This window comes from Bidens hawaiensis, unplaced genomic scaffold (genome assembly GCF_021521415.1).
Source record: "Bidens hawaiensis isolate Kalapana, Puna unplaced genomic scaffold, B.hawaiensis_p1.1 tig00019696_1, whole genome shotgun sequence".
NCBI classification, from domain to species: domain Eukaryota; kingdom Viridiplantae; phylum Streptophyta; class Magnoliopsida; order Asterales; family Asteraceae; genus Bidens; species Bidens hawaiensis.
In genome coordinates, this window is record NW_027492994.1 from 295,306 (window position 1) to 367,394 (window position 72,089).

Here is a 72,089-nt window from a genome sequence, read left to right on the forward strand (position 1 = left end):
TATATTTTGGAAGGTTATTTAAGTAATTTAAAATGCTAAACGCTTGTAGCTTTTTCTAAACGCTACTAGTAGGAGCTTCAAGCTTTAAGTTTTTTCACATGACCTAAAAGTTTCAAACTCATTCAATCAAACAAGCCTTTTAATTGAATATAAACTTTTTCTTAAAAAGCTTGAAGCTCCTAAAAGCTCTCTGCCAGACATGCCCGATATATACTTGAGAAAATTACTTCATTCACATAAATTACAATACTCTTACAACTATAATAATCACATATCATGTATTTAAATAACAAATCACACTTAGCATCCAAAATTTTGTAAAATGTCATGCTCTCTGTGACGTCTTACTTTTCTCGTCTCACCCAATCTTACCTTACTATATTCGTTGCAATTGAACTTTTGAAACCCAATGACCTTGTTCTCTAGATAGAAAATATGATAAGACATCAAGAAAATCAGTAAGGATAAGTTGATCAAGTTACTTTTAACAATATATATATATATATATATATATATATATATATTGACTTGTAAATTACTGATTAAAATAGACGAGTATTGTAACTTTGTTGTTCAAAAAAATATTCAGCAAGAAGAATCTGATATCCGAACCAACACATTATAAATATATAGTAAGTGATGTCGTGTTAGCTAATCTAAACAACTTCTCAACTTATCACAACATCAAAATACAAGAAGAATTTTACACACTAGTGAAGTGCTAATTAGATTATCAAACGATAAATACCTATATTATGTTAGAACACCACAAAATGACTTTTGCTTAACACAACTTATTTTAATAAACTAATTCATACACACTTTAAATCTGGTAAATTTAAATTAATTGGTTTCTAAATATTTATGCATCTTTAAACTAAGTATATATTTCGCAACCCTAGTCAGACCTAAGCTTGTCCCTTGTTCTTTCTTGCCTCTTGAATCGTCTTTGCATTATCCTGAATATTCAACAATCGGCCACAGCTAAATTTATTCTAAAGCTACACTAAAGTTTAAAAAGAAACAATAATATATTTGATTGAGTAGGTTTAGTTAAAAAAAACAATTCGTAAGCAGTTAATGCGGAAAAATATCGGATATCGGTCAAGGACCGATATCTGAGATATCGGTTATCGCAGTGAGATATCGGTAATTTTAATATCGTGTAAAATTCATATATATAACAATTGAACACTAATAATTCAGTATAGTAACCTACCATTAACAAATTAACCTTTTGCAAATTTCAAAACACTAACAATCGTAGCAAGTAAGAATTGATTAGGACTTCAAGTAATAACATTGAACACTAAAAGTTGATAATTAAGACTTAAAACATTGATATTGGGATATCGGTGATATATCGGTCAAATATTAGTCCAATATCGGTCAATTATCGGTCAATATCGTTGATATTAGTGGTACCGATATTCTGAACCGATATTCTGATTTATATATCGCCAAGTGACCGATAACTGATATATCACTGATATATCGGCGATATCAACTGCATAGAGATTTAATGAACTCAGTTACAATGATTATTTACACCTATAACCTCCTACTTCCTAACAATGACACATAACCTCCCTATACTATTTAATACCTAACAACTTAGCCATCACAATGTCACCTAACAGACACTTATACATCATCTTACCAAGAAGTTGCCCACATATAGTCCAATATTATCTCATATAGGTGATTATTTGTGGCAACGACTCACATCATAGCTAGTGGCGTGCATATGATATTTTTCTCTTCACTAGTTAGGTTATATAACTTATTAAACTTGAACACTAACAAATACTATAATTGCTTGTACACAAAAAACTGATGTCATCTAAATCACTTTGAAAAGTGAGTTATAGAGTACAAAACATACTGACAACAAATTACGTAAAAATATATTTTGTTATATATATCCACCATCTCGCAAGGTTAAGTATAGCAACTACCTAACAACGACTACTAGATATTGATCAAAATATATTGATGGGCATGATAACATGAATGTAACTTAATTATAACCATATAAAAGTTTGATTCGTTCTCTTACTCCAATTATATGAGGGTGATGGCAAGGGCGAAGTATAATGGGGACAGGGGTGGCCCTAGTCGCTACCGCTTTTTCGCTCAGTAGGATAAATTTACGCGATTTTGTCCGAAAATTCTTATAGGTATTGAGCACGGTCACCCCCCGAGGTACTTGGTTCGTGACTTCGGTCTAAGCCCAAGCTTTGCCACTAAGTGATGGTTAAGACTGGGATCTTAAGGTCTCAAGTTTGATACCTAACCCAATAGGGTTTTTCCATAGTGTGATGACTTTCCTTCTTGATGGTGTTTTTGGGTGAGTTAGTACTGCGACATCTAAATTAGTATAGACCTTTAAATTTCGTTTAGAAAGACTCTACCTGGGTATTGGTGGTAGTTCCAAACGCGATTGAAAAAGAAATTTAAATTAACAAACAATTGTATAAATACTGAACTAATTATTTAACAACTATAATAACAAGGTAAGCTTTACACACAATAAACTGAACATTTAACTAATTTCTTGCTTCAAACTTTTATCTTGGATGCATGTTTCTCAACACTAGACGCGATCACGAGAATTCGAACCTAATGATTTTATACCATCTAGAAACTTTATAAATTAAAAAAAGAAAAAAAAAACAGATAGCGTGGTTAGAGGTAAGTTTGTTTTTAATTTTATAGTTAAGACGGCATATATCATTATATATGCATTTTGTTGATGCCAAACCCGACAAAGGAAAAATGTTAGGAATATTCTAAAATACTTAAAAGAGTTTTCTATTTTATCAAATTCGTTGTCTTTTATAACACCCAAAAAAACCCAAAGTAATATACTAATTACCCAATAATTTATAATTTGAAGTCTTAACTTGTATGTACATATTATGTATGGCTCATTGTTACAAACTCTCCCACCTAAACTGTTGTCATCTTTGTCACACAAGGTATTAACGTGATGGTACTGCGGTACACTTAACATGCTTTGTCATACTAGTTGTCTACGTGACTTCGTACGTGTGAGTTGTGGCTGCATGTCATGGCACACGTGTATTACCTTGAAAAGACTTTCTATGACTGAAAAGAATTCAATTTTTATATAGTTAGATACCTTAAAACAAAATTACTTAAATTTTAAGACTTTTAGATGCTTTGCTTGTTTGTTTGTTGAGGACACATTGATGATAACAAACATACTTATTATTAGATTATTTTTTTTTATTGACAAATCAGTTTCTACAATAAAAAGCAATCTTAAGAACTAAAAGAGATCATCATGCTAACTTCCAATTGAAGCATTCTTTAACTGCTTTATTAAATTAGAAATAGTTTATAATAAGAGAAAACTTAAAGAAGTGTCAATTAGAAAATATCATTTTGATAATTTATTTTTCCTAAAACCATCAGGTCTAAGATGAATTAAAACTCGTTTTAACTCGGACCAAATTAACACTTTTGAAAATGATATATGTTTGGACTTTTGACGCATGCCATTTTAGTCGGGACCCTTTTAGTTCTAAGTTCTAACCCAGATTGGTTCTAGCACTTGTTGACTCGTTATCCAATCCACCCATCTACTTAGACTCCATGTCTATCGTATTAGTCAATTAAGTTCATTATTTTAGTATACTTTGAATATTGTTGTTTACTTATTGATAATCATTGCTAAAAAAAACTAGTTAGGGAGAATGACTGGTAGAATGGCAATTTTATATAAACGTCGGCAGGCTTATGTGTTCCTTTAATGAGTAATAATTTGACAAATATAATATATCAAATTATAGTCAAATATTTACCACACATATAATTGCTTAAATGCTAATATAAAGATATTATGTGCTAATGATCCACAACCCAGGTTGGTTGAAGTGAGCCATGGAACCCAAAAATATATTAGGTGTTCAGATTGCCGCTTGAAAACAAATAAAATAAAAGAAATAATAAAAGAATTGTTTAAATTCATATGATTTGACCAAAATGTCAATGCCCGTATTAAATAAAAAACAATCATACAAGAAATTAAAAAAATATATATAAATGCCACTTGAGCTTGGACTGCCGACCTCTCTCTCGTCTATCTTGTCGGCTACTAGGAACACAACCACCCGAAACAAGTGGGGTTTTTATACGGATTTTCTAGGGACACCGCCCCAATTGTTAAAACACCGACTTATACGCCGCGTATGACCTATACGCGACGTATAGATCGGTGTTTCTAGAAAACCCCACAAATTTTGTCTTATTATGTGGTTTTTTTATTTTTTTTCTTTGTTATTTTGTTATTATTATTATTATTATCATTATATATTAATTATTTATTTAATATTTAATATTATTTCGGTGAAAGATAGTTAACATATATATATATACCAAAAATCACTGTTATATTGATAATCTATACAAATAAAAGAAAATGCGACAACTAAAACATAAAAATCTACAGCAAGTCCTCCATGTTCATACCCATGCCGTCGTCGTGGCCCCCGAGGCCCTGGAACGCGTCGGCAACCTCGGCGTCGTCCTCTCCCCTGCGCCTCGGCCCCGAACCGTCCGCGGCATCCACGTCGTCGCCCTGTCCGCGTCTCACGCCAGACGTGCTCGCCTAGTGGTCAAAACTGGGGGGGTGGCGGTGGCACGCCGTAGGGCTGTCTAGACAGCTCCGCTACCCGACTGCTAATAAGCCAGTCGATCTGGCGTAACATCTGCCTCATCGTCAACTCAAGGGCCTGCAACCTGGCGTCGGTGGCGGGACTCAGACGCACCGCGCGATATGTGCGTGGAACGTGCTGCATCGGCCCCTAACAACAAAACAATAGAAATACGTTTAATACGTCTGGACGAATTAAAAGAAACGATAAAACTATAATATATTAAAACGTACCTGAGATGCGCCCGGATCCTCACGTCCGTCACTACCGTCGTCCGAATCCCCGCCGGCCCCCTCCCCCGCGTCGACAGGCTGATGGACAAGCTCCACCTCCGGTGCCGCGAGCGGGCGAGACTCGACTAAAGGCACCGGGACGTAAGGCGCACGTGCCCCCGGCCCGGCCATCAGTCGCTCCTGCGGGCTGTTGGGCCAGGGGAACGAACGCACAATGTGCATGCCGCCGCAACGGAGGCGGTCCAGCTCGCTCGGAGGGGTCGGAGCGATACGCAGACCGTCCACCAGGGCTCCATGGCCCAGAGATATCGCAAGCTGGGTGACGTACCCGCGCCAAGGACCCTCGTCCCTGCCTGAACTGGTAGCCGACAAAATAGTCTGCAAACCCCCTAGCGAGGTTGCAGGGCGTGTGAGTCAACAAACACCTAAAAAAAACAGGTCGCGCAGGCTGCAGTGCTCCGCGCCTTGGTTGCGACCCGCGATGGACATCGCAATCAGCTTGTGAAGGTACCTGTGTAATATAAGATAATATAATTTATTAACAATAATATAATATAATATGATATAATATAATATAATATAATATAATATATTTTATTATATTATATTATTAATATATATTACGTTATACTAAACAATACAATATATTTTTAAGAACGTACCTGTGCAACGGGTCCCTAATAGCCAATACCTTGGACTTGGCGTCCAAGGGCCTATCCCCGAAGTCGTGATCGCTGATGGCCCGCCACCATACCTGCAGGCGTCCTCCGGCATCTGGTGGATGCTCTCCGTGTATATCGGGCTGCGTACCTCCTGCTCGGTGTATAAGCCCAGAGCAACCGCGAACTCCTCCATCGAGATATGGATGTCCTGCACGAACATGCGGAAGTAAACCTCCATTGGTAGCAGGCCTTATAGGAAAATTGACATTGCAAAACGACCCTTCAATTTATTGGCTGTTATCGTTATGGACATCTTGAATCAGTTACGGTGATTACCTTGGGAAAAACTAACAGTGCCAAATGAACCCTATCCTGGATGCTCTCGATATCGGCATCTCAAATCCGCCTCTTCGATATCTTCAAACTCTAACGGTCTTGACCTTCGGCAACCACCGACAACCGCAGTTGTGTTCACTCAAACACATATCAGTCGTCACTAAGCTTAAGCTTAGGCTTGTTATTAGTTTTATTTTTAGTTGTGGGTATTCTAAGTTGGTCATGTTGCGTATATTAAAGAATTATCAGCGTATATATATATACGTATACATATATAGTAGATGTCCGTTATAAGAATTCATTGCGCCTACATAACCAGCACCAGATCGAGACGCTAGCTTGATGAGTTTCAATCTCTCGGATCCGCGGTATCTGTTAACGGCAGCGAGAACGTGAGCCCATACTTTGGACAGATAAGTGGAAATTCGGTCATTGCTCCAGCTCAACGAGCACTAGACTGAGATATTAGCCGGGACTTACCTGAACCGGTTGACACGTATGCTGACGTGGATTTAGGCTCCGTGTTGGTGCTGATATTAACACGTTTGCATAATACACAATGAAAGCACAAACTCAAACAACAATCCATACAATAGCAATTATCTTCAACGACCAGTTAAACAAAAAAAAGAGAAAAATAACGAAGACAATTGCTATTGTATGGATTGTTGTTTGAGTTTGTGCTTTCATTGTGTATTATGCAAACGTGTCAACGAATGCTGTAAACAAACGTGTTAATATCCGGGTCAACACCGAACCTAAATCCACGTCTGCATACATGTCAACCAGTTCAGCTAAGTGCAAACTAGTATCTCAATCTGGTGCTCGTTATGTTTGAACAATGACCAAATTTCCACCTATCTCTCCAAAGTATGGGCTCCCGTTCTCGCTGCCGTTAACGGATACCGCGGATTCGAGAGATTCAAACTCATCAAACTAGTGTCTCAATCTGGTGCTGGTTATGTCGACGCAATGAATTCTTATACCGCACATCTACTATATATATATACGTATATATATAAGCCTATAATTCTTTAATATACACAACATGAACAACTTAGAATACCCCCAACTAAAAATAAAACTAATAACAAGCCTAAGCTTAAGCTTAGTGACGACTGATATGTGTACGAGTGAACAAAACTACGGTTGTCAATGGTGACCGGCGGTCAAGACCGTTGGAGTTCGAAGAAATCGAAGAGCCAGATTTGAGATGTCGATAACGAAAGCAGCCAGGAAATTGAAAGTTTGTTTGGAAATGCCATTTTCCCAAGTAAGCCACTATAACTGATTGAAGATGCCCATAACGAAACCAACTAATAATTTAAAAGTTCGTTTCACACTGTCAATTTTCCGAAATAAGTCCTGCTACTAAACGCCCTTTATCAGATTTCTAATAATAATATGTTATTGATAATTAAATAATATTAATATTAATAATAATAATAATCATAAATAACATTAATAATAACAAAAGAAAAGAAAAGAAAAAAAAAAGAAAAAAAAAACCATAATAAGACAACGCTGGTGGGTTTTTCTATAAAAACTGACTAACATAAACATTACCCGTTTGATATAATACAATATAACATAATACAATATAACATAATATAATATAATAATAAAATATTATATTATATTATACAATACAGTATACGAACGTACCTCCGAACGTCTTGCGTCGCCGCCTAACCCCGGCATCTGAATCTCTAGTATACATCACGTACCTAATAATAATAATATTTTAGTACTAATAATAATATAAAAATTAATACTTTAATACTAACAACTATATGTTTAGAATAAAAATAATAATAATATAATAATTAATATTATAATAGTATTTTAATATTATTATTTTAATAATAATAATATAATAATTAATATTTAAATAGTATTTTCAAATTATTATTTTAATAATAATAATAATAATAATAATAGTATTTTAATAGATACAATAATAGTATTTTGTTTTATTAACAATAATATTTTCATAACAACAATATCTTAATCATAATATTAATATTTTAATAGTAATAATATAATACAAATTTGAACAACGGTAACAGTACGGGATATCTATTTTAAGTTTGGGAGGCCCGGCGAACTAGGGTTACCGTAAAACGGTCGGTGCCTAGACAAAATTTTAAAGTAAACCATTCACCAAATCTCTGTTCTAATATCTACAACTATGTCCTAACATGTACTAAATAAAGATAAAACGAAACTTGGTTTAACTCCGACTGACCGTTAGCACCGTCCGGCATCTCCTCGTCCGATTCCGGAAACATATATGTTTGTTGGTGTTGGTTGAATGAAGAGGGTGAGAGTTAGGAAAAAAAAAAGAGGAAAAGAAATGGTGGAGAGGGAGGGGAGGGAGCTGGGCTCCAATAATAAACAAAACCCAATACGCCACGTATAGGCCTATATGCGACGTATTAGGGTACGATCCGACAACCCTATGACAGAGCCAGACTAGGACGTCAAATCGTACCCTAATACGCAGCGTATAGGCCTATACGTTGCGTATTCATGGGTGTGGAGGGTGTCCCTAGCAGGACCCTTTTCATACCTGTATTGGCGGATATGGTCGTGCTGCTAATGACTGATTGACTGCAGGTTTGGTGGTTTGGTCGGAGAAGAATATGATATCATATATATTTATTTCACCTATCTACATCTATTATATACTACATAATAAAAAATCACTTACAACATTCCCAGTTCATTCTCCATCTTCATCTCTATAAGAGCATTCCCATTTAATTCTCAATCTCCATCTCTATAATTATACTAAAAACACTATCTTTTTTCTCTCATTTTCAATTAAATAATAATTTTTTATACTTTTATCATTACCTTTTCTCTCTTATTCACTCACAACCACTTTCAAAAATATTAAAAAATTATAGAGATGAACAGTGCACTTCTCCAAATTTAACCATGAACAGTAACATTTTCTCTCTCTTCCTCTCACAACCATTTTTAACCATCTCTAAAAAATGGAGAACCCCCTCATATAATTTAGGAAATCCATAGGGAATACTCTAATTACACTAAAAACACTATGTTTCTCTCTCATTTTCAATTAAATAATATATTTTTATACTTTTATCATTATCTTTTCTCTCTCCTTCACTCACAACCACTTTAAAAAACATTATAAAATTATAGGGGTGAACAATGTGTTTCTCAAAATTTAACCATGAACAGTAACATTTTCTCACTCCTCCTCTCACAACCATTTTTAACCATCTCTAAAATATGGAGAACTCTCTCACATAATTTAGAGAACCCACTGGAAATGCTCTTATATCATAGCATTCATATGTCATCTATTTTCTTTCTTATGGTATTCCGGTCTATTTTTTCATTAAATATATTTTTATTTTTCTAACAACAATTTATTTCAAATAAAATATTAATTACATTAATAAAACATATTTATTTTATTTTTCGTTTGTTTTAAAAAAACTTTGAAATCTAATAATGAAACTTTTGTTTTTAATCAAATAATAGTTATTATATTTTCGAAACCCAATTATACATTACCTTTTACATATTTTTAAACTTTTTTAAAATCGGTTCTATACATGTAATACATTTTTCCACCTACAAAGGTGGTGTGAGTGTCCATCTATAGCCATCTTTCACACTCTCACTTCTTCACGTTAGGGCAGCAGGGCTATATCATTTCATCCCTCACTTAATTATTTAACTTGTTGAGTTGTGGCAAGTCGGTATTTGATGTGCTAAAAGTAATCTAATAATTATTAAATAAATTACGCTAATCTAGGCATTAAGTAATACTCTAGACTCTCTAAAACTCGACTAAACTACTAACTGACAAGTGAACCGATCGACTCTAGTAAAGCTAAGTAAGTCTGGATATCGAATCCACGAGACTCTTTAAACTACGTTACTAGCTAATTAGACTCAACTAATACTGACACGACTATTTGTTTGTTTAAAGGGGGGTTTTTTATTTAAAATACTAATTTAAGACTAATTAAAGAAAAAAAGTAAAATAAACGAAAACACAAGTTTGAGTAAATAAGATGATGATGAGAAAACTACCTAGGCTAGAATCCTCTAAATTTAAGTTATGAATTAACTGTGAAAATATTAAGTTATGGACTGGGTCGTAAAATAGACACTTAAGAGAAAACCCGAACAGGACCCCTGACCCTTCTCAAGAGACACCTACGAGTTTCTAATAAGTTTTAACGCACACCGGTATTAAAAATCAAGTTTCCTTACGGTAACCTAATTAATTATGACTAAGTTCCTTTATATGAAATCCTACCTTACAACGTGGAAATTAAAGACATTCTAATATATTTAATTGATTCAATAGACAATAATAAATAATCAAACCTATACGGTGTAACATCTAGGAAAAACCCATATTTATTTTGGCCTAAAGTTGTCAACTTTGAAAGTTGAAGGGTTAAAAATAATCTCAAAGACAAGTGATGGAAAAATATAAAATAAGGAAAAGAAAACATCTCATGTTAAGAAAGTGAGAAAATTCCATCCCACATGGAAATATGGAAGAAAAGAGAAGCATCCCACATGGGTATAAATAAGGAAGTGAATTTTCATCCCACATGGAAACAAGGAAAGAAATGGAAGCTCTTTATAAGGAAACAAGTTTCCATATAAATGTTTTAATGAGGCTAACCACTCTCCATAGTCCCGGCGGAGGGTGCGAAGCACCCGACGCGCACGCGCTCGGACACGGACTCTGGCGATGGGCGTAATGTGGCGTTTTGATGGCGCACTTTGCACTTCGCTCGCATCGCCGCATAAGGGCCGCTTTAGTATTTTTGGAAAATTGAAGTATGGTCAAGAATTTGCAAGTTATCAAAGACGAGGGACTAAAAATAAAAATCTGGATTTTGGAACCCATCGCGCTAAGCGATGAGCCCAAACTCAAGACCATCGCGCTACGCGACGGTCTATGATGACGCAGCAACACATGTCGCGTCAGGGGGACACATGGCAGACGCTAGGGCTGAGTCAACAGCCACGCGTCAAAGCTCTGACATCGCGCTACGCGATGGCTTAAGGCAAGGGACCATCGCGGGACGCGATGGATCCCAATTTCGGTTATAAAAGGGAGGGGTCACGGTATTCACAACTCACACCTCCAACACACCTTTTCACACACTTTTACACACACTAAGCCTCGGTTTGCGTGCCGGTCTCATGGAACGTGCCAAGATCCGAAGCTCTGACGGTTTTAGTAGTAGTACGCGATAAAGTAGAAGTGCCGCTCGATCAGTCATAAGCAATTAACTCCACATACCGGTGAGAGGTAGGGGTTCTGATTAAGTTATTATTTTATTATTATTATAATAATAGTTTAGACCATAGTCGGGGGTATAGCCCAAACCTTGATTACTGTTAAGTATAATATAACTTTTCATAAGCAAAGGTTATAGTCAAATATTTTTTTTAATGATTAAGAAACGTAATCGTTTACATACAAAAGATATAGTTAAATAGTATTTCTTAATGATTAAGAAACATACTATTCATTTACACAGGTTATAGTTAACGTTTCTTATCGAAGAAGAAACCTGGTATAAATGTTTCTTCTTGAAGAAGAAACCTGACATAAAATTGATAAATAAACAAAAGAACTGTAGGTTCAAATGTTTTATACAAACAAATAAATCGTCAAGGTTACAGCTATACAAAGCAGACTACGGGGTCTGAAGCTAGATCGTAGATCTAGACATTTATACAAATGTTATTCTCGTACTATAGGTCCAAGGTAACACTCAATCAATCAATTAGAAAGCTGAAAATAGAAACAGGAATCAGTAACAGAAACTGATTTACAGACAGGGGTCAGTAACCGAAACTGATCAATATACAGGAATCAGTGTCAGAAACTGATTACAATCATAAAAGGTGAATACGCCCTAAAATTTTACAACTCTTATAGAGTCTGAACTGTTTACATAGGATTTACGAATCCGTAAAACTTTGTGTTACAATAATAAGAAACGGGCATACTCAAATTAAGAGTATACATGTGTCTGGATCCATACATACATGGTGACTTGGAGTTCCCCGAGGCCATGCATATCATCAAACATGCATCTGGAAGTCTTCAGGACTCTTAAGAGAAATGATATTGTGTATATGATTAATTGTACATGTACTTAGGGTGATTTTAACCCAATTGAGTTGGGTGCCTAATGAGTATTGTCACAAAGGTATTATTATTGTTTACACACTGGTATTATTGAGTCATCGTCATTCACCGGCTGTATGCTGACGTATTCCTCCCCCCCCCATATTTCAGGGAACTGTAAAGAATTGAACCGACAGGCAAAATTGATAGAAGATTGGAGACATAGTCGTTAGAGGTGATATGATGGCTCAGATATTTTAATTAGAATATTATAAAGAATGATATTTTCAAAATATATGTATTTAAATTATCAAACGGGTATTCAACTCCCGTGATTTCAAAATAATAATATTTTATCTGAAAAGACTTCCGCTGATATTTTATTATACAATATCCAAATGGATATTCTAACCCGACATTTTATAAATGAATAATATATTTTAAAGACTTCCGCTAAAACAAACCCGCAACTCTGATTTATTTTCAAAACAGATACCAACTAACTGGCGTCACACCCAGGCCCTGAGCCTGGGTGTGACAGACGGACTCCTTACGAAAAACTAAATCTAGCAATATTAAATAATAAAGATCTATCAATAATCTAGCACTTTACATATTTTAGGTTAGCAGCGCACATAGGTTTATTTAAATAATAATTATTATTCCTATAATCTTATTGCAAATCAATCATAAAATAATCAAGAACACAAAATAATTGACATAATAGCAAACCTATAATGATGACAAACAATAATCAAGGCAACTATGGAATAATAAGACTTTTTCCCAAACTAGTGTTAGTAGAAAAAGTATTTACCACTTTGGTGTTCTTTAAAAAATATTTACCAAACTAGTGTTGATGGAAAAAAGTATTTACCATTTTGGTGTTTTCCACGTATTTGTATTCACCTTTTACTTTAAAATTTACTATTTCTATTTTTATTTTTTATCATATTTCCTATAATTTTTAATCTAATAAATCTAACTTCTTTTTTATATATTTTTTTTTGCCAGTCAACGTTCTCTTATTTTTTTATTAACTCGTTCTAAATCTTTTTTTTATTTCTTTTCTTATCTGATATTTTTTGTCTTCAAATATTTTTTTTGTCTTTCTGTTTAAGTATATTCAATTTATGAATTTTATTTTCTGGGTTTAGTTTTGCACCGTAGCGAACCTAATCGATATTGATTGAGTTCGGGTTAAATAGCCGTCACAATATTTGTGTTTTACCAATGCCTGGGTTTTACTGATTTAAATTGTTTTTTATTGTGTTTTTAATGTGTTACGAGTTTATATTTTTGGTTTAGATCCGATACCTTAACAAACCTGGCTTATACTGACCAAATTCGCGTTGAATAACCGCCACGACTCCTGGTTGTTATCAACGCCCGGGCTTTAGCGATCTTTTTTATATTTAATATGATAGTTCTACGAATTTTATTTTTAGGTCTAGTTCCAACACTGTAACGAACATAGCCGAGACTAACCAAATTCTCATCGAATAATCGCTATAACGCATGTGTTTTTCTAGCGTATGGGTTTTATCGACTTTTTATGGTGTGTTTTTCTTCAACATAAACATTTAAGCAAGTCAAATTTAATTACACGTTTTCTTTTTTAAGTAAAAGAAAATATTTAGAACGAGTTAGCAAAAATATATAAATATTGACTATTAAAAAAATAATAAAAAAACATTTTGGAGTGATTAGACATAAAAATATATAAGAAATACAATATAAAATTAGATAACAGATTAACCAAATCAAAATGGAAAGTAAAAAATACGTTGATTCGTAAAATGATGAATATAATTAAACAAAGAGACAAAAAAATGCATATATTTGAGAAAAAAATCAAAAGACAAGATTTAAAATGAGTTAGTAAAATAATAAGAAAATGTTTATTGATAAAAATATTAAAAAAAATAAGTTATTGGATTTATTGGATAAAAAATGTATAATTAAGAAATATGAACCAAAAATAAATAATAGATTAACTAATGAAAAACTAGATTTAAAAGTAAAAGGTGAATAAAATAAATGAAAAACACCAAAATGAAAAATACTTTTCCCACCAACACTAGTTTGGTAAATATTTTTTAATGAACATCAACGTGATAAATACTTTTTTCACCACCACTAGTTTGGGAAAAAACTCGAATAATAACAATCAATCAAAAAATCCTAAGCATCCATATGCATCAATTTAATATAATTAAACCGTTACTAAATCATAAAACCATAACGATAAATAAATCCCAAATCAAAACACAACGTCAAAATAGGTTCATCATAAGCCTAGGAAGTCTATAATGTTTAGCCTATCATTATAAAATCAAACAAAACAAACTTAAAGGAAATCATGGTGAAAAATAATGTAAACGGAAGAAAATAGGTGATAAAACCCGTAGTCTTCGTTCTTGATCGATTGGCACTTTACCGGCTGATTCCTTGCCTTCAAACCCGCCAAATATTGCAATCCTAAGCTCCAGGAAACTCCAAATTCGGCTCTGGTTTGCAGGGTATGCTCAGAATTAATTTTAAGGATGTTTATATAGGTTTTCTGGGCCCAAAACTGATAAAAAAGAAGGAAATTCGAGAAACTGGGTGCCCAGAGCGCCGCGCGGAGGGATTTTGCTTCCCGATCGAGCGGCACCGCGGGCTAGGAGTGGCTGACTGGTCCGGTTCATTTTTGATGCTCCGGTTCACCGGTTTGGCTTGTTTTAGCTCTTTTTTCGCCCTTTTTAACCATGAACAAGTCCCGAAACCTACATTATTTAAATATGTTAGTAATATACAAATTCTAATAAAAACCGAACAAAAAGTAATAAAATATTAATTAAAATATACATGGGACTTATATATATTTAGCATTATATCAGTTTCTACAAATGCTCGATAAGACTAAATTGCAAAGCCAAATGCTGTTTGAAGGACGAGCACGTATCCTGGCGCCCTACCCTCGTCCTTTATGATCATGTTGTGTAAAATGACGCAAACATACATGAGTTTTGTTTATTCATCTAGGACGCACCTGTCATGTCGGTAATTGTAACACCCCGACAAAAGGCGGATTATACATCGGGGCGCCACATATTGCTTCATTACTCGCGACACTATTGGTGTCAATATTTATTAATACACATTTTATCGCGCACGCGCAGCGGGGAAAATAAAGAACATAAATCAAACATAAATCAATATATTATAAATTATAACATTCGAACAACATTAACTTGTCTTGATACATTTTAATTCTAGGTCCAAAAGTAAAAACTTCCTACGTGTCCACAAGCTCCAAAACAGCTACTGCAAACCTGAACATGTGTTAAAATAAACGTCAAACACTTGCGTGTTGGTGAGAAATCAAGTTTAATAGATAATCATAGATAATCACAGTAAATCTGCGCGCAACACGTGTATGTCTAGAGTTTAACAAGGGTGTAATCAGATTGTGATCAAGCCTAAGATAGTTCATAGATCATAGTTCAATCCATGCTCCCAATTGAGCATAAAAACGAGAAAACATCTGTGCAAGTGTAAACAAAGAAAACCGTAAACGATAGGTCTCCCGTGTTCAACTAATGGTACCAACGGAACTGCGGAATAGGCCGAACAAAGCGGTTAATGATACACACATACAAATAAACAGCCAAGTAAACGTCCTCAACACATGGGATACTGCGCGACTAAAGTTCATAAACAAGTTTAAGACTCAAGTTTTGTATGAACACATGAACATCCCAAAGCATTTAAAATAAAAAGGGATTAGATACGAGATAACTCACATGATAAACGATGCGGTGATAGATAAAGCAAGAACCAACTTTAAACAAGCACAAGTCAACCTATAAATAAGATTATTGTTTTAATGATCGGTTTTAAGTCTTGATTACAAGTTAGCATAATTAATAAGTTATTATATATATTACCGGAAAACAGGGCAGAGGAGAGGAGAAAACGGAGGCAGAGAGGGAGGCGGCAGAGAGAGCAAGGAGGAGGTCAGGAGAGAGTAAGTGTTTTGTGTGTGTAGTGTTATGAAAAATAATACTATTATTTATAGAGAAACCCTAGGAGACATAAATCCAGAAAAAAAAGGGAAAAGATTCCAAGACAAACAGAACAAGACAAAACAAAAGATAACAAAAGATATCAAAAGATATGGCAGCTGCAGGGGGCAAGATAAAGCTGACAGGGAACAGTAAAAAGGCATGGACGGTTCAGATAAAGGTACTGGTCAAGCATGGCAAAAGCAGATCTCAAAAGATAATGTCAGTCACTTTTTCTACCAACCAATGGGGGTTGGTACGCATGCTGCGCCGAAAGTAACTATTCAGACATTAGATAGGTTAGGTCAACAGCACAGAAGATAAGACAACACAAAGCATACAGGCTGGAATAAACAGAAGATACAAGGGTTAAGCGCGGGAAGGCTGAGTGCGCGAGCGCGAAGGCTGGCACAACAATCCTTAGCGCACTGCGGGAAGAATCACAAATCCTTAGCGTGCTGCGTGAAGAACAAGAATTCTAAGCGCATCGCGGGAAGAACATACATTCTTAGCGCATTGCGGGAAGAACATGCATTCTTAGCGCGCTGCGAGAAGAGTTCTCTTCACGCATCGCAGGAACAAGATGTCTTCACGCAGGCTTCCATGTAAGGAGTCTGGCGCGTGGAGCTGCAGACATCCTTAGGCGGGAAGAACCAAAGGACAAGCAAAGAGGAGGGAAACAAGGCGTAAGGGCGGGACGGCGACAAGAGGGAAAAGAAGGCGGAAAGAGAGAAGGAAGAGGGACGGGACGGCGGAAAGAAAGAGAGAGAAAGAGGCGGAAAGGAAAATATATATTATTATTAAAAGTAAAATATAAGTATAAATATTAAATAATAAAAGAGAGATCGGGTCAGAGAAACGGGTACCTGGGTCGGGTCGGATCGGGGCAGATGTCACAGTCTCCCCTACTTTAAGAAATTTCGTCCCGAAATTTATCTCGAAGTAGGTTGCGCAGAGAACAGGTGCGGGTACTTGATCTTCATTTGATCTTCCCTTTCCCATGTAAACTCGGCTCCGCGCTTGGACTCCCAGCGAACTTTCACGATAGGGATACGACTGCGCTTGGTTTGCTTAACCTCGCGATCCATAATCTCAACAGGCTTCTCAATGAAATGCATGGATTCATCAACTTGAACTTCATCAAGTGGAATGTGAAGGTTCTCGTCAGCTAAACACTTCTTGAGATTGGAAACATGGAACGTTGGATGCACATTACTGAGCGCGAGCGGCAGGTCAAGTCTGTAGGCAACTTTTCCCACACGCGCGAGAATCTTGAATGGACCAACATAACGAGGAGCAAGCTTACCCTTCTTCCCAAAGCGGACAACACCTTTCCAAGGCGACACTTTGAGGAGAACAAGATCACCAACTTGAAATTCGAGAGGCTTTCGCCTACGATCTGCGTAACTCTTCTGTCGGCTTCTGGCAGTCAGCAAATGATCACGGATCTTGGCGATTTTATCGGTTGTCTCTTGAACAAGTTCGGGTCCTGTGATTTGAGTTTCACCCACTTCGCTCCAACAGATCGGGGAGCGGCACTTACGACCGTAAAGTGCTTCAAATGGGGCCATACCAATACTGGAATGATAGCTGTTATTATAAGAGAACTCGATCAAAGGCAGGTGCGAATCCCAATTACCTCCAAAATCAAGAACACAAGATCGGAGCATATCCTCAAGAGTTTGAATAGTTCGCTCAGACTGACCGTCAGTCTGAGGATGATATGCCGTACTCATGTCCAAGCGAGTTCCTAGCGCAGATTGGAGAGATTTCCAAAAGCGAGATATAAAACGGCCATCGCGATCGGATATGATGCTCAAAGGAGTACCATGGCGGCAGACGATTTCCTTGACATAAAGCTGCGCGAGATGCTCAACACGGTAGTTTTCACGAATGGGCAGAAAGTGAGCAGATTTAGTCAATCGATCCACTATTACCCAAATGCTATCATGTTTGCTTGCTGTCAAAGGTAACTTGGTAATAAAGTCCATCGCTATACCTTCCCATTTCCACGTAGGAATTTCTGGTTGTTCGAGCAAACCAGATGGGCGTTGGTGTTCAGCTTTCACTTTAGAACAAGTCAGACATCTAGCTACGAACACAGCAATATCCTTTTTCATGCCAGGCCACCAATAAGTAATGCGCAAATCCTTGTACATCTTATCAGCGCCAGGATGAATAGAATATCGAGATTTGTGCGCTTCACTCAGGATATCAGCGCGAAGATCCTCATCACAAGGGATCCAGATGCGATTGAGATAGCAGAGAATTCCACTCAGATTAGGGACAAAGTGCGCTTCCGCGCCACACGCTAACTCGGCGCGAAGGTTACCATTACTGATGGATGCGCGCTGCGCGTCACGAATACGCGATTCAAGGTTGCTTTGAATCGGCGCGAAGTGAAGCTGGGTGCGCGGCAAGATACAGTTAAGTGGGCAGGGTTTTCGGCTGAGCGCATCGGCTACCACATTAGCCTTACCAGGATGATACCGGATCTCACAATCGTAATCGCTGATGAGTTCGTTCCATCGGCGTTGCCTCATGTTAAGTTCCTTTTGATCAAAGATATGCTGAAGGCTTTTATGGTCAGTGTAGAGGATACACTTAGTACCATAAAGGTAGTGTCTCCAGATCTTCAAGGCAAAAACAACTGCACCAAGCTCGAGGTCGTGAGTTGTATAATTCTTTTCATGAACCTTGAGTTGCCTTGATGCGTAAGCGATAACCTTGCCTCGTTGCATAAGAACACAACCGAGACCTTGGTTGGATGCATCGCAATACACGACAAAATCATCATTACCCTCAGGTAGCGCAAGAACAGGAGCTTCACACAACAAACGCTTGAGCGTCAGAAAGGCTTCTTCTTGCTTCGAGCCCCAAATATACGGTTTACCTTTGTGCGTTAGAGCTGTTAAAGGCAAAGCGATCTTCGAGAAGTTCGAAATGAAGCGCCGGTAATAACCAGCTAAGCCCAGAAAGGAACGGATCTCAGAAGGAGAGGATGGCGTAATCCAGTTCTTGATTGCCTCAATTTTGGATGGGTCGACATGAATACCCATCTTGTTTACAACATGACCAAGAAACTGTACTTCATCAGACCAAAATTCACACTTGGAAAGCTTAGCATAGAGCTGCTCGGTTCGAAGCTTTTGCAACACCAACCGAAGATGTTGCTCGTGCTCGGCCTTGGTCTTAGAATACACCAGAACATCATCGATAAACACAATCACGAATTTATCCAAGAAAGGCCTACACACCCGATTCATAAGATCCATGAAAACGGCGGGTGCGTTGGTTAAACCGAAGGACATGACCAAGAATTCAAAATGGCCATAACGAGTACGAAAAGCAGTCTTCGGAACATCTTCATCGCGGATGCGCAACTGGTGATAGCCAGAGCGGAGATCAATCTTCGAGAAACAAGAGGCACCTTGGAGTTGATCAAAGAGGTCGTCAATACGCGGTAAGGGATACCGGTTTTTAATGGTGAGTTTGTTCAACTCGCGGTAATCAATACACATGCGAAACGATCCATCTTTCTTTTTAACGAACAACACCGGAGCACCCCAGGGCGAAGAGCTAGGGCGAATGAATCCTTTAGCAGTCAACTCTTGAAATTGGCTGGCCAATTCTTGCATCTCAGCGGGTGCAAGACGGTAAGGAGATTTAGCAACGGGGGAAGCACCAGGGACAAGATCAACACGAAACTCGACTTCACGAGCGGGAGGGATACCAGGAAGATCATCAGGAAAAACTTCAGGAAAATCACGCACAACAGGGATATCGCGAAGCTTCTTTCCTTCATCGGGTTTAACCACATGGGCTAGAAATGCAATACACTTCTTCCGCATGAGTCTTTGGGCTTCGGCGCAAGACATAAGTTTAAGACCACTGGAGGGTTTTTCGCCGTAAATATGAAGATCACCATTTTCTCGAGGTATGCGAATCAACTTCTTGGCGCAAATAACTTCGGCGCGATTCTTCGAGAGCCAGTCCATACCAATAATAACATCAAAGCTCCCAAGAGGCATGGGGATGAGGTCGATCAGAAAATCGTTTTCGTTAAGGTTAAGCGTGCAATCTTTAATCACTGAGTTTATTAAAACAGTTTCGCCATTAGCCAATTCAACTGAAAAATCTTCTTTTAAGTTATCGCGCGGTCGCGCAAGCTTCCGCTCAAAGGCGCGAGAGATAAAACTTCTATCGGCGCCAGTATCAAAAAGCATAGATGCATAAAATCCGTTAAGCAAAAATGTACCATTAACTACGTCGTTATTCGCTTGCGCTTGGTGCGCGGTTATGTTAAAAGCTCGGCCACGCGTCACTTGGTTCGAAATTTGGTTCACCGGATTCGCTTGAGTAATCTGAACTTGTAGCCTTGGGCACGCGTTCCGGAAATGACTTGGATCACCGCAGTTAAAGCACGATCTGGGTCGTGGGTTTTGGTAAGTTGGCTGTGGGTTCTGCGGGTAGGCTGGTGGTGTTGGCGCAATCGGATTGGAGGGAGGGGTTCTACAGTACTCAACGGAGTGACCTACGCGGCCACATCGGTTACATTGTCGACACGGGACTTGAGGTGGGTGATGAAGTCTACAGGTTGGGCAAAAGGGTTGGTTTCCTGTGTAAGGTTTCTTAGTTGGCGGGGCAGGAAGTGCTGGATTGGTTAAGGCATAGTTGTGGACTACAGGAGGTGCTGGGTAGGTTGACAGAGGGTTAGGCGCGTAAACTGGGGGTTGGTATGCGGGTTGCTGGACAATGGGTGGGTTGGTAAGCGCATAGGCCTTGCGCCTGCGCTTGAGGTTGTTACGGTTTGAGGGTTCTGGTTTGGTTTCTGTTGGTTCAGGGGCAGTCTGGGTGAGTTTGGTCTTCTCAGTTCCCCGCAGGAACAGGGTTCCTGCTCTGACATGGTTGTCGCTGAGCACAGCGGCCAACTCGATGGCGTCAGAGAGGGTAACTGGGTTTCTGGCCCATACAGAATCTTGAATTTCCATGGGGAGACCCCCAAGGAATTTCTCGATTGCTCGGCGTGAAGGGGTAACAAGGTGAGGGACCAGTAAGCTTAGCTCGTGGAAGCGCGTCGCGTACTCGCGCGCTTCGCCACTGTATTGCTTCAAGTTCCAGAATTCTTCCTCCAGGCGCTTAACTTCGTTGGGAGGGCAGAATTCTCGCGTAAGAATTTCCTTGAATTCCTCCCATGTCATGCTAGAAGCAGCCTCTGCGCCACGCGCATGAGCTACTCCATTCCACCATGTAAGCGCTCTGGATTCCAGGACGCTGGAAGCATATAGGGTTCGTCTTTCTGAGGGGCATTGGGTATGGAGGAAAGTGTTTTCAATCTTCTCAAGCCATTGGAGCATCACGGTGGCTCCTTCAAGACCTGTGAACTTCGGAGGGTTACCCGCGTTAAAGGACTTAATGTTATAACTCGAGGTGTTGGTATTGTTTTGGCTCAAAGCTTGGGCTATTGCGGCGGCCATTTCCTGGGAACGTTGCTGTCTACGCATGCGCGAGGCTTCTCTTCTCTGAAATCGGCGAGATAGCGGAGGCATTCTATAAAAGTTTTAAATTTTAATTAATATCTTGGTTTTAGCGCAAAGTTTTAATCTTATAAAGCTTGGTTTCGCAGAGTTAGATACTATCAAAAGTTAAAGTAAAATAAATGACTTTAAATGCAGACTTAATAAGGGTAACAAATTCGAATCAAGAACCGACAATTCACGTATCACCGTGACTTTCCGAGTTCTCAATTTAAAATAGCTAGTAAACGAGTATTGGAGATTGACGATTCATGTATCACCATGACTTTCCAATCTTCAATATAAAATATACAAGAAAATGAGTATTGGAGGTTGACAATTCATGTATCACCATGACTTTTCAAGTCTCCAACCTCAGAACATAATCGTAAATGGAAATTGAAAATCAACTATTCATGTATCACCATGACTTTTCGGATTTTCAAATTCAACAAACGAATATGTAAGTAAAATCAATAAAAATCGAAATTCAACAAAAATCGAAATATCGCGAAATAAAACATAAAATCATATACTGCGCAAGCGCGAGCATATTCATAAATAACGAGTAATTAACAATAAGCGCGCAAACATGAGATTTCTCTCATGCGCGAGAAGGGACTCTTAGGTATTCTTAGGCCGTTACGTCTAACCACCTATCCTAAAGTCAACGAGCTCTGATACCAATCTGTAACACCCCGACCAAAGGCGGATTATACATCGGGGCGCCACATATTGCTTCATTACTCGCGACACTATTGGTGTCAATATTTATTAATACACATTTTATCGCGCACGCGCAGCGGGGAAAATAAAGAACATAAATCAAACATAAATCAATATATTATAAATTATAACATTCGAACAACATTAACTTGTCTTGATACATTTTAATTCTAGGTCCAAAAGTAAAAACTTCCTACGTGTCCACAAGCTCCAAAACAGCTACTGCAAACCTGAACATGTGTTAAAATAAACGTCAAACACTTGCGTGTTGGTGAGAAATCAAGTTTAATAGATAATCATAGATAATCACAGTAAATCTGCGCGCAACACGTGTATGTCTAGAGTTTAACAAGGGTGTAATCAGATTGTGATCAAGCCTAAGATAGTTCATAGATCATAGTTCAATCCATGCTCCCAATTGAGCATAAAAACGAGAAAACATCTGTGCAAGTGTAAACAAAGAAAACCGTAAACGATAGGTCTCCCGTGTTCAACTAATGGTACCAACGGAACTGCGGAATAGGCCGAACAAAGCGGTTAATGATACACACATACAAATAAACAGCCAAGTAAACGTCCTCAACACATGGGATACTGCGCGACTAAAGTTCATAAACAAGTTTAAGACTCAAGTTTTGTATGAACACATGAACATCCCAAAGCATTTAAAATAAAAAGGGATTAGATACGAGATAACTCACATGATAAACGATGCGGTGATAGATAAAGCAAGAACCAACTTTAAACAAGCACAAGTCAACCTATAAATAAGATTATTGTTTTAATGATCGGTTTTAAGTCTTGATTACAAGTTAGCATAATTAATAAGTTATTATATATATTACCGGAAAACAGGGCAGAGGAGAGGAGAAAACGGAGGCAGAGAGGGAGGCGGCAGAGAGAGCAAGGAGGAGGTCAGGAGAGAGTAAGTGTTTTGTGTGTGTAGTGTTATGAAAAATAATACTATTATTTATAGAGAAACCCTAGGAGACATAAATCCAGAAAAAAAAGGGAAAAGATTCCAAGACAAACAGAACAAGACAAAACAAAAGATAACAAAAGATATCAAAAGATATGGCAGCTGCAGGGGGCAAGATAAAGCTGACAGGGAACAGTAAAAAGGCATGGGCGGTTCAGATAAAGGTACTGGTCAAGCATGGCAAAAGCAGATCTCAAAAGATAATGTCAGTCACTTTTTCTACCAACCAATGGGGGTTGGTACGCATGCTGCGCCGAAAGTAACTATTCAGACATTAGATAGGTTAGGTCAACAGCACAGAAGATAAGACAACACAAAGCATACAGGCTGGAATAAACAGAAGATACAAGGGTTAAGCGCGGGAAGGCTGAGTGCGCGAGCGCGAAGGCTGGCACAACAATCCTTAGCGCACTGCGGGAAGAATCACAAATCCTTAGCGTGCTGCGTGAAGAACAAGAATTCTAAGCGCATCGCGGGAAGAACATACATTCTTAGCGCATTGCGGGAAGAACATGCATTCTTAGCGCGCTGCGAGAAGAGTTCTCTTCACGCATCGCAGGAACAAGATGTCTTCACGCAGGCTTCCATGTAAGGAGTCTGGCGCGTGGAGCTGCAGACATCCTTAGGCGGGAAGAACCAAAGGACAAGCAAAGAGGAGGGAAACAAGGCGTAAGGGCGGGACGGCGACAAGAGGGAAAAGAAGGCGGAAAGAGAGAAGGAAGAGGGACGGGACGGCGGAAAGAAAGAGAGAGAAAGAGGCGGAAAGGAAAATATATATTATTATTAAAAGTAAAATATAAGTATAAATATTAAATAATAAAAGAGAGATCGGGTCAGAGAAACGGGTACCTGGGTCGGGTCGGATCGGGGCAGATGTCACAGTAATCGAATTATTCCCCAATTTGCTTCAAAACACAAATGCCCTTTCAATGTCCTTTCTTGCTGTTTTTTGTGTATCTACGAACTTATGTTTTTTGTTTCCATCGAAAAACTTGGTGTTTTTATGAAGACACCCAAGTAGGGTATATATCATCTGCAAGATAGTAACCTAAATGAAAATGGTCCTCGTTCACATCAAACGGAAACCTGGGTGTCATCCCATGCATTTGCTCGTTGAATAATAGCAACTTGTATAGGACGTTTAAGACGTCGCTGCTTGACCCGATGACACCAAAAAATGCACGACTATATTCATAAATCTTGTGAGGCAATCGCTTCGAGGGATATCGTTGGTCACTGATGATCTTCTCGCATGAATTGGCCTCCCAACTCTTTTTGACAATTCTTCCAAGACCAGTTTGTACAATCGATGCTTCTTATGTAACATTTCGGGTTTTTATCGTATTCGTTCATTTTACTTTATCATTGTACGAACCTATTTCGGATCCAAATCTTTAATAAAACCTTGCATTTATGAGTCATGTAGTTTCCTTATATTCACTTTAAGCCCTTAATATTTTAATGATTGTTTATTCACTAACTATAACAAAAATAGTTCATAAATTGATCAAAACCAAACTATAGGGACCATTATTGCACAAAACTGAAACTTGAACCACCTGGATGTCGGAGCGCCGCACGGTGGTGGTCCAGAAGCTGGCCACACAGCACTATGGTGCTGCTGCACAGTCAGTTACACAGAATATGAGTTCGTTTTTCGTTTATTAGCTCGTTTTGGCATAAAATCGGTTATTTTGAGCATGAATCGAGAGAAGTAAGGATCAAGATATCTTATTATAACTTAAATATATATTTAAATTCATTTCTTATCATTCAAGATCAGATATTTATGATTATATTCATAGATTTCATCATAAAAGTCATATTTAGTTGCTTAACGGGCCAAAAAGCCTTTAATTAGTTCGTTTAGGCTTTTCTTATATAAACTAACCTCATTCATCTGCCACAAAACTTTACCTAAACCCTAACAAACATATCTCAGCCGTCACCCTCTCTGCCTCTCTCAAATCTCTTCGGTTTTTGGTGTTTTTGTTGAAGAACCGTTCATAACCGGTTGACTTTGCTAGTCCAAGGACCGTTGACTCGTTATATCTCGTTGTTCGTACACATTTCGGGTAAGTTGTAAACTGAGTTTTCATTCGTAAACATTTCTTAGTCGATAACCTTCAATCAATTTCTGAGATTGAACGGTATTGGCTGGTCAATTGCTTTAAAAATCGAAAAAGGGCAAAATAGTCAATCTGTTTGACTTCTCGTTTTCTCACACTTCTGGTCGGATTCAACATTCGGTCCAGAAGACTTTTCTTCTTGTAATAAAATTTTAAGGGTTCTGACCAAAACCCGACTCCCGACTCGAAGTTCGGATTCTGGTAGACTCGACTCGTTTAAACGTTAAAATTGACATAACTTGAGTTCTACTCATCCGTTTGGATTGATTCCAGCGGAGTTAGGTTCATTTTTACTTACTTTCATACTGCTAAGTTTCAAGTTCTGTTGGATATTCTTGTTCGGCACGTTAATCGGAAGACTTCTATTTAATCCTTAATATTTTAATTAACTCGCTTATTATTAAGGTGAGTTTTGTCATTCCCCGTTTTCACATATTTTCAAACGTTTTGGGGGCGTATACATACTTATAGTATTTCATATTATACATATTTCAATCATTAGCAAACGTTATATTGTGTGTGAATTGCTAGACATAAATGCTATTTGATTACTTGTTTAATTTGCGCATTCGGAGAGGTCCACCATATTCTCATTATAGTATGATCATACGACCGTCTAGTTTTAACCGGCGCCCGATTCGCTTGACACTTATTTGCTCATTGGTTTGGTTATTTTACCACCTTATCTACGTTTTGCTATCTTTTCATATTATATATTATTGCAAAACTTAATGACTTGCTCACTTAACATATTGTTGACAAAACCTATTGTATTTTCTACGTATATGCAGGTTATCGCTTGAATTGAAGAATTGAAGTCATGGATTGCTAGTTGAGACCATAGGCTTATTCAAGAATAATTTAATTTGAGACATTTGATTTATTTCCTTTATTTTCATGAATTATTGTTTTGGAATTATTTGTTATATTTGGATATTTTTGTTTTATTTGGAATAAAATAAATTATTAGATATTGTCACAATTATTGTATGATAGTTACCTCGAGCTATGAGTAATCATGCTCACGCCCCGGCATTCCCGCCTTAGGTTGGGGTCCTATCATCCCGAAAAATCTATGGATACTATTACGAGCATCGTATAAAAGTTCTATGTTGTGCATAGTTGGGTTACCCAAATATTATTTGTCTTATAGCTGAATAATATTGTCACAAAAGTTTTGTAAACTGCCACTTGATGTTCTTTCAGACACTAGGACCTTAGCGTAAGCGTTGGCAAAAGTCCAGTATGCTGACTGGTGAATTGCGGGCGTGCCCTTTTGAATTGCGAAAACTCCTTTTTGATCTACCATCGTTACGTTGTTGAAAATACTCAAAGTTTGCCTCCATATCACAACAATTCTTAAAAATAATCCTTGCGACATATGAAATCTACACCTAAAAACTTCTTAGTTGAGTTTGGGAACTTCAACGAAATAATCTCTCATTAACCATTCATGTGCGGCTTCGCGGTCCCTTTTTACCACAACTCGTGTTTCTTTTTGAGGACGACTTGCCGAATGTGTGACTACACCCAGGAATTTCATGGCATATTGATCATCATCGCTTTCAGATTCCGAGTAACGCGGCGGATTAAAAAGATCCATTTTTAGGTGATGAGTGAAATTGTTTTTGTTTGAAAAATGGGTAAAGTGATTGTTATATTTATAGGTTTAAGTTATTATTGCTATTTAAAAAAATGACCGTTTCCAACGGTCATATGACCGTTGAGTGTTTCCAACGATCTTATGACCGTTGAGTGTTTATTTTTGGGGTCGAGGGAGACGGTGTGGTGTTCCCTTCCCGCCGGCACCACCCCATCTTTGTGACACTTCGGGCACCCTAAGCATACATAGAGCCTAAGATTTTTATTCATTGATATTTTACCTCCTGGATAATAAACACACAAAAACTCATGAAATTCTCTTCAACGCACAAAAACAAAATTCTCATCCCGACAACAAAAACCAAATTGTGAGCCCCTTTAGCAAACAAGACAATACCCATTAACTAAAAACATAATGTCAATTAATGAAAATGATGAAACGCGTGACAAACGTTATTACATTAAACGTAAAAGATCTGTAGTGTAAGGACGAAATGTGTAGTATCTATATATTTAAAGGACGAGAAAAATATAATTTATATGATTATTTAATATCTATTATTCAAAACGATTGAATATACATATTTAGATGCATTGAAAACGATAAAGTAAAAGCGATTTTAATTTTATATAATTCGAAAGCAAATCTCATTGGTTTAGAATAATTTTTATTTACTACACCTTACAATTATTTAATCATTTATTTTACACCTTAATGAATATTACACCCTATCAAAGAGAGAATGACAAATTGTTTAAAACCTAACGTACTTTTAAAAACTCATAGGATAATTTCTTGTGGAAACAATATTTATAAATTCTTATGTTTATTTTTGTTAAATATTAATCCTTAGAAAACCTGTTGCTCGCCAATTATTTATTTATTTATTTATTTTTTGAAAGGAAAACCTATTGCTCGCTTAACGAATAAATAGTATCCCAACCTATTAAAATCAGATTTTTGTACGAAAATAAACTAATAAATTATTATATTTTTTTATTATAGTAGAAGTCATCGTTTTATAAAATCTGATATAAATTTAAATGCAAAGATTGGGGAACGATTTTAGTATTATATTCAGTCATTTTTCTTTGACTGTTATTAAAAATACACGCATGCAAAATATTTTATTTTGGGGGGACGTTTATAAAAACTTGAACAATTAAAGAAAAAAAAAATGAATCCAATATAATAATGGTTATTAAATACAAAATTATGACCTATTTTATATTAAAAAATACAAAAAATTGAAACTTTTCAAGTTATTAAATGCAATTTTGAACTGGTTATAAATAAATATATACTTTTTGAACGACAAATGAATCCTTCAATTGGACTACTACATTTGCCTCTTAATCTCACCTAAGGCGAACGCCCGTGAACACTCGCCCAAATGCATGATAATGTGGCGAGATAAAACCCGCTTAGTTAAAGGATTCAACTTGTGAATGCCAGTTACTCGCCTAGTCTTTCATCATTACCTGCTGCCATTGAAACTAAATAATGGAGACATAAATAAAACCTGGGTCACATGAAGCATTTTTTTTTAAAATAGGAAAAAACCTTCGTGAGTAAATAGTTTGTAAGAGTTTTTTTTTAGGTGATCTACCATTTAAAATGACGGATATTAAAAGTTCAACTGGTGTTGTTAGATCTTGTCTGATGACATGAATCTAACTCTTACTAGTTATTCCACAACAGATAACAACATCAAAAGTGATATTTTGATGAATGACTTTACGTTGGAGAGAGTCAATGGCGAATTTCCTTCCCATGGTCAGGCTAACATCGTTATCGTTTTGTTTTATGGCAATGCTTTGTCAATTTAGTCCTAAAGTGCTTATATATATATATGCTTTATCTCCGTCGAAATACGTGCTATGGTTCAATATTTGGCGGTTATTGCTTCTTCATAATCCATGATTTAAGTTGTCCAATAGATGCTCGAAAGTAATAAATAATAAGATCAGTGTCACATTGAAGGCCAATAACCTCAACGTTGGACTTTTGACACAAACTTGCCCTCTCTTTTCCACCTAGCTCACCCCTCCATCTTAGCGTCTATGTGAGTTTGACAGAGTAATAAAAAAAATCTAATTTTTTAATTAAAAAGTGACATTTGAAAACCAATTAAGATAAAATAATTAAACATATATATTTTTTTGACAAATTGATTGTGAGTTAATTACTCATGAGTATATCTCAAAAATTACAATTAACTATAGAGATTTTTTATTGAATGTATAAGATATTTAGCAACGTTTGTATAAGATACGGTCACTCGTTTCCTTCACTATATAAGCCTGCCTTACATACATACATAACTAGTTAAATGCAAACATTTTTATTATTTTAATGGCCGGTATATTTCATAAACTTCTATTACTTCTCACTTTATCAGGTATTTTTTATTTTAATTGTTTTTTTAGCTTTATGCGCATCCCTAATGTGAATAATGAGAATGTTGGTAGATTTTTTTTAGTTTCATGCACGATAATGATATTATGAATGTTGACTTTACCTTCTCAAATTACGAGTTTGAATACTTAAGTTAACTCTAATTTGATCAAATAATATGTTTCCAGATTTATTTATTGGCATCTTCAGCCTTGGAGTTGGGGTGAACTATGGAAGAATTGCTAACAATCTCTTACCTCCATCACAAGTATCAAGCATCCTTAAATCTTTAAACATAAATAGAGTTAAAGTATACGACGCCGATCCGACAGTATTGCAAGCATTCGCAGGAACAGACATCGAGTTAATCATCGGTTTAAGTAACGAAAACCTTCAACGAATGCAAGACTCGCAACAAGCTCAAACATGGATCCAACAAAATGTACAACGATATATATCACATACTAAAATAACATGTATCAATGTAGGAAATGAGATCTTAGGAGGAACTCTAGATACTCAACTAGCCTCTTACCTTCTTCCCGCGATGAAAACCATGTATGACGCTTTAGTTAACCTCGGATTAAACAAGCAAGTTTGCATAACCACGGCCCATTCGCTTCAAATATTAGCAAATTCTTTCCCGCCTTCACAAGGGGCGTTTCGGGAAGATATGGTTCAGTTTATTAAACCGATTCTTGACTTTCATGCTCAGGTTGACTCGCCCTTTTTCATTAACGCGTACCCTTATTTTGCATATAAAGGTGACCCGAACAATGTGAAGTTGGAGTATGTGCTTTTTGAACCGAACGAAGGGTCAGTTGACCCAAATACTAATTTAAAATATGATAACATGTTGTATGCACAAATAGACGCGGTTTATTCAGCTATAAAGGCATTGGGACATACCGATGTAGAAGTTAAAATATCGGAGACTGGGTGGCCGTCTAAAGGCGATGAAAATGAAGCAGGAGCAACGGTTCAAAATGCAGGAATATACAACAGGAATTTGATGCAAAGAATGCAACAAGGCGAAGGTACTCCGGCTCGACCTTCACAACCGATTGATATTTACATTTTTGCCCTTTTTAACGAGAATGAGAAGAATGGTCCAACTTCAGAGAGGAATTTCGGATTGTATTATCCGGATGGCACTTTGGTGTATGACCTTGGTGTAAAAGGCTATGTTCCTTCAAAACTTGGTTTTTCATCTTCGTATAGAAATGTAAGACATGCTTAATTAATATTTAAGTTACAATGCATATATTCATGTTAACAAGATATATATATTTTTTTGTGTTTGCAGGTGTTTTCAATATTCAAGCTTCTCATCTTGCTTTTTGGATGCTACTCTTTCCTTGAGAAACAAACACTTAATATATAATTTAATGATCAATATTATTAACAAACCGAAATTGCTTTATAGAAATTGCGGAATTATATATATAACTTGTGGCATTTATATTTTAGGTTTCTATTTTATATCATTATATTCTTGTTACTGTAAATTTGTGAATTAGAATAAATATTACTTATTCCATTTGTGACCAAATAACTATTGCTATTGCTATTAGTACTTATTAATGATTTGATATCATCCAGATTATGATCAGTTGTTTTGTAGAACTTCATATAATCAAAATCCTCAAACATGTAACATGTTGGATCCTCGGTTACTTTTTATTGCTTCTGGTTCAATCTACCAGTCTTTTCTTGTTTAGAGTTAGAAGGTGTTTGAACAAGTTATGCTAACTGGTTGAAACTTGGAGGGGTGTTACTGTAACTATTCTTTAGTTACATAAGAGCATTCCCTGTCCCCTATTCTCATCTCTATAATTATACTATAAAATACTATATTTTTTTCTCCTGTGCAATTAAATAATACTTTTCTGTACCTTTATCATTACAGTTTTCTCTATCCACCTTATAATTTACAAAAAAATCACTATATTTTCCTCAAATTTACAAAAAATCATTACCTTTTCTCTCTCTACCCTATAATTTACACTCACAACTCCACCCTATAATTTACAAACTCTTTTCACATAATATTAGGACAGAATTACAAATTTTGTCCTTTAAAAAAAGCCAAATTACGGTTCGTGTCCTTTTCTAAGTTTCCTTGCAGGCGGTGTACTTTAAACTTTTTTTTTCTACACGTTATGTCCTTTACGCTAACTGGGTTAGAAAAACTCAGTTAAGTATGACATGTGCCAGACATTTGATGGGCATTTTTGTCTTTTCGTCTACTGGTAGTTATTTATAATTAAAAAATAAATTAATATATTATAACAAAAATAAATAATAGATATTAAATATATACTCTCTCTCTCTCTTCCCGTCTTCTTTCTCTCTCTCTACTCTCTCCCTCCATCTCACTACACCAACACCACCACTACCTAACCACCAAACCAACCACCGTTCTATTTCTTTTCTCTCTCATCTCACTTCACACTCCCACTCACACACTAAAAGGCAGCAGCCACCATGCGGTGGAGTCAAAGCGGCTCACCCAACTCGGGCCTGCTCCGGAGAAGAAAAGGCAGCAGTCACCATGCGGGTCAACCCGAACCCGTTATGTCAAGATCCGGCAGCTTAAGGCCATTGGAAGCCCTGTCGCCGCTTCGGGAAGGTCCGGATCCGAATGACCCGGCGGCGGACTTCGCCGGAGACTCGTCGAAAGTGGAGAGGTGGGGCCACTGGATGAAGGGTCAGCTGTGTCGTGCTCCGGCGGGTGGTTCACATATGAAGAAATGAAGAAGATGAACACGATCTGGGTGTGGTGTGATGCTTCAATATATTAGAATATTGATTTTATTGATTTGATTTGTGAGAGGGGATTTGTGGGTTTCTGGGTTTCTGGGCGTCAGAACGAGGGGAATTGACCGTCGTTTTGTGGGTTTCTGGGTGTGAGAGGGGTTTAGGGTTTTGGAAAGAAGGGATTCGACCGGAGTGGGAGTCGACGTCGGAGATGGGAGTCGGCGTCGGAGATGGAGCGGTGGTTGGTGGCGGACCTGTGGTGGCGGTGGTGATGGTGTTTGAGGAAATCCATGGTCGGAGTGGTTGTGGTATGGTGATGGTGGTCTGCAAGAAGAAGAAGAAGAAAAAGAAGAAGAAGAAGAAGAAGAAGAAGTTGCAGGTAGACGAAAAGACAAAAATGCCCTCACATGCGTCTCACGTGAGGGCATTTAACTGACTTTTTCTAACCCAGTTAGCGTAAAGGACAAAACTTGTAGGAAAAAAAAGTTTAAAGTACACCGCCTGCAAGGAAACTTAGAAAAGGACACGAACCGTAATTTGTCTTATTTTAAAGGACAAAATTTGTAATTGGGCCTAATATTAGAGGATGGGTTGGGAATGCTCTTAAATAGTTTGGTTTGTTATTAATAAGTGAGTGATAGTTGAGGGGCTATTTCAGTCAAAGATGGAACTTAGTTTATTGATAGTAGTTAGTGTCAACAAAAAGGGGAAAACTCTTAATTAGGGTTTAGATTCAATTTAGTTTAATTCCTTGTAATCACTTCTTGTTAGGGGTGTTCTTCAGGTTATTTATTCGGGTTTCGGGTTGTTTGGGTCGGGTTGTTCGGGTTTGAGCTCAAAACAAATTGACCCAAGAACCGACCCAAATAAGTTCGGTTTGTTCGGGTTTCGGGTTGAACGGGTCGGGTTAATTCGAGTTGGGTTTCGGGTTTAACAAATTAAAAATATATATTCACCTTTGACAATATCATAAATTAAAAAACCGTATTCCAAGCCATTATAAAACCATAATATACAGCCATATTCAACAATTGCATATATTATTTAGCAAAACATGAAATTTATCATACAAGCATGTATTAGATCGGATAGAGTGTCGTAGCCTGCGGATCAATACTTGTGTAGATTAAAGAAACATGCTCGATACATATTGGTTTAAATACCATACTATTTAAGTTTTTGAACTGAATATACATTCTCAACATATTTTATCGTAATTAATGCATTGGGATGTGATAAATCCAATATTAATCGGAGTCTTGAGAACAATCGAACAAGAATACATAAGGTCACTGTGTTACTTCACCGCTAAACTACCATATAAAAATTAGGGATACATGCATCGATGTATTATATTTCGGGTTATTCGGGTCAACCCGAATTTGGGTATTTCAACCTAAATACCGACCCGAATATTTTATCTCGGATTCGGGTTGGGAGCTTAATCGGTTCGGGTTATTCGGGTCTCGGGTCGCTTCGATTCGGGTTTGTTATTCGGGTACGGTTAAAAATCACATCCCTACTTCTTGTTATCATTTATAAACCTAATTCAATAGTATACGAATGATTTGTGACTGCTTTTTCATCTTGGTTTTGATTCTTCGTGTTCAATTTCATAACGATTCTAGTTGTAGGGAATACACGTGTGGGAAAGGTTTTTGTGTTCTACTTTAATGAATCAGTGTAGTTTAGGGAAGCACTTATTGTCAGTTTTGTAGAATTCACTAGGCACTAGTCGAGCCAATTGTACGATTTGTTAGGTACTGAAACCAAGCTAACATAAAATTCAAGGGGTTGGGTTTAACATGAATGGTTTCAGGTCAAACCCGTGAAACGAACATCTTTAGCTGAACGGGCTAACCTTGGGTCAATCTGAGACATTTGTGGGTTATAATATCATAAAGTCAACGAAGCACAAGTTATACTTGTTTGTTAAAGCAAGTCTTTATAAAACCAAGCATTAACAAAACAAACTAAACATAGACAATAAATTTATAAAACTTAAATGTTAGGTCGGCTGTTACAAATAAAATATTATAAAAATATAAAGCAAACCTTTAACTAATCAACATAAACAAGTGAACGTAAATGAATACATTACCGATCTTTCACGAACGCAACCTTTGTTCATGTCCGTTCATCTAACTAAACGTATAATATTTATTATTCGTGTTCGTTCATTTATTAAACAAATGGATGTAAACGAACTTCATACCAAGCAGTTCGCTTAACATTTGATCTATTTACAACCTTAGTTTACCCATCACATGCTTGCTTTATCAATTCTAAAAATTGTACTGCAGGGAGCAAAAATGCACTATGAGTAAATCAAAGGGACATATGTGACCCAAATCATTTCAAATGGGTCAATTTGGGTTATTTTAAAAATAATATGGGTCGGTCTGGTTAATAGATTTTAATAAGATGGGTCAAAATGGGTCACTTGAAATTCCACCTTCCTATTTTCGGGTCAAAATGGGTTGACAAATTTAAAGAAATGGGTCGATGTTGGTTAGTGTCTTAAGGAAAAGTGGCACGCTCGGGTTGAAACGGGTTTTGGATTGAAACGAGTTCGGTTTAGGTTTCGAGCCGACACGAGTTTTCGCACTAGACGAGTTGGGTTTCGGTTTCCTTTGTTTCTTTTTGGTCGGTTTCGAAGCACTGGACGGGTTGGGTTTCGGTTTCTTTTGATTGTTTTTGGTCGGTTTCGGATTCGTTTTCGGCCTTTTGCTTTGCTATGGTCTGTTTTTTCAGTTTCATTTCTGTTCGGTTTTAGTTTTTTAGTTTCGTTTTGATCGATTTTTTCGGTTTCGATCAATTCGGTTCAGTTTTGGTTTATGTTTCGTTTTTATCGACTTTCGATTTCAGTCATTTCTCGGGCTTTTTTAGAACGAGGACAACGGAGGAAACGTTTAACAAACAAAACCCCTTAAAAAAAATTCAAAAAAATTAATAAAAAAAAATGATAACTCAAAATATAAATCAAAACGAAGAATGTAAAAAAACCAAAACGTTTCCGCCTTTGCCCTCGTTCTTCAAAAAAAAAAATCGATCCGAAACCCGTTTTGACCCGTTCCGACCTTAACTTTGTGACCCTAACCCGTTCCGACCCGAACCAAAACAACCTTTTTTTAGTTGACCCATTCTGACCCTAACCCGTTTCAACCCAATCCAACCCAACCCAACCCATTTGCCACCCCTGTAGTGTAACTAACAAGTCTTCAAATTTTAATTGAATTAATTAAGAATGAGATATTTAGCACATCTCATTTCAGAAACGGATGTTGGTGTCTGTTACAAACTTTGGTAAGAAAATAATAAAATAAAATAAAATAATAAAAGATATTTAAGTCGGTAATGAGATGTACACACGGTCCGTCCGTTTCTTATATAAATAAAGCCTTGCCTTTAATCTCAAGTCTCAACTCTCTGTATTAACGACACCAGAAGTTATCCCGTCGCTAAAGCACGGGATAATAATAATAATAAGCGGCGGCTAATATTCAATTATAATGGCCGCTGTATACCATAAACTTCTATTGCTCCTCACTTTATCAGGTAACTAAGTTCCATAATTATCCAAACTTGGTCGGTAAATGGTCGCAATTTTGTTTTAATTAGAATTATTTGCTTTTGATTTTCAGTTATTTAAGATATGAGAATGCTGAATGCTGTTGTTGTCCCAGTTTTGACTTTATTTTGTCAAATTATGAGTTTGACTAGTTAGGTTAATTCATATTTAATCAATTAGGATTATGTGCTTTTGCTTTTGAGTTATTTCAGGTACCACAGTTTCGGTTTTTTGATTTTTGGTTTCGGTTTTGGCTTTTTCGGTTTTGCCATTTAAGCTAAAATTTTGCTAAGGTTAAAATTATTGAATTTGGTTTAAATTATTTTGTTAGTTAATAGTTAACTGATTATTATACAATTAAGTTGAAAATTTTGGTTTAATTATATATTAGATTATTATAAGATACTTAAAATTCAAAATAAAAATTGAAAACATATAAGTTAGGTTTGGTTTCTTTGGTTTTAGAAACCGAACCGAACCAAACCGGAAATTTGGTATTCTTGAGAAAAGAAAAAAAAAAACCAAATCGTCAGTTTTTGTTCTGGTTCGGTTATTTCGTTTTTTTTTCGGTTTCATGCACACCCCAAAACGAGAATGTTGAGCCAGTTATGAATTATATCTTTTCTAGTTATGAGTTTGAATACTTAACTCTAATGTGATTAAATAATATGTTTCCAGATTTATTTATTGGCATATTGAGCATTGGAGTTGGGGTGAACTATGGAAGAATTGCCAATAATCTCCTACCTCCATCACAAGTATCAAAACTACTTAAATCTTTAAACATAAATAGAGTTAAAGTATACGATGCAGATCCGACGGTGTTACAAGCGTTTGCAGGAACCGACATCGAGTTAATCGTCGGTTTAGGCAACGAATACCTTCAACGAATGCGGGACCCGCAGCAAGCTCAAACATGGATTCAACAAAATGTTCAACCTTATATTTCACAAACTAAAATCACATGTATCAATGTCGGAAACGAGGTTTTAGGAGGGACCGATAGTCAGCTAGCGTCTTACCTTCTTCCCGCTATGAAAACTATGCAAATAGCTTTAGTTAGCCTTGGGTTAAACAAACAAGTTTACATAACCACGGCTCATTCGCTTCAAATATTAGCAACTTCCTTCCCGCCTTCACAAGGGGCGTTTCGGGAAGATATGGTTCAGTTTATTAAACCGATTCTTGACTTTCATGCTCAGGTTGACTCGCCCTTTTTCATTAACGCGTACCCTTATTTTGCATATAAAGGTGACCCGAACAATGTGAAGTTGGAGTATGTGCTTTTTGAACCGAACGAAGGGTCAGTTGACCCAAATACTAATTTAAAATATGATAACATGTTGTATGCACAAATAGACGCGGTTTATTCAGCTATAAAGGCATTGGGACATACCGATGTAGAAGTTAAAATATCGGAGACTGGGTGGCCGTCTAAAGGCGATGAAAATGAAGCAGGAGCAACGGTTCAAAATGCAGGAATATACAACAGGAATTTGATGCAAAGAATGCAACAAGGCGAAGGTACTCCGGCTCGACCTTCACAACCGATTGATATTTACATTTTTGCCCTTTTTAACGAGAATGAGAAGAATGGTCCAACTTCAGAGAGGAATTTCGGATTGTATTATCCGGATGGCACCTTGGTCTATAACCTTGGTGTAAAAAGCTATGTTCTTCCAAGAATTGATTATTCGTCCTCGTTGAAAAATGTAAGAACGCGTATGCTTAATTCATATTTAAGTTACATTTCGTACATGTTAATGTAATTTATTTTTTGTGTGTTTGCAGGTATTTTCTATATTCAACCTTCTGATATTGCTTCTTGGATCCTACTTTTTGCTTAAGAGATGAACATTGATTATATAATTTAATGATCAAGTTACATAGGGGCCCAAAGTCCCTAAAGAGGATGGATTTTAAAGGTAATTTCTTAACTCCAATCATGTCATGCATTCAAGGGCATATTTGTAAATGTCAAAGGCTATTAAGTTATTCAGTTATTCGTCACCAACCGGTGCTAACCTACCGATTAGTTGAGTTCATAATGGCCATAATAGCAAAATATCTTCAAGGAATCATAAGATTATGATTTGAAAGTTGTTGCATCCATTGAAAAAAATCCAACACCACCATCTTTCTAAGATGATATTGTTGGGACCCCATTGCCACCAAATTTGTGGGCTCATAATATTCAAATTGTCTAATAAAAGCTAACCTTTTTTCGTTCGATATACGACATGTTTATCGAAAATTATTCAACACTTGCTATACAACTTCATATTTTTATATATTTAGAAACTTCTACATTGGTCCATTCTTATATACTTTATGTTAGCAAACTAAAGCATACTAAAGCATGCTTAAAAGAAAATTGAAATGTGTGAATACAACACAATTTGTGTGCTGTTGTTACATTTTGAAAAATTAAAGATTTGAAGGTATGGACACCATTGTACATCGTATCTTATCTCATCTTACAATCATGGAATAAAGAATCTTACTGCAAACAAAATTCTTGATTTCTTATAGTATACAAAAGTCCAAATTCTGTTTAATCAAATAATAAAAAGGAAATGAGAAATAATAATTGAAAAATGAAAGCTCATTGATGTTGCTTTTTAGTGTATGTCTTTCATTTCCACACTGTATCCTCACTGTACATATTTCTTTTTATTATAAAAGATTATTTTCCAATGTCACTTTCTCTTTTTGTAAGCTTAAGGCTATTTATTATATTGTATGATAGTAATTGTAAACTTGTATGCTAACTTTGGTCCAAGTTGGGTATCTTTAACATTTAATATACAAAAGAATCTAACTCGCTTACGTATTCGCTTGTTTTTTCTTACATGTTGAATAATATTTGATTGATTTTTAGCCGCGGCGATTGTTATTCTTGAAAGTGGATTAAAGCATCAAGAAATGTATTCTTGAAAGTGGATTAAAGCATCAAGAAATACATTTCTTATTGTCAGCTTGTCAATAAGAGGATAAGATTATTAATCTAGTTGACAATTCTTGCACAACTAACTGTCAATTTAGGTTTGCAATGTTGAAAATGTGGTATGCACTTTTTAGGCAGCCCATTTTTGGGTCATGATTCCACTAATCCTTGTATTAAATTATAAATCAGAGCATTTCAAATATGACTCATCACAAAACTCTTACTTTTCTTGGTCAATTAATCTAATGAATTTGGATTTTGCTACCTAAATGTTACAGGTGACAGTTTAAGGATTCACATTCATGTCCACACCAATGTTTTCACAGCAGCAGCTGTCACATCTTCATAGTTCACATATAGAGATTTCATGTTTTTCTTTTCTTTTAATAGTTTTGAAGAAATTCTTATTTTATACGCAATAAGATACTACTATATTTAGTAATAAACCGAATCGTTTTATAGGAATTACAGGAATATTTTTGTAACATTTTATTATTTTAGTTTTATATTTCATATCATTATATTCTTGTCACTGTTTTTTGTTTTCATAATTAGATTTGATGCTGTAATTTTGTGACTTTGAATAAATATACTTATTCCATTTTTGACCAAACAACTATTGTTATTGTTAATATTATTAGTTTATGTTATCTGTTTTATTTATTTTATTGGTAATTGATTGGGTGGTTTCATATTATATGAATGATAATAATTGTGGTGTACTATTGTTTTAGGTAGCAGTCAATCATGCTTAGAACCTTATTGAAGATTTACAATCAATGATTTGATACCATCTAGATTATGATCAGTTGCTTTATATTCATATATCATCAAAATCCTCAAACATGTGGGATCCTCAGTTACTTTTTATTGCTTGTGGTTCAATCTACTAGTCTTTTCTAATTGTAGGAACTACACTTGAATAAAAGCTTTTTATGTTCTACTTTAATGAAACGGTTTAGGTTAGTACTTATGATAAATCACAATCTCAACGTTTAAGCCACCTGTCCAGTTTGTAAGGGCATGTTTGTAAAGATGTGGACGTCTGATACGACATGAATCTGACATGAAATTTGACACAGTTTCATGTAGAACCCGTGTTAGCTTTAGCGAGTTAGTGTTAGGTCAATCTAACGCATTTGTAGGTTGACTCATTTATGTTTAGAATTTTTAAAGGGTATGCTATGTCAAAACTTAAGTTGGTCGAGTTTTTATGGTTAAAATTTTAATGTTTTGGTGTTCTTTTTGGTAAATTTGTAAATTTAGAGTATCAATATGGAAAATAAAGAAATAGAGGGTAAACCGATCCTCGTGTCAACTTACAATGCATTCTTGAGTTTTTTATTTAATGATTTGGAAAGGAAAATATAAGAGTTTTCATTTTAAAAGAAAAGAAAGAGAATGGAAAGAAAAGTTGGGTCTTTTTTCCTCCAAAAGTTTCCTGCCAAATATGGCCGGATTGTGAATGAAAGTTTATAGCCCATTACAATATTACTAATTTACCATATTTTAATTCTTTTTTCCATTTGACTATGAGGACATAATTGTAAAGTTATAAGTTTTTTTCCTATTTTTTCCTTCCGATCTAACTCAAGAAAATAATTAGCGTTACTTTTCTTTTCTTTTACTTAAACTCGAGAATGTCTTTTAAGTATATAATTTCTTTTCCTTTCTTCCCCTGTCCAATTTTATCATTTCTTTTCCGTGTCTTTTAAACCCGAGAATGCAGTGTTAGTGTGCGTGAACACGTTTTTCGGGTTGATGTCATTGACAACCAACACACGTGCAAGTCCGGCTCTCACACCATACAAAGCTTAGCGACCATGTCTGGCCTATTTTCGACAGGGGCCCAAATTGTTTTAAAACATTATGTATGTAAAAAAAATGTTTATTTAAGTGTTTGGGTTTATATAAAGGGTTAAAAGTTATCCACCAAATATAAACAAAATAATGGAGGTTCTTCTAAGTTCTAATAAATTAGTGATAAATTGGGCCTTTATCGCTAATCTTTCGAAAAAAAATTTATATCAGATATATTTTCCATGCCTGTCTTGGGCAACCAAAATCTTGAAGACGGGCCTGCACATGAGCACAACCAGCTTAACATCTTTGCTAGTTTCGTAGTGGACGGATACTGTGATTCATAGTTGTCTAGCATTAAAAGGGATAGAACCATGATTTAACATGTAAGACAACACATAGATTATGAATGTGTGAAAAACACTTTATGTTACTTAGAAGTATAAACTTTCTTGCTTTTCATGCTGAGATCACCTAAGAAATGCAATTTTTGACAATGATTTTCTATATGATAATTGTAAAGTTTGCTTTGTGACAAGAAAGTCATTGGAAAAAGGCTTGAATTCAAATGGTATTATTCTCACTTAAAAGTTGATTTAAAAGCTAGGACTTTTCAATTTAATTAATAAAATTTGAGGGTAAAATTATTACGGCGTCTCAGAATGTCCAAAAGCCTGCCATTTTGTACCGTTTATGCCCATGGGTGTAGGTTTCGTCTTGACAATGGCTCCTTAGAGAAATGGTCCAACTCCCGACCAATAACATGCCAAAAAGTATAAGCACTTATGGACACATATTTTCTTAATAGTTGAGGCATCACACAGGATATTAGGACTGGCCAACTACTCAAAACTTTAAGCACGTTTATGAGTTAACTTTATCTTCAAGATTTGGCCTCTCACATTTGGTACTACTAACGTCTTGGAATCAAGTGATGCTAAGACTATGGGTGTAAACGAACCGAGCCCGAGCTTGGCTCGTTTTAAATTATGAAAGCTCAACATGTGCACTGCTTGCCTTGACCTTGGCTTATTAGTAGATTTTTCAAGCTTAGGCTTGACTCGGCTCGTTTATTATTTATTAATTAATTTATACATGTTTTATATTTTATTTAATTTATAACTTTTCGTATAATAAATATTATTTAATGAGCCCATCTTAAACAACTCATGAGTCAGCTCAGTGGCGGAGCCACATGTGCTTCACTAGGTTCGGCCGAACCCAGTCAATTTTCGGTTTCATTTATAAGCTATAGGTACGATTTAACAAGTGAACTCATTTTTTTCTGGCGAGCGAACCCAACATCATTTTGAAAAAGTATTCGAATCCATTGATTATGAAAAAATTGGTTAAAAAGGGTTTTTAGTAATGAATAATATTCTATAAAATACAAAAACTTCTAAAAAAACTACAAAAGTTAGTAACAAACGTTATTAATCGATCAATAACCCACATATGTTATATAGATTATACAAAAAAGCCCAAAATTATTAATAATACGTGAAGAAACGTGGATCGACTCACTGGTAGACAATCTACTTTCCTCGGGTGTGATTATGCTACTTCACCGATGGTTCTCTGGGATCTGGGTTCTTCCACCTACAAAATGAACAGCACCGTAAACTTACCCCTCAGAAAGGGACAGGGGGGTCCTCTTTGGGGTAACCCTCCGGTGTGAGAATAAGTGTTTGTAGGAGAAGATAATAATATGAGAGTAAGGAAAGTGGGGAATGTATTGCTTAATAGCTGAATACTCTGTAATTGGATGTGACTGTCTGTTATTTGATGATCTTTCCTTGTGGAGTTAATGTGGTATTTATAGTGCTAGGGTTTCCAATGATTGGGCTCAGACCTAATCAGGGCCTTGCTGGCCTCCTCCAATTGCTTTGCGCCACGTGTCCTTGGGGACACATGGTGCTTTTTCATTGGTTATAATCACGTGGTAGCACATGGTTTATGCTGAGTTGTCCACCTTTCATTGGCAGCTGTCAACATCAGCATATTCCTATTCCTTAAAAAGATACCCTCTGGAAGGTTGTCTGACGTGCACAATCAAGGTTGCCCTAATCCTGATTTGGATAAGGACGAGGTTGATTATGTGCATGTGTGATATGCGCCAATCCTGAGGATGCGCGAGGTCTTCTCTTTATTCTCACGCGCAGATGTTTCATGCGCAGATGTGGTATGCACGAGCATGTGATATGTGCCACGCGCTGATGCGCCACGCGCATATGTGATATGCGTGAGCATATGTGATGCGTGAGCATATGTGATGCGTGAGCATATGTGATGCCTGAGCATTTGTGGTGCCTGGGCATATGATGCCTGAGCATGTGCGATATGCGTGAGCATATGTGATATGCGCCATGCGCATAGGTTTTGGCTTTGTGCCTTCATAATGTCTTGATTTCAAGCCTCTTGTCTATATCTTGTGGGTTGACCCGCCTCGCTCGTTGTTGAGGCGGGTGCATACCTCTTCAAGCCCCCCCAGTCTAATGTGTGTCTTGTCTCGCGCGAGCGAGGTAAGATAGATATTAGACTTAATAGTTAGCTCTTTTAGTAGGGGTTTGTCTTTTTCTTCTTATTATTCATCGTTGCGCGAAATTCTATCCTTTTCGTTGAAAACGAAATGCGTCAGTGATGGAGACGTGTCAGACCTTTCGTGTGCTCGAGGTGCTACAGTTGCCTTTCGTGTCCCCTCACATAGTGTCAGGGACACGTGTCGCGCTCGCGTTGGTCCGTTCCTGCGAGTGGTGGCGCGTGAACTCTGGCAGCAGCTGTATCGTTTCTTTTCGTGTCCCCTCGCACAGTGTCAGAGACACGTGTCGCGCTCACGTTGGTTTACACCTGCGAGTGGGGGCGCGTGAAGTCCGATCAGCACCAATTTTTCTCTCTCCTGGGCCTATAAAAGCCAGCCCTTATAGTTTTATTTCTTCATCTTCTCTGCTGTTTTATTCAAAGCTTTCCTTTCTTTCCTTGTATTCCGATTACCTTTGTTCTGCTTCCAGATATCTGTTCTTCAGAAGCATCCTTTGTTCGTTGTCACAGTTGTATGTCTGATAGCTCAGACAACACAACCTCCCCCATCAATCGCCGTGTTAAATCGTTAGTGATGTCGACGTTGAAGAAGACCGGCAAGGGGAAGAGGGCTGCTGAGGCCTCATCGGAGGAGGTAGGGAGGACCAAGGCCGTGAAGAAGTGGGATGAGATCCCCTGCAAACTTAGGCAGTCCGATCTTGACAGCCTTATCGCCTCTCAGGGTTTTCTCCCTGAGTTTGGCTGCATGTTGCCTGGGGCCGGGCAAACGGCGGCGGACCCGCCTACCGGTCATATATCCCTTTACTGCCATTTTTTCACCCACTGCAACCTTCGTCTTCCGATGACAAGGTTTGTGGGTGCGGTGCTTAGGTTTTATGGGATTCATATATCCCAAGTCCATCCGTTTGGACTCGTGCGCATGACTCACTTTGAGTTCATGTGCAAATCTCAGCGCGAGGAGCCCACCCCTCGGCGCTTTCAGTTTTTTTATAAGCCCAAGATCCAAGATTCTTGGTTCTCATTTATTCATCGCAGTCAGAAGGTCAAGTGCTCCACTGTTTCATTCAAGAGCCTTCATGACTGGTCTGAGAGGTTTTTTTACATCAGGGCTGGTGTGATCCCCATCCGCATGACCATGCGCGCGATCTCTTCTGCGCCTGCGGATGTGGGTGTCTTCAAGAACCCAACTGGCGCCTGGGTTAAAAAGTTGACCGCCGAACCATCCCCCGCCAAGAAAATTTGTGAGGAGGCGCTGGTGGGGGTCGGTATGAGCAGGAGGTGGGCTGACAGCGCGACTGAGCCCGTTATCCAAGTTGACGGCTTGTGTAAGTTAATCTCATTGCATTACTTCTGCGCGAATATAATTCTTTTTGCTGATATCATTTGAATTGTTTTGTGCAGTCAGCAAGGATTATGTCCACGCCGCCTATGATGAGCATATGGAGGGTGGCTCCGTCGCGCTGGGCGCTGGGGAGGTTGGCTTCCCCGATCGCTTCGATGACATGTTCATCCCTGTTGATCTGGGATTTCTCTTTGACAGCGATGCGCCTGGTAAGCCTTTGTACTTATGCATTTGCCTTTATAATACCAAATTTTGCTAACACTTCTGTTGCGTGTATTGTAGATGCGCTCGAAAACTACGAGCTGGAGCTCGCGGAAGAGGAGGAGGAGGAGGAGGAGGAGGCGCCCAAACTAAAGCGTAAAGCTAAGGGGAAAACTGGCGCAGGGGCCAGTAAGAAACAGAAAAAAGATGTTGCCCCTGTTGCTCAGGATCCTCCTACTCAGGCGGGTGGATTTGAGAAAACCCAGGAATTTCCTCCCAAGTTTTCTTTGTCTTCCCTGCCTCAAAAAATGGACAGACCTCCTGTCCACACGAGGTATGGTGCTACTACCTCCTCCCTTCGCGCGGTGGAAAAGGGAAGCGGCGTTGCGCCTTCGACAGGTATACTTTGCTTATCCTTTGCTTATCTTTCATGGTTCTATGAGCGCGATTCTGATCGAATTACAAATGAATCTTTGCTCACTCAAATGTTTGTAGAGCCGGCGACCTTGGTGGATCAACCTCAAGCGCAACAAGATGCCGAGGCTGCGCCGGAGGTCGCTTCGAAGTCCCCTGTTTTACCCTCGAAAAAGGGTAGAATGGACTTCATGGCGATGTTTGCCTCGCGAACGGAGTTGCGCCAAGGTACGTATTGCGCTTTTATTTTCTGACTCTTTTAGATCAAGTCATGAACCATTTATATTTGTTGATTTTTCCACAGGAGTCATTGCTGGCGTGCAAGCTGCTAGCGGCACTCCTGGCGCCGGTGTCAGCGCCGTTGGTTCTGCTCCTGCTCCTGCAAGCGCTGAATCTCCCCTTATCGGGATTACAAAGGAGCAGGAGGCCGTTTTACGCGCCGACCTGGCGGCGTCGAGACCTCCCTCACCTCCTCCTGCGCACAGCCCTCCTCGCGAGACTGATTTCGGTTCTAGGTCGCAGGAGAAAAGGCCTGTTTCAGAGGAGGATGAGGAGTTTGAAGCTGAAGGCCCCGACAGTGGGCGCGCCAGCCCTGTAGCGCCACGAGGTTTTGTGGCGGAGTCTTCTCGTGGGCCAGGCGCTGACTTTTCTGCTTCATCCCCGCAGGTATAGGTTCATTTTTGCTCCGCTTCGCGGACTTCCATCTTAGTGTTTTGATGACTTAGATAATTACTTTGTTTTTGCAGGAAGCCGATCACATTTACCGCCTGAGATGGAATATTACTGAGGACAACACATTTCAGTCCATGGGTGTGTGTGCGGAATTCTGGGCTCATGCTGTGCCTCCAGCTGAAAGGAGGTTCCAGGAGGACCGCGCTCGCGATGACTTGCTCAACGATCATCTGTTTGCTGGGTCGGCCTTCTTTGCTGCCTCCCAAGAGCTTCGCTATGATTACGTAAAGGTACGTGATGCTCTTGCGGAAGCCAAGCAAGAGGCTAAAGTGTCTGCTTGGCATCTTTCTGATGCTCGAGAGAGAGCTGAGAAGCTCCAAGCAGAGCTCAGTGAGAACAGAGCAAGTGCCAACAGCGCCTTCGTGAAGCGCGGGCATGAGCTTCAGGCTGCGCGGGAGAAGCTACAGGCGGCGGAGGCGGACGCGGCCAAGTACGCGCGTAGAGCGCGCGACTTGGAGCTGGACGCGGAGGCGCGTGACCAAGCTCTTGTCCAGTCTATAACTGAAAAATCATCACTGGAGAGTGAGGTTGTGCGCCTGAAGAAGGAGCTGGCGGCCGCGTAGGCCGAAAAAGATGAAGCCCTGGCGACGGCAGCGTCTAGCCAGGAAGCCCTCGATCTTGCGCGAGCGGAAAAAGAAGAAATCCTGGCGGCAGCAACGTCTGACAAAGAGCAGCTGAAACAGACTAAGGAAACTGTTGAGTTGTTAAACTCTCAGATTCCTGCTCTAGAGACGTCTGTTGCTTCCCTCGCGCAGGATCGCCAATGGCTAATCTCACAGGGCATGACTCGTTGCGCTTACGCAATGAAATACTCAGACGTTTTTCAGGCCCTTGTGATGGATTGCAACGCTGCCGCGCGCTTGGTGGGTCGAGCTGAAGGGTTTACGGATGGCTATGAATATGGGATGCTGAAGAAGAACCCATCCGACTACCCTTATCAGAGCGACGTTGCCTGCGCGGACATGGCCGAGATGGGGGAGAAGTATTTGAATACTCCCATTCCTATCCTTGCGCAGGTATTTTAACTTTAATGAGATTACTTTGATTTTTTTTCCAAGTATTTGTGTACTTATACTTTTCCTTATGATTTGCAGATATCCGCGCTTGCTGACCAGCCCGACCTCGGCGCGCTAAAGAAATTGCTTGACGAGTGCGAAGGGGCTGGTGGCGGCGATGATGGCGCGGGGAATGCTGCTCCTGCTAGCGGCTCTGGCGTGGCCAAAGGATCTGCTCCTGACACTATTGTGACAGAAGACTCCATTCAGGATGAACAACTTGACTATGGTCAGTTTGGAGATGACGAGGAGCAGGCTGCGCCAGATGCTGAGGGTGGTGATGAGTGTGACATCTGCCCCGATCCGACCCGACCCAGGTACCCGTTTCTCTGACCCGATCTCCTTTTATGATTTAATATTTATTTATACTTATATTTTACTTTTAATAATAATATATATTTTCCTTCCCGCCTCTTTCTCTCTCTTTCTTTCCGCCGTCCCGTCCCTCTTCTTCTCTCTTTCCGCCTTCTTTTCCCTCTTGTCGCCGTCCCGCCCTTAAGCCTTGTTTCCCTCTTTTTCTTCTAACTCTTTGCTTGTCCTTTGTTCCTTCCCGCCTAAGGTTGTCTGCGCAGCTCCACGCGCCAGACTCCTTACGAGGAAGCCTGCGTGAAGACCATCTGTTCCAGCGATGCGCGAGACGAACTCTTCTCGCAGCGCGCTAAGAATTGTAATTCTTCTCGCAGCGCGCGAAGAACGGTAGTTCTTCCCGCGACGCGCTAAGGATATAGTTCTTCTCGCGACGCGCTTAGAATTGAAGTTCTTCCCACGGCGCGCTTAGAAATGTAGTTCTTCCCGCGACGCGTTAAGGTTGGTTCTGTCTGCCTTCGCGCTCGCGCACTCTTGACCTTCTGTGTCTGCCTTCGCGCTCGCGCACTCTTGACCTTCTGTGTCTGCCTTCGCGCTCAAGCTTTCTCGCGCTAACCCTTTGAGTTTTCTTCTGTTTAATCTAGCCGTTTGCTTTTGTGATGTCTTATCTTTTGTGCTGTTGACCTAATCTGCTTTATGTCTGAAAAGTTACTTTCGGCGCAGCATGCGCACCAACCCCATTGGTTGGCAGAAAAAGTGACTGACATTATCTTTGGAGATCTGCTTTTTCCATGCTTGACCAGTACCTTTTTCTGACCCGCCCATGCCTTTTTACTGTTCCCTGTCAGCCTTTTTCTCTTTTTCCCTGCTGCCATATCTTTTGATATCTTTTACTTTTCTGAACTTGCTTTTGATATCTTTTGTTATCTTTTGTTTTGTCTTGTTTTGTTTGTCTTGGAATCTTTTCCCCTTTTTCTGGATTCATGTCTCCTAGGGTTTCCCTATAAATAATAGTATTATTTTTTCTAACACTACACACACAAAGCACTTAAACTCTCCTGTTCTCTTTTACTCCTTGCCGTTGTTCTTCCTCTGCCGTCCCCTCTCTCTCTGCCTTCGTCCTCTCTCCTGTTCTGCCCTGTTTTCCGGTAATATATAATATATATAATAATTTGTTTAAGTTACTTATTAATTATGCTAGCTTATAATCAAGACTTAAAACAAATCATTAAAACAATAATCTTATTTATAGGTTAACTTGTGTTTGTTTAAAGTTGGTTCTTGCTTTATCTTACACCGCATCGTTTATCAAGTGAGTAATCTCGTACCTAATCCCTTTTTATTTTTAATGTTTTGGGATGTTCATGTGTTCGTACAAACTTGAGTCTTAAACTTGTTTATGAACTTTAGTCGCGCAGTATCCCATGTGTTGAGGACGTTTACTTGGCTGTTTATTTGTATGTGTGTATCATTAACCGCTTTGTTCGGCCTATTCCGAAGTTTTCATGGATCCATTAGATGAACACGGGAGACCTATCGTTTACGGTTTTCTTTGTTTACACTTGCACAGATGTTTTCTCGTTTTTGTGCTCAATTGGGAGCACGGATTGAACTATGAACTATGAGCTATGATCTATTTAGGCTTGATCACAATCTGATTACACCCTTGTTAAACACCAGACATACACGTGTTGCGCGCAGATTTATTGCTATCTATTATCTATTAAACTTGATTTCTCACCAACACGCAAGTGTTTGACGTTTATTTTAACACATGTTCAGGTTTGCAGTAGCTGTTTGGAGCTTGTGGACACATAGGAAGTTTTCTTTATTTTGGACCTAGATTAAAATGTATCAAGACAAGTTATTTGTTGTTCGAATATTTTGCCTTATAATATATTGAATTATGTTGCTTTATGTTCTTGTGGTTACTTTGCGCGTGCGCGAATGAATGTATTTATTAAATATTGACACCCAATAGTGTCACGAGTAATGAAACAATATGTGGCGCCCCGATGTATAATCCGCCTTTGGTCTGGGTGTTACAGATTGGTATCAGAGCTCGTTGACTTTAGGATAGGTGGTTAGACGTAACGGCCTAGAATACCTAAGAGTCCCTTCTCGCGCATGAGAGAAATCTCATGTTTGCGCGCTTATTGTTAATTACTCGTTATTTATGAATATGCTCGCGCTTGCGCAGTATATGATCTTATGTTTTATTTCGCGATATTTCGATTTTTGATTGAATTTCGATTTTTATTGATTTTTCTTACATATTCGTTTGTTGGACTTGAAAATCCGAAAAGTCATGGTGATACATGAATAGTTGATTTTCAATTTCCATTTACGATTATGTTCTGAGGTTGGAGACTTGAAAAGTCATGGTGATACATGAATTGTCAACCTCCAATACTCATTTTCTTGTATATTTTATATTGAGGATTGAAAAGTCATGGTGATACATGAATCGTCAATCTCCAATACTCGTTTACTCGTCATTTTAAATTGAGAAATTCGGAAAGTCATGGTGATACATGAATTGTCGATTCTCGATTCGAATTTGTTATCTGTATTAAGTTTGCATTCAAATTCATGTTTTACTTTAACTATTGATGGTATCTAACCCCGCGAAACCAAGCTTTATAAGATTATACTTTACGCTAAGATATTAACAAAACTAAAACTTTTATAGAATGCCTCCGCTATCCCGCCGTCATCAGAGGAGAGAAGCCTCGCGCAGGCGTAGACAGCAACGTTCCCAGGAAATGGCCGCCGCGATAGCCCAAGCTTTGAGCCAAAACAATGCTAACACCTCTGGTTACAACATTAAGTCCTTTAATGCGGGTAACCCTCCAAAGTTCACAGGTCTTGAAGGAGCCACCGTGATGCTCCAATGGCTCGAGAAAATTGAAAACACTTTCCTCCATACCCAATGCCCTTCAGACAGACGAACCCTATATGCTTCCAGTGTCCTGGAATCTAGAGCGCTTACATGGTGGAATGGAGTAGCTCATGCGCGTGGCGCAGAAGCTGCTTCTAGCATGCTCTGGGAGGAATTCAAAGAAATTCTGACGCGAGAATTCTGCCCTCCCAACGAAGTTAAGCGCCTGGAGGAAGAATTTTGGAATCTTAAGCAATACAGTGGCGAAGCGCGCGAGTACGCGACGCGCTTCCATGAACTAAGCCTGCTTGTCCCTCACCTTGTTACCCCTTCCCGCCGAGCCATCGAGAAATTCCTTGGGGGTCTCCCCATGGAAATTCAAGATTCTGTATGGGCCAGAAACCCAGTAACCCTCTCTGACGCCATCGAGTTGGCCGCTGTGCTCAGCGACAACCATGTCAGAGCAGGAACCCTGTTCCTGCGGGGAACTGAAAAGACCAAACTCACCAAGACTGTCCCTGAACTAACAGAAACCAAACCCGAACCCTCAAACCGTAACAATCTCAAGCGCAGGCGCAAAGCCTATGCGCTTACCAACCCGCCCATAGTCCAGCAACCCGCCTACCAACCTCTAGTATACGCACCTAACCCACTGTCAACCTACCCAACACCTCCTGTAGTCCATAACTATGCCTTAACCAATCCCGCACTCCCTGCCCCGCCACTTAAGAAACCTTACACAGGAAATCAACCCTTTTGCCCAACCTGTAGACTTCACCACCCAACCCAAACCCCGTGTCGACAATGTAACCGATGTGGCCGCGTTGGTCACTCTGCCGAGTTCTGTAGAATCCCTCCCGCCAATCCAATTGCGCCAACCCCACCAGTCTACCCGCAGAACCCACAACCAACCTACCAAAACCCACGACCCAGGTCGTGCTATAACTGCGGTGATCCCAGTCATTTCCGGAACGCGTGCCCAAGGCTACAAGTTCAGATTACGCAAGCGAATCCGGTGAACCAGATTTCGAACCAAGTGGCACGCGGACGAGCTTTTAATATAACCGCGCACCAAGCGCAAGCGAATAATGACGTAGTTAATGGTACATTTTTGCTTAACGGATTTTATGCTTCTATACTTTTTGATACTGGCGCCGATCGAAGTTTTATCTCTCGCGCCTTTGAGCAGAAGCTTGCGCGACCGCGCGATAACTTAAAAGAAGATTTTTCAGTTGAATTGGCTAATGGCGAAACTGTTTTAATTAACTCAGTGATTAAAGATTGCACGCTTAACCTTAACGAAAACGATTTTCTGATCGACCTCATCCCCATGCCTCTGGGAAGCTTTGATGTTATTATTGGTATGGACTGGCTCTCGAAGAATCGCGCCGAAGTTATTTGCGCCAAGAAGATGATTCGCATACCTCGAGAAAATGGTGATCTTCATATCTACGGCGAAAAACCCTCCAGTGGTCTTAAGCTTATGTCTTGCGCCGAAGCCCAAAGACTCATGCTGAAGAAGTGTATTGCATTTTTAGCCCATGTGGTCAAACCTGCTGAAGAAAAGAAGCTTCGCGATATCCCTGTTGTGCGCGATTTTCCTGAAGTTTTTCCTGATGATCTTCCTGGTATCCCTCCCGCTCGTGAAGTCGAGTTCCGTATTGATCTTGTCCCTGGTGCTTCCCCCGTAGCCAAATCTCCTTACCGTCTTGCGCCCGCTGAGATGCAAGAATTGGCAAGCCAACTTCAAGAGTTGACTGCTAAAGGATTCATTCGCCCTAGCTCTTCGCCCTGGGGTGCTCCGGTGTTGTTCGTTAAAAAGAAAGATGGATCGTTTCGCATGTGTATTGATTACCGCGAGTTGAACAAACTCACCATTAAAAACCGGTATCCCTTACCGCGTATTGACGACCTCTTTGATCAACTCCAAGGTGCCTCTTGTTTCTCGAAGATTGATCTCCGCTCTGGCTATCACCAGTTGCGCATCCGCGATGAAGATGTTCCGAAGACTGCTTTTCGAACTCGTTATGGCCATTTTGAATTCTTGGTCATGTCCTTCGGTTTAACCAACGCACCCGCCGTTTTCATGGATCTAATGAATCGGGTGTGTAGGCCTTTCTTGGATAAATTCGTGATTGTGTTTATCGATGACGTTCTGATTTATTCTAAGACCAAGGCCGAGCATGAGCAACATCTCCGATTGGTATTGCAAAAGCTTAGAGCCGAGCAGCTCTATGCTAAGCTTTCCAAGTGTGAATTCTGGTCTGATGAAGTACAGTTTCTTGGTCATGTTGTAAACAAGATGGGTATCCATGTCGACCCATCCAAGATTGAAGCAATCAAGAACTGGATCACGCCATCCACTCCTACCGAAATCCGTTCCTTTCTGGGCTTAGCTGGTTATTACCGGCGCTTCATTTCGAACTTCTCGAAGATCGCTTTGCCTTTAACGGCTCTAACGCACAAAGGTAAACCGTATATTTGGGGCTCGAAGCAAGAAGAAGCCTTTCTGACGCTCAAGCGTTTGTTGTGTGAAGCTCCTGTTCTTGCGCTACCTGAGGGTAATGATGATTTTGTCGTGTACTGCGATGCCTCCAACCAAGGTCTCGGTTGTGTTCTTATGCAACGAGGCAAGGTTATCGCTTACGCATCAAGGCAACTCAAGGTTCATGAAAAGAATTATACAACTCACGACCTCGAACTTGGTGCAGTTGTTTTTGCCTTGAAGATCTGGAGACACTACCTTTATGGTACTAAGTGTATCCTCTACACTGACCATAAAAGCCTTCATCATATCTTTGATCAAAAGGAACTCAACATGAGACAACGCCGATGGAACGAACTCATCAGCGACTACGATTGTGAGATCCGGTATCATCCTGGTAAGGCTAATGTGGTAGCCGATGCGCTCAGCCGAAAACCCTGCCAGCTTAACTGTATCTTGCCGCGCACGCATCTTCACTTTGCGCCGATCCAAAGCAACCTTGAATCGCGTATTCGTGACGCGCAGCGCGCATCCATCAGTAATGGTAACCTTCGCGCCGAGTTAGCGTGTGGCGCGGAAGCACATTTTGTGCCCAATCTGAGTGGAACTCTCTGCTATCTTAATCGCATCTGGATTCCCTTTGATGAGAATATTCGCGCTGATATCCTGAGTGAAGCGCATAAATCTCGGTATTCTATTCATCCTGGCGCTGATAAGATGTACAAGGATTTGCGCATTACTTATTGGTGGCCCGGTATGAAGAAGGATATTGCTGTGTTCGTAGCTAAATGCCTGACTTGTTCTAAGGTGAAAGCTGAACACCAACGCCCATCTGGTTTGCTCGAACAACCAGAAATTCCTACGTGGAAATGGGAATGTGTAGCGATGGACTTTATTACCAAGTTACCTTTGACAGCAAGCAAACATGATAGCATTTGGGTAATAGTGGATCGTTTGACTAAGTCTGCTCACTTTCTGCCCATTCGTGAAAACTACCGTGTTGAGCAGCTCGCGCAGCTTTATGTCAAGGAAATTGTCTGCCGCCATGGTACTCCTTTGAGCATCATATCCGATCGCGATGGCCGTTTTATATCTCGCTTTTGGAAATCTCTCCAATCTGCGCTAGGAACTCGCTTGGACATGAGTACGGCATATCACCCTCAGACTGACGGTCAGTCTGAGCGAACTATTCAAACTCTTGAGGATATGCTCCGATCTTGTGTTCTTGATTTTGGAGGTAATTGGGATTCACACCTGCCTTTGATCGAGTTCTCTTATAATTACAGCTATCATTCCAGTATTGGTATGGCCCCATTTGAAGCACTTTACGGTCGTAAGTGCCGCTCCCCGATCTGTTGGAGCGAAGTGGGTGAAGCTCAAATCACAGGACCCGAACTTGTTCAAGAGACAACCGATAAAATCGCCAAGATCCGTGATCATCTGCTGACTGCCAGAAGCCGACAGAAGAGTTACGTAGATCGTAGACGGAAGCCTCTCGAATTTCAAGTTGGTGATCTTGTTCTCCTCAAAGTGTCGCCCTGGAAGGGTGTTGTCCGCTTTGGGAAGAAAGGTAAGCTTGCTCCTCGATATGTTGGACCATTTAAGATTCTCGCGCGTGTAGGAAAAGTTGCCTACAGACTTGACCTGCCGCCCGCGCTCTGTAATGTGCATCCAACGTTCCATGTATCCAATCTCAAGAAGTGTTTAGCTGACGAGAACCTTCACATTCCACTTGATGAAGTTCAAGTTGATGAATCCATGCATTTCGTTGAGAAGCCTGTTGAGATTATGGATCGCGAGGTTAAGCAAACCAAGCGCAGTCGCATCCCTATCGTGAAAATTCGCTGGGAGTCCAAGCGCGGAGCCGAGTTTACATGGGAAAGGGAAGATCAGATGAAGGTCAAGTACCCGCACCTGTTCTCTGCGCAACCTACTTCGAGATAAATTTCGGGACGAAATTTCTTAAAGTAGGGGAGACTGTGACATCTGCCCCGATCCGACCCGACCCAGGTACCCGTTTCTCTGACCCGATCTCCTTTTATGATTTAATATTTATTTATATTTATATTTTACTTTTAATAATAATATATATTTTCCTTCCCGCCTCTTTCTCTCTCTTTCTTTCCGCCGTCCCGTCCCTCTTCTTCTCTCTTTCCGCCTTCTTTTCCCTCTTGTCGCCGTCCCGCCCTTAAGCCTTGTTTCCCTCTTTTTCTTCTAACTCTTTGCTTGTCCTTTGTTCCTTCCCGCCTAAGGTTGTCTGCGCAGCTCCACGCGCCAGACTCCTTACGAGGAAGCCTGCGTGAAGACCATCTGTTCCAGCGATGCGCGAGACGAACTCTTCTCGCAGCGCGCTAAGAATTGTAATTCTTCTCGCAGCGCGCGAAGAACGGTAGTTCTTCCCGCGACGCGCTAAGGATATAGTTCTTCTCGCGACGCGCTTAGAATTGAAGTTCTTCCCGCGGCGCGCTTAGAAATGTAGTTCTTCCCGCGACGCGTTAAGGTTGGTTCTGTCTGCCTTCGCGCTCGCGCACTCTTGACCTTCTGTGTCTGCCTTCGCGCTCGCGCACTCTTGACCTTCTGTGTCTGCCTTCGCGCTCAAGCTTTCTCGCGCTAACCCTTTGAGTTTTCTTCTGTTTAATCTAGCCGTTTGCTTTTGTGATGTCTTATCTTTTGTGCTGTTGACCTAATCTGCTTTATGTCTGAAAAGTTACTTTCGGCGCAGCATGCGCACCAACCCCATTGGTTGGCAGAAAAAGTGACTGACATTATCTTTGGAGATCTGCTTTTTCCATGCTTGACCAGCACCTTTTTCTGACCCGCCCATGCCTTTTTACTGTTCCCTGTCAGCCTTTTTCTCTTTTTCCCTGCTGCCATATCTTTTGATATCTTTTACTTTTCTGAACTTGCTTTTGATATCTTTTGTTATCTTTTGTTTTGTCTTGTTCTGTTTGTCTTGGAATCTTTTCCCCTTTTTCTGGATTCATGTCTCCTAGGGTTTCCCTATAAATAATAGTATTATTTTTCCTAACACTACACACACAAAGCACTTAAACTCTCCTGTTCTCTTTTACTCCTTGCCGTTGTTCTTCCTCTGCCGTCCCCTCTCTCTCTGCCTTCGTCCTCTCTCCTGTTCTGCCGTGTTTTCCGGTAATATATAATATATATAATAATTTGTTTAAGTTACTTATTAATTATGCTAGCTTATAATCAAGACTTAAAACAAATCATTAAAACAATAATCTTATTTATAGGTTAACTTATGCTTGTTTAAAGTTGGTTCTTGCTTTATCTTACACCGCATCGTTTATCAAGTGAGTAATCTCGTACCTAATCCCTTTTTATTTTTAATGTTTTGGGATGTTCATGTGTTCGTACAAACTTGAGTCTTAAACTTGTTTATGAACTTTAGTCGCGCAGTATCCCATGTGTTGAGGACGTTTACTTGGCTGTTTATTCGTATGTGTGTATCATTAACCGCTTTGTTCGGCCTATTCCGAAGTTTTCATGGATCCATTAGATGAACACGGGAGACCTATCGTTTACGGTTTTCTTTGTTTACACTTGCACAGATGTTTTCTCGTTTTTGTGCTCAATTGGGAGCACGGATTGAACTATGAACTATGAGCTATGATCTATTTAGGCTTGATCACAATCTGATTACACCCTTGTTAAACACCAGACATACACGTGTTGCGCGCAGATTTATTGCTATCTATTATCTATTAAACTTGATTTCTCACCAACACGCAAGTGTTTGACGTTTATTTTAACACATGTTCAGGTTTGCAGTAGCTGTTTGGAGCTTGTGGACACATAGGAAGTTTTCTTTATTTTGGACCTAGATTAAAATGTATCAAGACAAGTTATTTGTTGTTCGAATATTTTGCCTTATAATATATTGAATTATGTTGCTTTATGTTCTTGTGGTTACTTTGCGCGTGCGCGAATGAATGTATTTATTAAATATTGACACCCAATAGTGTCACGAGTAATGAAACAATATGTGGCGCCCCGATGTATAATCCGCCTTTGGTCGGGGTGTTACAATGAGGATGATGAAGAGGCTGACGTCGACGTGGAGACTTGAGAAGCCCTTCATGTTTTTTGTTTTTTATTTGTAGTTTGTATCTCATCATCTTGTAAACTTGTAAATTTCAATGTTTTGGAATGAAATTTTGTTTTTCTCTTCTTCGCATCTTGCGCATTCCCCTTTCATCTCTTTATATTGCATGTTTGCTTGTTGAATATAAGATATGCTTGCACGTTGAAATAAGAACAAGGTTGTAAGGAAGTTTTTGTACTTAATCCTTGTCATATTGTAAGTGATTTTGCCATATCTTGATTATGTTGACACGTGCCTTGGCGTTTTCATTATTCCTCTTTTGCGCGACGTTATCGCGCATTTATTATATGGAATTCTGAGTTTTAGCCTTTACGTGTCAATGTGTGTTACTCAGATATCCATTACAATTTCATGCGCGACCTCGACCTGAGACCCTAACAACTATGTTTTGGCATTTGTTTTACCTTAGTTGTGTTTAGGTATTTCTATGGTCAGGCTGCGCAGTATGTAGGTTGGATGTTGTGAGTGATTTGAGCTAAGGCTCACATTATTGGGCTAAGGCCCTGACGTTTTAGAGTTAAGACTCGTTAACGCGTTTGAGCTTGAAGCTCGCGCATGTATGTTTTACTTCGTTTTATTTCGTTTTGATGTCAATACAATGTTGTGATATTGCTCAAAATTAATAAAGGGAAGTGTGAAACATGTATGCAAAAGGTAATAGAATTGGGCTAAGGCCCTGACGTTTTAGAGTTAAGACTCGTTAACGCGTTTGAGCTTGAAGCTCGCGCATGTATGTTTTACTTCGTTTTATTTCGTTTTGATGTCAATACAATGTTGTCATATTGCTCAAAATTAATAAAGGGAAGTGTGAAACATGTATGCAAAAGGTGATAGAATCCACATTAAGAGAAGCTAGCGCGTATCATTATTCATAATGGCTTAAAAAGCCTTGATTACAAACTTGACATTTTTTACATGAAACATTTTCTAAGCTGTGCTGCGTTCCATGCGCGCGGGATCTTCTTTCCATTCAAATCTTTTAAGGCGTATGCGCATTTTCCCAATTCTTCCAAGACTTGATAAGGTCCCTCCCAATTGGGGGACATTTTTCCCGGGGGTATCGCGCGGCTAGCCTCATTGTTTCGAAGGACAAAATCATTTTTCTTGAAGTGGCATTCTTTCACGCGCTGGTTGTAATATTTTTCCAGTTTTTTCTTGTACTTGGCCTCACTGATGATAGCCGCCTCTCTGCGCCCTTCAAGTAAGTTGAGATCCAACCTTCTTTCGCGCTCGTTATCAATCTTGCTCATCATGAGCACTCTATGGGATGGGTATCCAATTTCTGCTGGAATCATTGCCTCCGTTCCATAGGTTAGGCTGAACGGGGATTCGCCATTGCTGGTTTTGCTTAATGTCCTGTGCGCCCACAGGACATTAGGTAGCTCGTCAACCCAAGAATGGGATTCTCCCTCTAACCTTTTCTTCAGCCCATTCAGCAAGCTTTGGTTCGCTCGTTCCACTTGGCCATTCCCCTGAGGGTGGTACACTGAAGTGAAAATTTGGTTGATGCGCAATTCCTTGAGCCAGCTGGATATTTTCTTGTCAGTGAATTGCTTGCCGTTATCACTCACAATTTCCACGGGCAAGCCAAAACGGCATATGATGTGGCTCCAGATAAACTGCTTCATTGCTTCGGCTGTGATTTTTGCTAGTGGCTTGGCTTCAACCCATTTTGTAAAATAGTCTACTGCCACTACCAAAAATTTTACTCGCCCTTGCGATTGCGGTAGGGGACCCACAATATCGATTGCCCATTTGTGGAAAGGCCATGCGGAGGTCACCGGAATCAGGTTGTTCTTTGGCCGCATGGTGTTTGGCGCATAGCTCTGACATGCTTTGCATTTTTGGATCTCTTTTAAAGCGTCCAAGTACATGCCTGGCCAATAGTAACCTGCGCTCATTGCCTTGGCAACCACCATGCGCGGGCTAGCATGTATTCCACAGATTCCTTCGTGTATCTCTCTGATCACATAGCTTGCTTCCTCAGCATCAAGGCATTTCATGAGCGGTCCAAGATAAGAGCGTCGATATAGTGTACCATCAAGCAGTTCATAGTTTTGCGACTTGTGTCTTATCTTCCTCGCCTGTGCGCGATCGTCCGGTACTTTTCCCTCCTTCAAGAATTCCATTATTGGAGTTATCCATGATGAAGGGGTTGTATGAGTTACAAGGACAGACTTCGCTCCCACCGACGGGTTGCTCATTACTTCTACTCTGACATCTTTGCCAAAGTGATCGAAGCTGGTTGATGCCATCTTGCTCAGCGCGTCAGCAGATTTGTTTTCACTGCGCGGAATATGAATGATTCTGAAGCAGTCAAATTGCTCGATGAGCTTTTTCGCCTGCTCTAGATACAGAGGCATGGTGTTCTCCTTGGCATCATAAAGGCCATTGACCTGTGCTGCTACCACTTGAATCAACATGGGCCTCTAGCTTTTTAACTCCGAATTTTTGCGCGATGCGCAGGCCAGCCAGCAGGGCTTCATACTCAGCTTCATTGTTGGTGCTCTTGAAGTCCAACCTGATGGCGTAAGTATATTCCTATTCTCTGGATCCACCAGCTTGAGGCCTGCGCCGGATCCTTCGTTGTTTGAAGCTCCGTCGGTGAATAATCTCCACACATTTTCATCATCATTGGCTCGCGGAGGATCTGCCTCGCGCTGAGCCTCTTCAATTTTTCCTTCGGGGACTTCTGCAATGAAATCAGCCAACACTTGTCCCTTTATTGCTGGACGGGGCTTATAGGCGATCGTGTGCTCACCTAATTCCAGCGCCCACTTTGTCAGCCTTCCTGAGAGCGCGGGACGCCGCAAGACTTGCTGGATGTTGTAACCAGTCAGAACTTCAATGGGATGACCATTGAAATATCTATGAAGCTTGCGCGACGCGTGTGTTAGTGACAAAACTAACTTTTCCATGATGGAGTAGCGCGTCTCAGGATCTGTCAGCACCCGACTCACATAGTATATTGGCGTTTGGATTCCCTTGTGATCCACCAACAATACTGCGCCGATGGCGCGCTCTCCTGCTGATAGGTACAATGTCAAAGTTTCTCCAGGAAGTGGAGCTGTGAGCGCGGGCAGATTTATCAAACATTCTTTTATCTCACTGAAAGCTTGCTCGGCCTCAGGAGTCCATTTGAATTGGCTTTTCTTTAAGCAATTCCTCAATGTGTTGACAAATGGGGTAGATTTGCTTGCATGGTTCGCTAGGAACCTGTTGATTGAAACCAATCTACCATTTAGCTTCTGGACTTCTTTCATGGTGGATGGCGAGGGCATGTCAAGGATGGCCTCCACCTTTTCTGGGTTTACCTTAAAACCATCCTTGGTGACCATTACACCTAGAAATTTTCCCTCTTGTACGCCGAAAGTGCATTTGCTCGGATTGAGCTTCATGTTAACTTCCTTTAGGCGCCCAAGGGTTTCCTCGATGTCTTTGAGCATTTGTTTCTCCTCACTGCTCTTGATCACCAAATCATCCACATAGACTTCTAGGTTTCTTCCAATTTGCTCGTTGAAAATGGCATCCATAAGTCTTTGGTAGGTGGCGCCCGCATTCTTCAAACCAAAGGGCATTTTTGTGTAACAAAAAACACCCTTGTCGGTTCTGAAGGCGGTCTTGTCCTCATCTTGTGGTGCCATTTGAATCTGGTGATAGCCTTTGTAGGCATCCAGGAAACATTTGAGCTTGAATGGCGCCACGGAGTCCACCTTTGCGTCGATGTTTGGGAGGGGGTAACAATCCTTTGGGCATGCTTTGTTGAGGTCCTTGAAGTCAATGCACATCCTCCATGACCCGTTACTTTTCTTTACCATCACAGGATTGGCTACCCATGTCTGGTATCGTATCGGGCGGATGATGTTTGCGCGCAGTAGATCCTCAACCTGCTCATTCATGGCCCTCGCTTTCTCATCCCCCATGACTCTCTTCTTTTGAGCAATTGGCTCTACAGACTTGAACGTGTTGAGAGAATGTTGTGCCAGGTCTCGCGGAACCCCAGTCATATCAGAGTGTTGCCACGCGAAGACCGACATATATGCCGTGAGCAATCTTTTCATTCTCAACCTCGTGTCGTCTGATATCGTTGCGCCAATTGTGATCTTCTGCTCCGGGAATTTTGGGTTGAGAATCCATTCCTCTGGCGCGTTGTCTGCCATTGGAAGTTTCATTCTCCCTTCCCGCGGAGTATTTGTCACTGCACACAAATGATCTCGGTATACAAAAGTTACACCTGTTGGTGTTGGGAACCCCAACGCGCCATGCGCTGGCGATGGTATGGCGTTAAATTGGGCAATCGTTCCTCTACCCAAGATCATATTGTGGCAAGAAGTGGTGGGCAAGACCAAGAAGTTGACAACTTCGGCTCGCTTGTGTTTCTCATCCCCCATAGTTAGCTCAAATTGTATTTGACCTAGGGGGTGAATGATTTCATTTGACACACCAGAGATTGGTGCATTCACAATTTCAAGCCTTGCTTGGTCTGCCGGATCCAGTTTTCTGAAACATTGCTCATACATGATGTCTGATTCGCTGCCAGTGTCCACCAGGACTTTTGACACTTCGTAATGAGCAATGTGTGTAGTGATGACAAGAGGACTGCTGATAGAAGGGCCTCCCCTGATTCTTGGGAAGATTACTTGTTGCTCGCGCCAATCTCCTTGGATTTGCGCGCTTCTCTTTCTTGATGTTTGCCCTTGCCTTCCTCCCTCGGCTACACAGATTCTTTTGTACTTTTTGCTGGCAGAGGCTTCTTCTGGTTGTTCACTTTCTGGTCTTGGGTTTTTCACCAGGTGAGCCAGCTTGCCTGATTTCACATCTTTTTCAATTGCATCCTTCAAGTGATGGCATGCATCAGTGTTGTGTCCCGTGGACTTGTGAAACTCGCAGTACTTGCCACTGTTTGATGGTCCCTTGTAGTGTAGTGGCTTGGGGCTTTTGAACTGGACATTCTCAGTGCTTAACACTTGTGAAGGTGTTTTAGTGAGGGGAGTCCAGATTCTTGGCAGAGGTCTGCTAGGATCTCTGCCGCCTTCCCTCTTGTCACCCTCCCCGCGATTACGAACGTCTTTTTGGGGCTGGGGTGAGCTTGGTTGCACCTGCTTTTCTGCGGAAGAAAAACTGGTTGATTGCAACCTGGACCATACAGTGATCTGTTTGCCCCTTCTTTCGCTGCTGCGCGGTGCCTCTGCTTGATGCCCTCTTTCTCTCGCTCTATCTTGGGCAATCTGTTTTTCATTTCTCGCGAAGACTCGCGATGCTTCCATTAATTTGGCCCAAGTGGTGGGCATGCCATCTCTGCTCACAAGAGCTCGGCGGAGTTGATCACTGCGCGCGCCTTGTATAAAGGCCACGCGCAATAGTTGCTCAGTGATACCTCCGATTGCCAGAGACTCCTGATTGAAACGAGTGATGTAGTCTTCAATCGTTTCATCATTCCTGCGCACGCAGTGCATGATGTCATCAGGGTCGCGCGTGTGTCTGCGCTGTTGTACGAAGTGAGCTTGGAACTTTTCCAATAGTTCCTCGAACCCATCGATTTGCCCAGTAGGCAAGCTTTCAAACCAGACACGCGCCGCGCCCGTGAGGCAGCGAGCAAACATGTGACACCATGTTGGCATCGTCCAGCTTTCTAGGTTTCCAGTGTTGTAAAAACCTTGTAAGAAATCGTCTGGATCTGTTGTGCCGTCATATTTACCCAAACCACTTGGCATCTTGGTCTTGTGCTGGATGGGGGCCTTCGCGATGCGCTCGGTGAATTTTGAATGTTTCACCAAGATGGCTGGCCTGTACGGTGTGGTTACATCCACTTGCCCTCTCACTGGTGGGCTGTATGGTGTGTGCAGATCCAGATCTGCTCTGGCTCCAGGCGCCATGTTTACGTGCGCGCGGAGCTGTGAGCCTCCTGCATGAGTATCTCGCGTCTTCCTGACGCTGTGCACTTCTTCATCACTAAACTCAGCGTGTTCAGTGTGAACAGAGTGACCCTCTTCCGGCGCGCGCGCCCTTTTTGTTCCCTGAATGGCTTGCTTGTCAAACGCTAGCCTTTGTGTTAAGTCGGCTAACTTTTTCTGTTTGACCATTTCATTGTACTTGTCCATTAAACGTCGTTGCTCGTTTATGAGCCATTCCTTAGGGTCATTGGTTTCATCTTCTGGACCCATTGGTCCTTTTTGTTTCTCGCCGGCAAGATTTTGTAACGTGAGATCGTCTGGAGGAGTTTCAGTCTGGCCGTGAGGAGTTGTGATGAAGGGACGGTTATTGGTGGTGCGCGTAGAATCACGCGGCCCCCTCAGAAACTGCTGTCCCTCATTAACATCCTCACGTTCAATATCCTCCAGAACTTGATCGACGTTACGAGTACCAGAAACCATGGTGATAATTTGTTTTTTTAGAGATCTGATGAGATCTTGTTGCCGTTGTAACAGTGGATGGCGCCAATGAAGAAACGTGGATCGACTCACTGGTAGACGATCTACTTTCCTCGGGTGTGATTATGCTACTTCACCGATGGTTCTCTGGGATCTGGGTTCTTCCACCTACAAAATGAACAGCACCGTAAACTTACCCCTCAGAAAGGGACAGGGGGGTCCTCTTTGGGGTAACCCTCCGGTGTGAGAATAAGTGTTTGTAGGAGAAGATAATAATATGAGAGTAAGGAAAGTGGAATGTATTGCTTAATAGCTGAATACTCTGTAATTGGATGTGACTGTCTGTTATTTGATGATCTTTCCTTGTGGAGTTGATGTGGTATTTATAGTGCTAGGGTTTCCAATGATTGGGCTCAGACCTAATCAGGGCCTTGCTGGCCTCCTCCAATTGCTTTGCGCCACGTGTCCTTGGGGACACCTGGTGCTTTTTCATTGGTTATAATCACGTGGTAGCACATGGTTTATGCTGAGTTGTCCACCTTTCATTGGCAGCTGTCAACATCAGCATATTCCTATTCCTTAAAAAGATACCCTCTGGAAGGTTGTCTGACGTGCACAATCAAGGTTGCCCTAATCCTGATTTGGATAAGGACGAGGTTGATTATGTGCATGTGTGATATGCGCCAATCCTGAGGATGCGCGAGGTCTTCTCTTTATTCTCATGCGCAGATGTTTCATGCGCAGATGTGGTATGCACGAGCATGTGATATACGCCACGCGCTGATGCGCCACGCGCTGATGTGATATGCATGAGCATATGTGATGCGTGAGCATATGTGATGCGTGAGCATATGTGATGCGTGAGCATATGTGATGCCTGAGCATCTGTGGTGCCTGGGCATATGATGCCTGAGCATGTGCGATATGCGTGAGCATATGTGATATGCGCCATGCGCATAGGTTTTGGCTTTGTGCCTTCATAATGTCTTGATTTCAAGCCTCTTGTCTATATCTTGTGGGTTGACCCGCCTCGCTCGTTGTTGAGGCGGGTGCATACCTCTTCAATACGGGTTAAGTAGTCCTATCCAATTAACATTAAACATAATACTAAAATAAAAATTAAATAGAAAATTAGCCTAAAACAATGACCGGGTAATTTTTTTTATATCAACCAGGTCCAGACTATAGCCTCTTTTCCCACATCAAGCCGAAAACAACAATGATGTACATTTGTTATGATAGTGATATTGTGTTTTATTTATTTGGCCGAATGGCCGACCCGAACCGACCCATCCGGGCCAAGAAACTTTGACACCGAAAAAAGATTGAGCACTTAAAGATTTCGAATCCATAAGAGAAAACTCATGTCTCCGTCTGAATCAGCTTGCCTTGTTTACATCTCTACTTACAAGTTAAGATGACCCGACAAGGCTTTGTAATGAAGACGTTAAAGCTTTAATGCTAGAATGAACGTGCATTAAGTATTCCGATGGATTTAATTTAGACCGATGAAACCAGATGCAAACAATTGTATTTCGGCTCAAAAATACTATTTATCTTAACATATTTATTTAATATATCTTGTTATAAAATCCTTTTGATTTATGTGAAGTGAAGTGATTCATTTTTTATTATTATATTTCTTAAAATGTTTTACGATAACTAAATAAATGCAAATATAAAATTTATTTTATTTCTATATATAAACTTAATAGAAACATAAATTACTAGCCGAGAAAACATAATATGAACTTTGATCAAAATTTATATCCGACTTTTCAAAAATAAGTAGGTAGCAAAACCAAAAAAATAACAACACTGATTTGGTCGGCATTGGTTAGATATGTAACAACAATAAACCTAAAAAAGTAAATGCTCAGAATCGTATCCCCACCCTCTTTTATAACTTATGATAAAAAAACATTCTTAAAACGAAGTGTAGGCTGCTAGTAAAAATCACGCGGTGGGTTGCAAGCTGACGCGAATTCGACCAGTGTCGGGTTAAGACACCGGAACTAAACCAAAATATAAATTCAACGCCCAAATATAACAAATTTACATATTTAAAAACACAAAAACCGGTGATTTACGACGGCTAACTAACATGATTTCGGTTAACGGTAAAAAAAAGAAACTCGTGCAAAGTGGGGAACAAAAGAATTAAAAAAAAGCCACACGTTACAACGATGAACCAATACGAATTTGGTCGGTATTAATGGTACCGACACTAAACATAAATGTAAATTAGTAAAGTTTTATAAAAAGTTTAAAAGAAAAAAAAGCAAAATTTCAAGTCACATACTCATAGTTAGAAGTGGGCAAAAGAACCAGCTAACCTATCCAACCCGAAAATCAAACTGAAACCGAACGGGTTAAAAACCGATTATGTAGAAACAGGTTTGAAACCGATTGCGTAGGATTGGAATCGGTTTGTAATTTTCTCCACCGAACCTGGTTAACCGAACCGAAAACGGTCAAAACCTGAACCGGAATCGATGATAACCTGGTCAAGACCCTGGTTTCAACCCGAACCGAAACCGATAATAAACCGGTGCTGACTTTTGTAGACCAAACCGAACCGGTTTTGCCCACCTCTACTCACACTCTCACAGCGAGTAAAACATCCGAACACAAGACAGTTTCAGACTTTCAGTTTCAGTTTCAGCAAACAAATGGGTGGGCGGAAAGTGGTGGTTTCAGCTTTGCAGTTCGCTTGCTCCGACGATATTGCAACTAACGTCACCACCGCCGAAAGGTATACTATACATACAACCTCTCTTCTTTCACTTTGCTCAATTCACTATTTTAAAATTAGGGTTTGACGATTGCTAGCTTATACACTCATCGACTAAGCCTGATTACGTGCTTTATTTGTGTGCCAATTGTTGATAAGTGTTATGTTGAACTGAATTAAGCTGTACAAGTTTGAAAGTGTTTTAATGATTTGATTAGTTTCGTCGAATTAGGGTTTGGAGTTGTGATTGAAGTCGATAGGATCTGAAACTAAGATGAATACTGTGATAGGGGTGTGCACGATTCGGTTTTGGGCTAAGACCGAACCAAAAACCGAAATTCGTTTTTTTTTATTTTGGGCTAAAACTGAACCAAAAACCGAAACTCTAGCTTTTAAAATTATGAAGTGTTTGGTTTCGTTTTTTTTTTGGGTTTTGGGCTAAAACTGATGAAAACCTTTCAGTTACGGTTTTGGGTGGAAAAAAAAATTTGGCCAAACATAATGAATTTGTCTCTAACTTATTTTGTTAATTAATAACTAACTAATCATTATAAATTGGAGCTAAAATATTTGAGATACATATTTACTAAATTTTTTTAAATTACTTGAAAAAAAAATGAAAATCTATAAATTTGGTTCGGTTCATTTCAGTTTTTTCAGTTTTTCTTGCATTCAAAAACTTAAAGTGAACCCTAAGTTCGGTTTTCGGTTTCATGTGCACCCCTAATGATCTCTGAAACATGTTTTGCATTGCAGGCTGGTTAGATCTGCTCATGAGAAGGGTGCTAACATCATTCTTATTCAGGTTTGAAGTTTTAATCAAGGAAACTGAATTCACTATCGCTAAATTAAACATTTGTATGACCTGTAGCGCGCATGGTTTTATTTCACAGGAACTGTTTGAGGGCTATTACTTTTGTCAAGCACAACGCGAGGACTTCATTCAGCGAGCAAAGCCGTATAAAAATCATCCCACAATTTTGAGGTTAATATATGAACATATCATGTGAATATGTGATGAATAATTAAAGTTGTACGCCGTTTGTTTTATTAACTTAATTAAGCTTAAGTACATGCTTTTCAGGATGCAGAAACTTGCGAAGGAATTGGGAGTTGTTATACCTGTGAGTTTCTTTGAGGAAGCAAATAATGCACATTACAACTCAGTAGCCATAATTGATGCTGATGGGACCGATCTTGGAATATATAGAAAATCTCATATCCCAGATGGACCAGGTATGTTTTATTTTTTAAAGTAAATCACCTAGAATCATATATATATTGTTTCTTTTGTTTAATTAAATTAACAACTTATTTTCGGTTTTAACAGGATACGAAGAAAAGTTCTACTTTAATCCAGGTGACACTGGCTTCAAGGTGAGTTCTATACACTCATGTAATATTAAATGTTCACTTTGACCTTTGAAGGTCAAGCTCAGTCTTTTCGAGGTTGAAAACTAATATTAAATTGCATGCTATTAATATTACATCTATTATATGTAAATGTTTTCATTTTTTATATCAAATATTATAATAGTTCATTTAATATTGAAGAAAATTAATCTATATGACAATAATTGAAAGTTGGCATATAATATGAAGTGATGGAGCGCATATTATAATACTAAAATATAAGCCCTAGTTTTTTAATATGATGTACTAACCAAGTATGTCTTGGTGTTTATGTACAGGTGTTCCAAACTAAGTTTGCCAAGATCGGAGTCGGTACGATTTTCAATTTTCAGATACCAACTTTTGACTAATTTTTGGTTGGATCCATTCTAGAAAAACCTTTCAAATTTACAGTTTTGCCCCTTTTTTGTTTTTCCTTGTGATGTAAGGGCAAAGTTGTAAAATTGAAGGGTATTTGCTGTATGCACTTGTTTTCTGTTGCTTCAATTGATTGTTTATAAAAAGTTACAGTTTGTAAAAATATGATGTTATCTTTTGTCAGCAATATGCTGGGATCAGTGGTTTCCGGAAGCAGCCCGAGCCATGGTTCTTCAAGGTGCAGAGATACTGTTTTATCCTACTGCCATAGGTTCTGAACCTCAAGATGAAGGTCTTGATTCACGGGACCATTGGAAGCGTGTGATTCAAGGCCATGCTGGAGCTAATTTGGTTAGTCAAATTTGAATGTTAGCCAGTTCTATGTCTAAATGTTGAATTGATTTATAAATTCTTGTATTTAAATTACTATTTATGTTTTTCAAGGTGCCTCTTGTAGCATCAAATCGCATTGGTAAAGAGGTCATTGAGACAGAACATGGCAAAAGTGCAATTACATTTTATGGCAACTCTTTTATAGCAGGTATTCATTTCTGAAGTTGCTTAAAACCTTTAACTGTAATTAGTTATTATTCGATTTGGCAAATTCGGCTGGTTGTAGGCCTGCAAACGAATTGAATGCTCAGTTGATCGTCCGTAATCCATTCGGCGGGAAGTTTGATTATGTTTGTTCATATAATAAATGAACAAACATGAGCACTCTTTTTTGTTCGTTTAATTAAACGAACGAACATGAACATATGTCTCGTTTGTTCATTCATGTTTGTGAACGTTCGTTTATGTTGGTTCCTTTATGTCCGTTTACAGTTCATTTGTTTATGTTCATTTAATCATTCATTCAAATATTATTTATTACTCATATTAATTTGAAGTCAATTTAGTTTTCGTATTTTAAAACTATCTGGTTATATTTGTTTAATTTTGAAATGTTTGATGGCATTTTAGACTTTTATTTGGATATTTACGTTTAATATTAACCCGTGTTGGTTTCTGTTCGTTCATTTATGTTCATTTGTTTGCTCCTATGTTCGTGAACCGTTCGTTTAAATATTAACGAACGGACATAAACGCATGAACACATTCATTTTCTTAACGCACGGACGCAAACAAGAAAATCTGTTCGTTTAAGTGTTTGTGTTGACTGTTTGTTCGGTTAAAGCTAAATGAACAAACACGAATAAGCCCCGTTCGTGTTTGTTTAGTTCGTTTACCAGGCTAGCTGGTTAACAGGTCGGGTCTGGTCAGATTGACCCGGATCACTCTTTGCTTGCTTTTTTAAATTTATGATTAGTGTCCAATCTGATTACAAAAGTTGTATTCTTTTAATACTCATCTAATTTTTTTCCGTTTAAGCTGTACTAAATATTAGTTGTTAATTAAGCTTTAATAGTTGTTAGCTAAATATTAGTTGTTTAAACATACATTTAGAGTAACTTTGATGTTCTTTACATTAGAACACACCTTTAATGATTAAAACGATGTATATTTGAAGTTTGATGAGGTTGGCCGATATTTCTCCGCGAGAGGTCGGTTTAATTCGGACTCTGAAAGATAATTCGTGTTCTGTTGAGCAGTCAATTGAGAAGTCTCGAAGAAGTGTTGTAGTGGCGAACCGAGAAGGTCAGGTTTGGTCGGCTGTCACAACTCATTGATGGTGGAAGGAAATTAGTTCACCAAGAACTATTGTTGCGGGAGATTGATGCTGCCAGCATGATAACTTCTACTTAGTTACCGTTCTTTTGATAAAAGTTATCATGTTAACATCAGTCAACCGCTACAATAGTTCTAGGTGACCTAGTTTTCTTTTCCATCTCTGCGAGTTGCGACTGGCGAACGTACCTTAGTTTCTTGGTCTATCGCCACAACCATTTGTTGATTGCTCATTATTGCTATCTAACTTCTCGGTTGACTGCTCGTCAGAGTTACTAACTGACTTTCTGAGTTCGAATTAGACCAACTGCTTGCAGGTAAATACCGTCCGCGCTGATTAATTTCCATTATATGTCATCTTAATCAATGTGGTGTGCTTTAATGTGAAGTAGGCCAAATATACTCTAAAGGTATGTGTGCGACTTATATTATTATTAAATAAAAAGCTTAATTAGCAAGTGATATTTTGTTCAACATAAACTTGAAGAACCAGAGTAAGTTATGCTGTCATGCTGATCACTATAATAAACCCAAGTACCTAACACCTTTTGATATCTCCTTTTTTTAATACTCATGCATCTTGACTTAATCGTTTGGGTTCGCATGTGAAAAGCTGTGAAATGTGCAAATTTGATTAATCTTGGTGTGCAAGGGCTCAAGTCCAATTTGGGTTAAAGTATTCCAAAGGCTGTTTGGTCTTTTTAATTATGGGGTAGTTTTGGTTATTAGTTTATTTTGGGTTTGTTTATTTCTGGAGTTTACTTTAGGATTGCGACAATGGTCTATATTTAGTTTCTTATTTGAATTGTTTTAGCGTTTCTTGTCTTTCAAGTTTGAGTCTTATTTAAAGGGTCGACGTTTAGGTTTTATTTAACTTTGAATTTCCGTTTTTTTTATATTAAAAACAGGACCTACTGGAGAAATTGTTGAAGTTGCTAATGATAAAGACGAAGCGGTTCTTGTAGCACAATTTGATCTGGATCAGATTAAATCCAAGAGACATAGCTGGGGAATATTCCGAGATCGACGCCCAGATCTATACAAGGTGCTTTTGACCTTAGATGGAAGCGTCCGCTCTTGATTACAAGTTGAGTTCATCTATTTTAAACATTTCAATAACATGACATCATGTTCGGTTTAACCTTACTTGGAAATCATGAACATGAACTCAATTTGTAATAACATTTAAAATATTTAAGCTTTTCAAATGATGATTAATTTATCATCTATAAAATATTAAAATCCCTTATGATAAAACAGCTTGTGTCTTGATATGGGTATCTGGTGTGTGGGTCTCAGCATCACGGGCGAATGCTTTAAATTGATACACATGCTCATCTACTTCTGCCTACCAACAACTACTTTCTGGTGATACATCTATGCATCATCATTTCTTGTGATCTAATAAAGATAAGTGGTAAAGTGGATCCCCTTTTAAATTTTTTTTATAGATTTTTTAGGTAATTGCATATTTGACTTTCATTTGACTGCGTTGACTTGCTAACGTGTTCTTGAAATCCATCTTTAACATATGCATATCAAAGATATTTAGAGAAAAATATAAAGATCCTAAGTTGGTCCCCAACTTTTTATTGTTTGCATATGATAACATGTGACATAAAAGCTTGAAACATGTTGCTTTCAAGATCATCTCATATGTTGATATGGTTCATTATCACCATAGAAAACCTAGGGTACTGCTGCTTTCATTACTCTTTGTTTGGATAGACTAGTTTATTGTTGTAGCTTGTGTACTTTTATTTGTGCTTAGTATTTGGCTAAATCTGCTACTTTCACTGGCATTAATGAAACTAAGTTGATAAAATTGATACTTGGTGGATTGTAACATACTTTTTTGTGGTTTTAATTATGTAGGTTATCTATGTTATCCGGTAAAAAAAGTCTTTTTATCTTTTATATTGAGTTACAGAAAACTTTGGTTTAAAAATAGCAAGCTCTTGATGGTGATGCACAATGACCCCATGAGGCGGAGCTGAGGCGGTTTATGCTCTCATCTCTTAGATTTAAGCTGCTTTCGTTCGGTTTGGATAAGCCATTGAGATTTGAACACCTCGGAGTGTCTTACGCCTTCTAACAATGAATACTGAAAATTCCCCAAGTTATGATACATTATTAATACCATATACAATTAAGTGATTTAACTATATACAAAAATACAATTAAGGATAATCAACTATGTACAAGAATACAATAAGGATAATTACACAGAAATTCTAATCAAATCTATCTCTTAAGATAAAGATGATTACAATAATTTCTAACTAATGTATTTTATAAAACTGATAAGCTTCTATTATATCTAAAATCATGGAAAAAATGCCCTAGAAATTTTGATTGAAAATGAACATAACATGTATGTTTATGTTTTTATATGTAAATAATTACATATACAAACTTTATTACTCGCAAGAGAAATATCTTGAACTTTCACAAGCTGGCAATGGTGATTCTTTCCTAATCACATTTTCCTCCATGTTATCATCATCTTCCTAATCATCAAGCTAACGAATATCGTCATCTATATCATTACCGATATCAGATTTTGCTTTGTTTCCCTGCTTAGGCTCCATGTCATCATCAAACTGAATAAATTGCAGCTTCAACCGCCCGTCTTCTCTATACGCGTGCAAGATATCTTGTGTCGGGCTCTTTTCCTCCTTCAGAACGAGCCTCCCATCATACCGATAAGATTTAAAACAAACCTGCCTCCCAATAGAAGAAATTGGTGGCGGGATATCCTTCCCGCTAACCCTAGACCTTCTAGGCTCACCCGTGATCTTGGTTTTCACATGGCTTATCACATTTTCGTGTCTTTCTTCCCATTGATCATTCACATCCTCCACGTCGTCAAAGCTCTCAAACCCGAGAGCTTCAGATAAGCTTTCGGGACTATGATCCGGGGATAAAATG

The 72,089-nt window shown here is 39.2% G+C and overlaps 3 protein-coding genes and 1 pseudogene across 4 annotated transcripts in view; 3 read left to right on the top strand and 1 right to left on the bottom strand.

The window, feature by feature from the left end:
• The first annotated feature begins 29,418 nt into the window (after positions 1 to 29,418).
• Positions 29,419 to 30,844, top strand: LOC143559098 (glucan endo-1,3-beta-glucosidase 14 pseudogene; annotated as a pseudogene). Its single transcript, XR_013139874.1, has 3 exons — positions 29,419 to 29,464; positions 29,649 to 30,685; positions 30,767 to 30,844. The product of XR_013139874.1 is annotated as a glucan endo-1,3-beta-glucosidase 14 pseudogene (transcript).
• Positions 30,845 to 35,691: 4,847 nt separating this feature from the next.
• LOC143559092 (glucan endo-1,3-beta-glucosidase 14-like) lies at positions 35,692 to 37,672 on the top strand. Its single transcript, XM_077047782.1, has 3 exons — positions 35,692 to 35,778; positions 36,470 to 37,503; positions 37,583 to 37,672. The coding sequence occupies exons 1-3, from the start codon at positions 35,733 to 35,735 to the stop codon at positions 37,643 to 37,645; spliced, it is 1,143 nt and encodes a 380-aa protein (XP_076903897.1). The 5' UTR covers positions 35,692 to 35,732; the 3' UTR covers positions 37,646 to 37,672.
• Positions 37,673 to 65,658: 27,986 nt separating this feature from the next.
• LOC143559090 (N-carbamoylputrescine amidase) lies at positions 65,659 to 70,387 on the top strand. Its single transcript, XM_077047780.1, has 9 exons — positions 65,659 to 65,741; positions 66,477 to 66,525; positions 66,614 to 66,705; positions 66,805 to 66,956; positions 67,051 to 67,097; positions 67,412 to 67,445; positions 67,675 to 67,841; positions 67,935 to 68,031; positions 70,067 to 70,387. Exons 1-9 carry the CDS (start codon positions 65,659 to 65,661, stop codon positions 70,237 to 70,239), a joined length of 894 nt encoding a protein of 297 aa, XP_076903895.1. The 3' UTR covers positions 70,240 to 70,387.
• A 1,293-nt stretch (positions 70,388 to 71,680) lies between these two features.
• LOC143559099 (uncharacterized) overlaps positions 71,681 to 72,089 on the bottom strand; it is a 525-nt gene continuing 116 nt past the window's right edge. Inside the window, exon 1 of the mRNA XM_077047784.1 lies at positions 71,681 to 72,089. This exon is cut by the window's right edge and continues 116 nt beyond it. Coding sequence (XP_076903899.1) covers positions 71,681 to 72,089 — 409 coding nt within the window.

What these genes read in the sequence shown, in the direction of transcription:
- LOC143559092 (XM_077047782.1), top strand. Translation starts at nt 35,733, where the DNA reads ATGGCCGCTGTATACCATAAACTTCTATTGCTCCTCACTTTATCAG. An exon ending in ATTGCTCCTCACTTTATCAG is followed by an intron (nt 35,779 to 36,469) that starts GTAACTAAGTTC and finishes ATATGTTTCCAG; the next exon opens with ATTTATTTATTGGCATATTG. An exon ending in ATTCGTCCTCGTTGAAAAAT is followed by an intron (nt 37,504 to 37,582) that starts GTAAGAACGCGT and finishes GTGTGTTTGCAG; the next exon opens with GTATTTTCTATATTCAACCT.
- LOC143559090 (XM_077047780.1), top strand. Translation starts at nt 65,659, where the DNA reads ATGGGTGGGCGGAAAGTGGTGGTTTCAGCTTTGCAGTTCGCTTGCTCC. An exon ending in TCATATCCCAGATGGACCAG is followed by an intron (nt 66,957 to 67,050) that starts GTATGTTTTATT and finishes CGGTTTTAACAG; the next exon opens with GATACGAAGAAAAGTTCTAC. An exon ending in GCCATGCTGGAGCTAATTTG is followed by an intron (nt 67,842 to 67,934) that starts GTTAGTCAAATT and finishes ATGTTTTTCAAG; the next exon opens with GTGCCTCTTGTAGCATCAAA.